The sequence below is a fragment of the Misgurnus anguillicaudatus genome, chromosome 20 (genome assembly GCF_027580225.2).
Source record: "Misgurnus anguillicaudatus chromosome 20, ASM2758022v2, whole genome shotgun sequence".
Taxonomy (NCBI): domain Eukaryota; kingdom Metazoa; phylum Chordata; class Actinopteri; order Cypriniformes; family Cobitidae; genus Misgurnus; species Misgurnus anguillicaudatus.
Genome location: NC_073356.2, coordinates 9,381,107 through 9,442,391, shown reverse-complemented (window position 1 = coordinate 9,442,391; position 61,285 = coordinate 9,381,107). Strand labels below are relative to the sequence as shown.

At 38.2% G+C, this 61,285-nt stretch overlaps 1 protein-coding gene and 1 long non-coding RNA gene across 2 annotated transcripts; both read right to left on the bottom strand.

Annotated features, from left to right (window-relative positions):
- Positions 1-13,453: 13,453 nt before the first annotated feature.
- Positions 13,454-14,228, bottom strand: LOC129455185 (uncharacterized). The gene is made up of 3 exons (XR_012359652.1): positions 14,114-14,228; positions 13,673-14,017; positions 13,454-13,571 (listed from the first exon to the last, which is right to left on the bottom strand). It is a non-coding gene; the product is annotated as an uncharacterized lncRNA (long non-coding RNA).
- Positions 14,229-21,081: 6,853 nt separating this feature from the next.
- On the bottom strand, positions 21,082-57,763 carry LOC129455167 (uncharacterized). The gene is given in 6 exon segments (XM_073858713.1): positions 21,082-26,189; positions 38,786-39,227; positions 39,324-39,582; positions 45,896-47,210; positions 56,872-57,319; positions 57,512-57,763. Coding segments are annotated over 6 exon segments (5,097 nt in total). The 5' UTR covers positions 57,674-57,763; the 3' UTR covers positions 21,082-23,718.
- Positions 57,764-61,285: the final 3,522 nt, after the last annotated feature.

Here is a 61,285-nt window from a genome sequence, read left to right as displayed (position 1 = left end):
TATTTCCTCTTCCCCAGTGTTGACAGATGATGACATCCAAGAGTTGCAGATTATATCCCCTGGTGCTGCAGTACTGACAAGTCTAGATAACAGTGATACAGACACTGCATCCGATACTGATACAGAGGAACACTCAAACCTACCCGAGCCCTTGATTGCTTTATATGATGAAACACTCAGGGAACTCTCACCACAAAAATTGCAGGTGAAAAGTGAGGACACATTTCACAGACTTAAGAATAAACTACAACTGAATCAGTGTGAAAGGCTGGAATTTGTTACACGACAACAGTCAAACTCAAAGGATTGGCAAACCCACAGGGCTGGTCGAATTACAAGTACTAGGTTTTATAATGTGGCTACAGCTGAGAATATTAGCAACACCTATTTGAGTGAGATAATGCAGTACAACCACACACAGCTAAATGTCCCATCTGTTCTCTGGGGTACGTCCATGGAGGAAACTGCTAGACAAGCCTACACTGCCCTTATGGTCAAAAAACATCAAGACTTTAGTGTAAGTTCCTGTGGCCTAGTGGTGCGGCCTTCTGAGCCACACCTTGGATCATCACCAGATGGCATGGAAAGATGTATCTGTTGTGGCCAAGGTTTGGTAGAAATTAAGTGTCCTTACAAATACCGTGATGGTCTTCAGGGAAGCACAGAGGACAGGCAGTTTTGCCTGGACAAGTCTTTCAATTTGAAGAATTCACACCCATACTACTACCAAACCCAACTACATATGTTTGTAAGTGACGTAAGCTACTGTGACTTTGTGCTGTGGACGAGAAATGAGGTTATAGTGCAACGCATCCTTAAAAACACAGAGTTTCTGCAGGAGAATTTGTCAAAGGCTCAACATGCCTTCATTTCAACAGTGTTGCCTGAGATCTTAACAAGAAGGCATGACCCTTCCTTGCGGGTACGGTCAGTCTGCAAAATGTGTGAAAGGCCAGATTTCGGGAAAATGATTAACTGTGCCAGATGCGATTGCCACTTCCATTACAGCTGTGCAAGGATCAAAAGGAAGTCAGCAACTTGGTTATGCAGTGAATGTCAAAACAAATAACTGTTTTCTTTGCCAATGGCAGAAGCTACCATTTAATTTATGTATTCTGTTAAAAAAATTTTGGAGAATGCATTTTGTTGTTTGTATACAGATGCACTTGTTATTGTTTCTTTACAATTTCATTTCTTATGTGTTAGATTAAATAAAACAAGTGACAGTAATTGTTACTTCCATAATATGATTTTCTTTAATGGAACATAACCAGAAACAATGTTATATATTTTGACAATATACAAAAGCAAAATAGCATTAATCATTAAACATTTCAAATGAATGAGTTATTTGGAAACTCTGCCTTTGGGAACCACACTTTTACAGAGGTTTGTTAGTGCAGCGCACACAATCACTACATCATCTAACATATCAACCTGAGACACAGGAATAACAGTTTGTAAAATCTTAAAATTTTTCCACCGACCAATGACACGTTCAACATGAATCCTAACCCGAGATAGTTGTCTGGATGTGTCTACTTCTCCTGCAGACAGTTGCCTTTTCCCTTTAGTAAAATGAGGAATACGAAGAGTGGCACCAATTGCTGCAAGCTCATCCCGTATTAAAAATCCCCTATCAGCTAAAACCTCATCCATAGGCTCCAACAGTTCCAGGAAACCTGACTCTTTGGTGATCTGTTTATCAGAAACCCGTCCACCCCACCCTGGAGACAAAAACGAAATTGCCCCAGCAGGTGTGATGGCGATCAAATATTTTACTGTGTTATTGTGCTTATAATTAGACCAGGTCTGGGCCCTTGCCGTCAAATAACTAGGTCGGGCTATAAAGATCTCTGTGCAGCATGGCCGAGGCTAGCCCCTTTTTAGGGGTGCTTCAGCACCCCTAAAAAGGAGCTCAGCACCCCTAAAACTTGGGGCAAGAAATTTAATTATTCTAAAATGTTTGTTCGTCTTTGACCAGGTTAAATAATGTCCAAAACATACTCCGTAGTTTGTGGTTTAAAATATATAATAAGGTAGAAAATGAAAATCTCCCCGCTTAGCAAATGGTGTCATCCTCTTCTACTTCTCTGTACCTGCATCGCTTAGCCCGTCCGTCATTCAGCGTGAAACACACGCAGAGTGAGAATCAGATAGTGTTGTGATGCAACTTTTTTGTTCAAATCTTACAAAATGTTTACGTTATGTTTATAATGAGCGAGTACATCACGAATCAATCTTTCAAGTCGTGTTTTTGTCTTATAATGAATCACCATGGTACACGTATAATAAGTGTTTATTTTCGGATTATTTAAGTCCGGCGGGTACCCGCGTGCTGCGGAGTAGCACAGTACCTGGGTGACTCGTCCATAGACTTAAACGGAGAGAAGTAGCGCCGGTTACAATGTTCTTCCGCAAGACGCATGCAGTGCGTCTCAGTGGGTAGTTGCATACGTGTGTCTCTGTTGTTAAAGTTTATTGTATGATTTATCGTTAATTTGAGACTTATTTTAACAATCGGGAGTCATGTAAACATGACATCACGGGCGTCTTTTCTGGTCAGTCCTCATGAAAACATGGCGTTTGGAACAGAGTGAAAACAAACTACATATCACTGTATACCACCAGTAGGCTACCGGTAAGTTATGTGTGAAATCACTAACTGTCTAGTTTGTCACATGTAGACTAATATGAAGGTGATAACGTCTTTAACCCTTAGTGCAGGAGTCACAAGTGTTTTGTTTTAGACATATAGTAAAGGTAATGGTTCAATTAAAGGACTGTTAAAAGAAAAGCTGCAAATTAACAAACTATTAATAAACCTACCATATGTTGTAGGCATAAAAGTTATAAATTAGGAGATTTGTCATTTTGACAAAGGCAAACGATACACTGTATATTCACATAAAGCCATACCCACACTGCTGCTGTAGCCCACCTTTTGTCCTGAGACTTTAATATGGCATTAATGGCAAAAATGTGCTAGCTCACCATTAATTAGAAATAAAAAGGTTGGCAAAAAATGCATCTGAAAACTCACCAGATTGATGCTTTAAAATATGTAATTTTAAAAAAATTCTAAGGGGGAGCATGCTCCCGGACCCTAGGGGTGATATTCTTCTCATCTTTTTCACCCCTGACCCATTTTCATGCCTGAAAGGTCTCCAAAAAATCTTTATTTTGGAGTTAGTTGAACCAATGTTAAAATGAAAGCTATTTTACAATATACATATTATTGGTTTCTGTTGGAAAAAAGAGCGGGTGGTGGCAGCAGAGCTCATTGGGTGCTCAGCACCCCTAAAGCTCTAACCCTAGAATCGCCTCTGCTGTGCAGTCTATTATGCAGCGACATTTTTTGAAGTGTCGTTTGAACATTTTGGGCATATTTTTAAGTATAGCTTCCTTATTTGGCCATTTAATTAATGGCTTGAGGACCACAGACATAACAGAGATCCACATCCGATAAATATTTGATACAGTGCTTGGTGTTACATGAAATCTATATGCTAGATCAGTGTTACTGAGGCCCATCCTTAATTTCATCAAGACCATCAACAATTGGTCCTCTAGAGGAAGGGCTTGGTGACTTACCTCAATACTGCCACTTAATTTTTTTAGGAGCCATTCAAAGATTACAGAGGTCAGTGCAGTGAAAAACAGTAATTGTCCAATGTTACTCTTAACATTTCTGTATGAAAATTTTGAATTCTGTAATTCTTGACTTAATCCTTCATTCTCACGGCGTAATTTAAAACAGTCCTGCTGCAGGTTGATGTAGTCTTCCTGCAGTTGACGATGTCTAACGCAAAGATCATCATATTCCTCTCTCGACACTGGGTGGTTCACTTCAGCTTCCTCCTCATCTTGAACAGAAAAAACAGACATACAGATGTTTAGTGAAAAAGGACAAAAACTTTGGAGAGTGTATCTTTTGGTACCACAGGACTGGTGCACGAGACTGCATTAGTTTTAGCTTTGTATTTAAAAGATTATTCATACCACTGCAATGATCAATGGGACAGTCTTGTTCCATTTCAGCGTGGAAGGAGCAGGTTGCATTTTAGGGTATTCATCTCTCTTCATTTTCCTGTGATACCTAAAGGAAAACAAAAGGAACAATCAATGCCTTATGAAACTATTTAATTATTAGTTATTTACTAATTATTCATCATCTAGTTAAACTAGTCCTGCATAATATTGCTGTGGTACTGAATTATTATCATAGAATTTACATTACATTAATGAATTTATCTGAACAAGGAATTTAATACTGTAACTGTAATCTTTTTAATTATAAACAGATATCAAAGACATTTTGATAAGTATTAGACTAGGTGGTCTAGAAAAATGTGCTAGTTTTATGGATGTTGCAAGAGAGAAACAGACAAGCCTTATAGGTAATTTTTTATTCGTACCTTTCCATTTTTGACTCGGGTATCTGCGTTTGTTTTTTGTACACAAACAAGGAGGGAACAAAGTCAGGACTACTGGAATCAAGTGACGCCTCTCCTACAGAAAAAAGAACGGCACGCAGTGATTACAAGGCGATCTAACGTTAATGTTGTCATAGTTAAATCACAATGTAAAGCTAGTGTAGCATGCCACAGTTCACAATTAATGGCAAATATCAAACTTCATTTAACTATTAAATCAGTCTACAGTTTACAAAAGACATTTGTTTACTTACCATGGCTTAACCTACCATTGTTGACACAATGTTGGCGCTAGCCTACGGCTAACTACTAGCATCTGTCTAAGTTACGTCTGTAGCATGCAACAGGTCCATGACATTTGCAAAACTATTAACCTGCATATCTTAACGTTATATATAGTGTATAGAAAACTGTTCATATAATCCAGGCTTCCTAGTTTAATCTAACAGGTCTGATAAATTATGAATTACCTGAAATGAAGTGAGCACTACAAACACGAGCCTCTTTAACCTTTGCATTGTCCCAATCTGCACGTTTAATTGCTCGCAGCCACAGATTTCGTCTATTCTTTTGAAATGGATGAGATCCTGCAGGAATCCTAAAAAATTTAACTCCAGAGCTGGTGCGATTTTCACATCCGACGACGCAACAAGTAGACATTTTGACGAAACTCACCTAGATGGAAATGACCGTTCTGACCCCGTTATGCGCAGTGCGAATCGCGAATTCTTCTGTGACGTAAACCGTGAAGGGGTCTATATGTTGCTCTGATTTGATTATAGTATTCTTCTAATAGCATTTCTCTTCTCACTTTTACACCTTAAGCTAGATTCTTGATGTCTTCATAATAGATCTTGAGTTTTTATAGTTGATGTATTCAAGATTCCTGTTATAAAGCATTTCCTATTGAATTTTCCTAAGTCTATAATTCCATAAGGTTTACATATTCTTGATTGTAATTTTTACTGAACCATTCTGAATTTTTAATGTACCATTCTGAAATGTCTATCCTTCCTTTTTTTATGTTTTGTTACTATACTACCATCGACACAAATTGTAGCAAATTGTGGCCTACAAAATGTATCTTTCAACTCAGAATTTCCCAAAAGACCTTAATTTTAATCCAGACAAGTTGACCTTAATCTTTTCTCTAATCCATGGGTCTTCAACCGGGGGTCCGCGGCCCCCAGGGGGTCCGTGACGGAACTGCAGGGGGTCCGCCAAAAGATGTTTGACCACAAGCTATTTTTTGCAAAAACGTAAAATATATGTACAAAAAAATGTTACATGTCCCCTTTAAGTTGTGCACGTGCGTGGCCACGAAGGCGCGCGTTCAGTTTAGCAAGTGAACCAAAATAAAATATCTGAAGATTATAAATGTACACTCAGGAAGCAGCAGTAGTGACAGAAAAGGCATCATAAAACAGGTAAATCTTATAGGCATGTGTGTCTTTCTTTCAGAATGTCATTTTAGAATCAGTGCGACATTGTCTCATCTACAGTAAGTTCCTGAACTTGGACAGCTGTTTCACGCGGTTCAGATTTAAAGCGCTTACTCAACAGGCAAATGACACCACACCGCGTCTGCATTTTAAACTGTGACAAAACTATCGCCCGCATTTAAAAATGTATGAAACGCGCCCCATGATGGTGCTTTGTGCAAGATTCATAGTCAGGTTGAAATCCGCCTCTCAAAAAGTTGCCCCAAAGAGATGCACGCGGACTCAATGCATGTTCTCCTATCTGATATGAAGTTATGCAGAAAATAAACCTGCGTTACTCAAACTCATGACAATATGACGATATACGAGAAAGGCAACAAACCTCTGAATTACAAAGTAGCACAACTTCTATCCCCACCAGAATAGAGAGTCTTTGTGCCATTCACCATGATCAGTCATCTTTATAAACTGAAAGCCCAGGTTCAGGTAAATTCACAATAAAATGAAAATCTATTACACTGCAAATACATTAAAATAATATTCTATTATTATTATTATTATATTCATATTATTTTTATTATTATTATATTCATATAAAAACTAAATCTACTTTAACAAAAAATATGCATGTACAACAACAGCATAATAGTGCCAATGTACTTTCTTAATATAGTATGGCTGTGTGACAATATGGTTTGTTGCTATTTATAAAACAGTTCCAGTCCTTGATTCTGATTGGTCAATAGTTGTACTATCCACTTTGCGTTGTGCCTAATACGAAAAGGCAGCCTCTCGTACCTTACTGATTACTTAAATATCAGTTTTAAACATTTAGTATCAGGGGGTCCCTGCTCCATGCCTCTCTCATCTAAGGGGTCCCCGACCCAAAAAACGTTGAAGACCCCTGCTCTAATCCATAAGAATTCTTGTTGAATTTATCACCCTGATCATATTTATGTGGACTTGACAATGTTATTACTTATTAAAAACTGGTTTAGTTTGAAGCATAGAAAGCAACTTTGTAGACCTATTTCTTTGACTTTAAATATTGTCCATCATTTGTTATCTTTGGGATGTTTCCCATAAAATGTCCACCTTATGTTCTCTGTTCAATGTCTCTGTGTTTTCAGTCTTTCTTTCAGATTAAGTTCCTTTCAGATTGTTGCAGATCTTTTACTGGGCCTCGTTTAAGGCAAAAGTCCATCGCCGGGAAGTTTAATTGACTGTGGCCATGCAAATCATCCAAAACGTTTTATTATCAGACTGATTATCAACTTCGTTCTTTTCAATTTCTGTGGAATTCCTCCTTTCCACTTTTCCTCTCGGTGCTCAAAACTTTGTTCATCCATCGTTGAATTGCTTTTGATTTGATTTGGTTTTGATGTTTCTTCTTTTATATCATGTGTTTCTCCTCCTCTCCAACTGCCATCCTACGAGCCCTGGTGCCTTGGTTGCTCCTTCCACTTGGACTTTCCACATAGAGCTGCTCTAATCCTTCTGCAGCCCCCTTTGACTGTGTTTGGTCCCTTTTGGCAGGTTTGCTCCTTCTGCATTCTCTTGCAGCCCCTCCGACCTTTCGCCCCTCAGATAAGCTAGATCATCTCTTACAATGAGGCATGTTGTCTCCTCTCCTCCTCATCCCCTTCTTTTTTTGTACACAAATAGCTCAATACATAGACAATTAGTTTCTTCATATAACACTTAATTCCAGATGGTTTTTACAATACACATAGGTCGATCGGCAAACATTTCATGCAGTGTTAAAGGTGTACTTTTGTTAGTTTACATGCTCATTAATGCAAGAGGTAAAGCATCAATCCAGTTAAGTTGAGTATTTTCACACATTTTGTTAAGCATGTCTTTGAGGATAATTTCTTTTCTACACCATTTTATCTACCATCCCCTATGATTGTAGATGGCAGTAATTTCTTCATTCTTATCCGTCTTATCCGTTCATTCTTTTCCGTTCTTATCTCAACTCAAAATCTTAATTCTTATCACAAATCAAATAATTAATTTTTATTCCACTTATTCGCCCCATGTACATCTATGATAATAATATTTATGACTGAGATATTTTCCAATTCTATACGATCTAATAAGGTTTCTTGACACTCTGAGGCCCTTCTTGCTTCCACATCTGTTATGTATTTGCCCAGGCTGGCAAAATCAACTGTTCTCTTGTGAGCCTTCATTCAATGACAACAAATCACTCTGTATACATTTTAGCAGCAATCAACCAGACTAACCTTTCAGCATGTTGGAATGGTGTTTTATCCATTCCAAACCTGTATAACGTTTTCCCTCATAAGTAAATACGTAAACGCCAACAAGTATCTATTTTTTATACAAATCAAAAACACAGTAAAAATGTTTATCAAATGGAGAAACATTTGTCAGCAAAGTATGTTTTTTTGGAACATCAATCTTCTTGTCATTAATTGCTCTCAAATTGTAGACTAGATTAGATTTATTTGCTTGAATTATGGTAATGCTAAGTTTGTCACAATAATTAGATATTTCTTTCCTCTATTCTCACAGCTATTATAATATTGTATGGTGTTATTTTAATTAATTAATTGAATCTATTTTATTTTCCTTTCCTTCCTCTGTAGTATATTTTAAAGCCATATTAGATTTATAGGAGTCTGATTTGATTTCAGAAAAGGTAGTCACACATAACAACATAAATTCTTTATCAGCCTTTAAATTTGTCAAGCTGATTTTCTCATAAAGATTGTTTGTGTCCCTATAGTTACAAGGTCCTTACTAAACATTGAATGGCTGTTTCACTCTTCTCCTCCTTCACTCAAAGGCTGATACGATAGATGACAAAGTGTTGTCCAGTTTTTCTCTTGTCTCCAAGAACATTATTGTCTTTTGTGGGTCTCCTTCTGTCTTGTCTTTGTCTCTCCGTTGTTTACACAGCGTGCCTGCAGTGCCCCTTCACTGCTTGAGATCATAGTCCCATTATGTAACATGAGTCCTTAGTCCAGCATAAGAGTTGTTCCTCTTTCAGCTCCTTAATCACTTTGATTGTTATAAACAGTTTTTGCCATTCTATGTTTCTTGCCAGCTTTTTATTCACTTTCTTGAATGTCAAAGGATGAGAGTTTTCAGCCCAACAAGTTCAGCTTAACCCATGCAAAATATTGCCTTTTGATTTAAAATAACATACATTTTGTGACCACCTTCCATCATCAGATGAAGACTCCTCTTCATTTTGTTAAGTCTTTTTTATCTTTATATAATTTATCTGTGTCATTCACCTTTTAATAATTTTTCTGTCCTTTTTACCTTTTCTGTTTATTTCCACCTTTAATAACTTGGCCTCTAACCTTTTCCTTCTAACTTACTTTTTCTCTTTCATAGCTTCACCTCTGTCTTTATGCTAGACTTTGCCTTAAAACTACAATTCCCTTGAGCATTGGAATTGGCCTTTACAGGTCACATCTGGTGATCATCAGTACCCCCTCCCTTTTCCTCTTCTCCTTCTCTCTCTCTCTTTCTCTCTGTCTCTCCTCAAGCATTTCTCTGTTTTTAAACTCTCAATTTTCTTTCTTTTAGTTTATATTTTTATTTAGGCTTTGTCCACACGAAGTTGGTGCATTCCCTGTCCGATCATTTTTTTTTCCTTGTTCTAAAAAAATAATCCGTAAACACGAAACCACTGAAACCGACTGAAAGCGGTGTAGTATATATGCCGGACCAGTATGGGGCGCTGTAATTTTGCTACAGATATACACTATACACGAAGAAGAAGACTTTGAGCATGCACATAACCAACGTATGATGTTGTCCATTATCGCTTGTTGCCTACCACAATTGCATAGAAGCAATAGATTTTGCTGTAATAAAGCAAGTAGGCTTTAGTAGCTTCTGTAGCACAAACACAATCACGTAGTCCGCCGTTGTTGTTGTTGCTGTTACGTGTGACGCTTCCGACATGTGATGTAATGACGTTTTCGCTTCACAAAATATACGGATTGGCTGTACACACGAAACCGCAAGGGTGTCAATTTCAGATTTATCCACTTTAGGACCCGGTTTCAAAAAATAGCGGTTTCACTCTCTCAAAACGTTGGATCAGTGTGGACAAAACGGCAATACGATAACAAATTTATACGTATACACTGATATGCGTCTCCGTGTGGAAAACCCTTTAGTTATTTCTTCTCACAAAATGCCACATCAAATGTTTCTTCATTTGAACATTTAAGTTTCTTATCTTCTAATTCTCCACACAATAGCTTTTCAATCCTAATTTTCCATTACTGTGACTGCCATGATCTTTTCTTGCAATATAACAAACCTTATATTTTACATTTTTTTCTCATCTTAACCACTTCACAAACTTATTGTTTTTAGTTGTCCAATTTATATATTCTCCCAAATAGTTAATCAGATTCTCAATGTGTCTTTAAAACAAGATTCTTTCAAATAATGTCAAACTCCATCACACACTTTTGTGCTTTTTTGGGCAAGCTATACTTTTCCTATCGAGCACACTTATTTATTTTAATCAATCATTTAAATGAGTTATTCAGATTCTAGAAGCACCTGTGTACATCACTATAATAATTAATATTTTTGGCTTCAATAACTCCACAATATCTTCAAATATCATCTTTAATACCCAGCATTTATAACTGTCTCTTACTCGTATCTCATTCATATTCATACTTATATTCTCACTCGTATTCACATACTTTAAAACTGTATTTCCTTTCCACAGTTTTAAACATTCATCCACTCCACTAGTGTTACACAACACCTCTCTGTGCCCTCTGCAGAGCCACTTTGCTAACTAAAACAAAATAACCACTACACTTCCTCAACGTGGTTATACGACTAAAACAACAGACCCATTGCACTTCCTCAACATAGATCTGAATTAAATAAATATACCTTCAATATCGATATGATATTGACATCTATGCCATACACTTCCCCAACAGGCAATAGACCTCTATGCCATAACACTTCCACCAACAGGCATAAACATATGCAACCTTGCATACAAACTTTTACGCGTTTTCTTCACTTAAAATTAAAAATCTGCTTCGATTTACTGTGATCATCAAAGCCATCTCAAAATAAAAGTAATCATCTGCTCTAATACTACCAAGTACTGTTAGTAACAAAACAGATGAGTGCATGCATGCACATATTTCCTTTGAAAATGAAACCCTTTATTCTTATCATTTAGTCTAATAATCATTCATTTCTTCTTTTTATTCTTAAATTTGGAAGAGCAGTTGTGATTAATCTTACCACCACGAGCCATCTCTGTTAGGACTCTGCCATAATCTTGTTTGGTAATTATATCTAGTTGTGTGTGGCAGGGTCCTGACAGTACATGTTTTGTGTGGGAGAACGTGGTTTTAGTGTTGTCATATTTGACCACGTTTCTCCCGTGTCTTGTGACTTTATCCCCGCTCCCTTGCATTTTCCAGTCTTTGTTTTTATGTCTTGTTTAGTCTAGTGTTCTGTTTTCATGTGTGTATATATATATATATATATATATAATATATATTTATGATTTTGTCTTGTTTGTACTGTGTCTTGTGTTTGCTTCCTCACAGGTGTTCCTGTTCAGTGTGATTGCCTCCTCTTGTCTTCCTCACCTGTTGCTTGTTATCCCCTCTTCTGGTCTGTGTATTTAATCCCTGTGTATCTAGTGTGTCTTGGCAAGTCCATTTGTCTATACACTCGTCTGTCACAGTGTTGGTTCTCGCCATTTCTAGCTACGCTAGTTCCTAGCCGTGTTTAGTGTCTGTTTCTAGTTTGTGGATTTATTTCTCCTACCCCAGTCTGTGCTCTCTACTACCCGGGAGTTTTGCTGTGGACTTTGTTTACTCGACGGCTCTCAGAAACTGTTTCTCATTCTCCGGTTACGGACAACTCTCCATCTGCCTGCTTAACTGCCTGCCTGTTTGATTGACTGCTTTTGTGCTTACAACAGCGCGCTCTCGCCGCGGCATTGCCGCTGTCCAGCAGGAGGGTCCTTCAGCACTGAAGCTGCACGTCTCCTCTCTTCAGCACCACTTACGCTCTCTCTCTCTCTGCACGCCACAGGATCTCCTCTTCCGTCTGCCTCGAGTGCCTGTAGTCGGACTGTCACCTGGCCTTTTGTGGTTGGCCCCCACATAGACTCTCTCCCACCGTTCGCTGTCTGGCCGGAGCCCGAGCGTGTGTGGTTTTCCCTCTCTGGTGTTTGTGTGTATTCCCCTCCTCAGCCGTCTGCCCTGGTGTGGCTTTATGCCCAGACGTGTCATTGTCTCTGTTTACACACATTATTGTTTGAATAAAGCTTTCTGTTTTCTGCATCGGGATCTTCTGTTATTTCTCTGAGTCTGACAATCTCAGGTGAACAATACAATCTTTGCATAAGCAAAACGCTTACCTCTTTTTTAGGTGGCCACCTGATTGTATTGCCCATCGAGAAGCCAGCTGTGGTCTCTGGTTCTGTGCTCTTTTTCATGTCCCATCTGGGTTGCCAATTGTTGTGCTCTTTTCCAGCCCCACGTTGGGCGCCAATTGTTGTGGTTTTCCTTTTTGGGTTCTTTAAGAATAAAATACTCAAGCCTTATGTTTCATTTTCAAAAGATAGACTTTTATTAACCAGACAAATAAAAGCCGAGCAGTCCTGCAAAAACTCCAAGACTCACCGAAAACCTTTTCCCTGTACTACAGTATTTAAGCCTGTCTTCGCATGCAATCCATGACCTTTACATTGACCTTAGCATATGCTTCTATTCCCAAGGGTTTGTTACATGAAGAAACATATGGTTTGTATCATATAGAAAACATATGGCATCACTTTAACAAGATTACATTTCTGGGACAGTACATCTTTTGTCTCTGCCCTCAGCAGGTAGACCCTCACCATGTACATGAACAGACTGCAATGCATGCTGGTAAATTTCCTACACACACGCACACTGGAAACCTAAGTGATACATATTGGTTAAGTATTTGATACACATATTCGGATTAAAGCAAAGTTCTTCACAACACAAGAACAGCAATACATAAGTGCACTGGAAATAGTCTCATCAAGTCCAACACAGTATACATAGCCAAGGGTTGTTAAGTAATTTTTTTAATGGCAATTCCATGGAAGGTGGACATTTTGTCGCATTTACAATGTCAGTAAAATGCAACGGTATCTGTTTGATAATGACTGTACCATGTTTCATGCAAAATATTCTAACAAATACTATGTTTGCTTTTGTTCCATCATATCCATAACCTGGAATTGTCCATATATGAAATGCAATGATTTGTCTGTGTGTATATTCCATATACGAACAAATTCCAGGTTATGTATATATATATGTGACTTTATTTTACAATACACAAATTCATAAGTGATTACTGGTGTCTTTACCTTTTGATATCGGCGGGCAAGTGTGGAAGCCAAGTTGCTCATCTTTTGCTGATTCCAGCGCATGGCAAATGTACTGCAGCTTGAACACTTCTAACAGCAGCATGAGAAAGGCAAAGTATTGCATTTGCTTGCAGCTAAATCTTGTATAATTTCATAAAACTAGTGCAGTGTGGTTCCCTTACCTGCTCTTGCCATGTGCTTAGTGGTAACAGCAATTCTTGAAAGGAAGGCATTACACTGCTCCACCTCCTCCCCAAGAGTCAAACCAGCCCCCTCCTGGTACGCCCCACTCCATTTTACCTTTAAAAATAAATAAATGAATCTAAGCTGCAACAATCTTATGTATGGATAAAGAAAATCACATGGACAGTCAAGTCAGAAAATAACATGGTTTTTCTTACCTCGCATTTGAAGTCATGGGCTTTAGCATGAAACACTGAAAGAAACGGCTTCATTGAGAGCAGATCCTGAAGCTCAGGGCATTTCTCACTCACTCTTTTGAGGTAAGGCCAATACTTGCACGCAACATCCATAGCAAAGAATTTCACTGGCTTACAAGCCATTTTTTTCTGGAGGTACAGAGGGTAAGCAAAAACCTCCCCCCTGAACATATTAAGGGCACAAAGAAGAACACCATGTCGACAAACGGCAAGTTCTAGGCCCTCCTCATCTACTTCGCTGGAAGACTTCTGTGATGTTTCTCGTGCCGCTGACCACTGTCCCCCACAGACACCTCTTCCAGAGATCTTAAAACATGGAAGATGTTTAACAGTCCAAACAAAATACTATGCAGGAGTTATTAGTATTTTGCATGTAAATATAGTGATGTTTTGCCAGTTTACATGGTTGGTCGAGGAATGGACATGGTCCACAAATCTTGCTACATCATCGTCTTTGGCTATGAAGACACCATTAAAGATGGCCTGTTCCTCTTATCTAAATAAAGAGACACATATTGCCTTTTAATATTCATATGATTTTCATTATAATTTTTAGCAAAGTCACTTAAAAATATAGTGTTTAGTTCATCATTTTTAAAGTACCTTGCAATCTTGAATATATAGTGCTCACGGTTTCCATATGAGACTGCAAACATGTTTGGGGTGCATGCTGGGCAGTTAAAGTGGTATTCCCGAATGACTTTGTCCACTTCAAATTCAACAACCTCCCACTCCAAAAAGCTTTTTCTGAAGCTGTCTGCTATGATCTTTCCAGTATTTTTCAAAACATTTCTGAACATTGTAGCATTTTCCAGTTTTTTTGGGGGCTGTTTTTTTCCCACTGCTCTTGTTGACTCTATGAATTATCTTTGGCATCTGAATCTGCACTGACAGCTATATCAACCTCATTTCCTTTGCGAGCCTGGTAGACAGCTTCCCCTCGAATGCGGCCTTTGATGAATTCCTCCATTACCTGAACAAAGTCCCCAGGCATGTGATAAAGTTTTTGTCTCAAAACAGTGTGTTTTGGGGTGTGGAACCGCTTTTCAGCATAGGTATTTGTATATCTTGTTTTACCAAGGTTGGGGTTAGGGTCATCTTTTCTCTTGTGTCAACAATGTCCAATGATGTTGTTCCCAATGCTCTTTAACCTGTTCAGAGAGTCCTTTGTTCTTGAACCCTTCCTTCAATTTGTTGATGCTTGCGCAGGCAAATGACAAATCACTTAATCTGAAAACATTGTGCATCTGTCCAAGTATCAGCCGAATCTTCTCCAATGTTTCTGCATTCTGAAGTAAGGCACAAGAAAACAAGAAAAAATCCCTAGTTGATTTGTCACATTTCAATTTGGAGGCCATGTCAGCAACTAGCTTAATCATATGTGCCGCACAAATGTGTACAGTGGTGAAATATAAATCCTGCGTGTCCTGACAGACTCCAAAACATTTTTGCAGGTAATGATGTATGGTCAATTTTGACATTGTTTGCAGTACGGCATGTATCATTACCCAGCTAAAATCCGTCTCTACTTTGGCAGGTGCGAGGTTTCTTTTGAAGGCATAATTGTAGTCTCGACACAGGCAACCTCGCCAGTGCTGGCCAGTAACTGTGGTCTGGTCTGCTGACAACATCTCCACTACAGCAACAACAGTTTTTGTGTTTCCTTTCAAAGGTATGCATGTGGATTTACATCTGACTTCTCTTTCTTTTGGTTTTAGGCCTTCCCAGTCTTGATTGGCTTTCTGTGACATCATGTTTGTGTGTTTCAGATAAATGTAAATTTCTTGTGCCTGGATTTTGTTGTTCGATACTCTCATGCAATTCCTTGGGATGGCTGTCTGTGACGTCATCAGTGAATGGCTTCAGTAAAACCCTTTTTCCAGTCATTCGCTTTAGTCTCACTTTTTGCCTTGCCGTGACAACATCTTTGTCTATCGTTTGTTCCATCCCTAGTAATGTACCGTATTTCCTGATGCAAGGTGGACAGTGATATGACTTCCAACCCCTCCATTGGGGTATCTCCTAAATATTTTGCATAGTTTGCAATGATCACAGGCTATGTATTTGTCACCAGGATTTTCAGGCATTTGGCAAAAGCAAAACATCGGAGTCCTTGGGGTTTTCTGCTGTGGACAGTTTCCCTAAAATGTGTGTTAAAAAGAAAATAAAATGTAAGAAATATTTCAATCGCAATTACAATAATGTGTACATACATACATAGGAGCAAGTATTAATAATGTACCAATTGTTTGCAAATTCTATAACAATTTAAATTCTGTCTTGCTTCAAACACCCATGCCACCCATAATCAGAAATATAGATGAATGTATGACACCACCTCAAACTGTTTGTCCTCTCCAGATGTTTGAATAGTCCTGTTCTTCTTAACTCATACATTCCTCACCACCAATGACCACTAGGGTCAAGGTTACTGACGCTGTCTGTGTGCATAAGATAAGGATGATTTTTTTTTTTTTGGGGGGGGGGGTTCTTGATTACTAATGTGTGTGCAGAATAGCCTGAGGCTATGTGCGGAGCTTATAGGCCAAGAAATGAGATATACTATTCCATACTAAACATATTTCACACGGATATTCTGAAGGGCAGATGTGTTTGATAAAGCATATTGTGATAGTAATAATTAACTATGGCATAAGCAGAAGACTTATATTAGAATAATATACAGTATATAATAATATAACTTCAAAGCTGGAAGCGGCGTGCCTGTCACGCCTCATGCGAAAACAGCATTAGTTTAACAAAACACAAGAGCAATACTTTTAATAAGGTAGCGTAGCCTAACATTTTTCTAACAAACAAACATTCCCATATCAGAAATTAGCAGCACAGTTATTACTGACAACGTAGGGTGGGCTATTTAAATAAAACAACGAAAATAAATGAACGAAGTTCAACAAACTGTAATAAAACGGTAGCATACTTTCAAAATCAAGTTTATTTATAACACTTAACACCATCCAATATGTTTTTTTCATTAGTAGAACAATAAAGAAGATATTTTGCAGAAACCCCAGTGCTCCGTTATGCAAGTCAACCGATTCACACACTTTAAGAGCTAAAGCATATATAACCAATACAAAAGTAATCCCCCATAACTCCGTGTGACATATTGACGTCTTGTGAAGCAAATCAATCAGTTTTTGCAAGAAACTGAATGTTATTTACAACACTATTAGCGTGAATGCCAAAGCAGGAAGCGCACTTTGAGCGCGTTTGAGGCGATCTCTTCTTCTACTGGTGGGGTTTGGTGGCTGTTAACTATGGATGTTGGTCTCTCTGCGCCACCTACAGAGCGGGAGCGTGAAGCGCACTTCCTGCTTGGCAAAAGCTCTGCATTAACGCTGAAATATATATATATTCGAATCTCAAAACTGAAAATCGAATGTCAACCCACGGAACGAATATTCAAATTTTCTGGTCCAGCCCTATACGGAACATAAACGATCCTCCTCTGGGACTCCTTTAAAGCGCCCCACTTCCACCTCTAGGGGCAACACTCCAGCTCTGAGCTGAGCATATAAAGACCTCTGTCTTCTTTTCAAATTATATTTGACGTAAGGTTCGGTAGAGAAATTTTCCTTAAACTGTACATAACTTCTTAATTTAGGCTTCCGTAGCATCTGTAGTTTCCACTGTTCTTTATAAGTCTTAAATAATAATTGTCTGATGTCGGTGATCTTGCACTGTATACTATTAAAAAACAAGTATTGTAAATTTGCTACTGAGAAGATCTCAAAGACCTTCTTGGACCAAGGATGTCCGTGGGCTCTATCCCAGTTAAACACTTTTCGTGTGAGCCTTTCCTCTGGTAAACACACACGGCGGTTCCAAAGCCTAAGGACTTCTGCTCTTTGTTTGACTACACAGGGCTCCCAGCACATTTCCCCCTCTATGGCCGCCCTAGTGGTAAACCTGTGTACTCCAAGAAAATATCTCATAGCTCTACTTTGGACCATATTACATTCTGGCGCATCTCCGAAGCCCCATACTCCAGCAGCATAGAACAGCACAGATCCAACCATTGAATCATACAGTTTATTAAATGTATCAAAGCTCAGCTTAGGGCAGACCTTTATCTTATTAACCACAGCTCCAAGTGCCCTCCCAGCAGACTCTGATAACACTTGTCTGCCTTCTGAAAAATTCACATTTTCATGAAAAACAAACCCGAGATACTTATAGGTTACAGAATACATCAATAATGTTTGTCTAAAATAAAATTCATAAACACTCCGAAATACAGAAGGCTTTCTAAAGTGAACTATTTGTGTTTTATCACCATTAATGACAAATCTCTATTTGTTACACCATTTATACATAATATCCAGCATCTTCTGTAGTCTTGTCTTCTCGTCAGCAACCAAAACAATATCATCAACGTACAGTAATATACTGAGATTCAGGTCATCAATGTCATTACCCAAGTTAGCGCTCTTTATTTCTTGAACTAAATCATTCACATAGATTGCAAATAGAGTTGGTGAGAGAACATCTCCTTGTTTCACTCCAAATGGATGTGAAACCAATCTGTCCTTAGCTCATTCACCTGCACATAGGCTAATGGGACCTTGTACAGGGCTTTAATGGATTTATAAAAATGACCATCAATGCCACACATAATTAATTTATATTCCAGAAGGTCTCTGTTTATCCAATCAAAAGCTTTTTTTAAATCAACAAAACAAACAAAAATACTTGGAGTCTTGCTCTCACCACTGAGGACAGAACATAGATGTGGTCAATGCATGCTCTATTTTTCCTGAATCCATTCTGCTCATCCACCAAGATTTTATTCATTTTTAAGAATTCACATAACCGTTTGTTGAGGTTACAACAAAGTTTCTTATGAAGTCTTAAAGGATTCTCTCTCTGCATTTCAATGAGCTGCTAAAGCAGCTAAGTGCTAATTTTGCGTAACACTGGTAAGCCTAAAGCTCTATTTTCAATAATTGACTGCTCTCAATCTCACTGTTAATCATTTTTCTGTGACATCTGTTTCTTTTTGTGAGGATTTTGCTAATTATTTTAAAGACAAAATCTATCAGATAAAATCTCTCTTACCTTTCTCAGCCTACTCACCACTAGATGTTCCCCTCTGCTATTCTACATGGTCTGTCTTTGAGCCTATTACTCTGGGTTCTCTAGAAGCGATTACAACTATTGGCCCAGATCTGTTGACTGTCATTAACAAATCACTTTCCACTGGGACTGTACCTGACAGCCTTAAACATGCCCCTGTTTTGCCTCTTCTGAAAATATCAAATTTGAATCCTACAATTTTGAGTAATTTTCGCCCAATTTCTAATTTACCTTTTATTTAAAATTTTTTAGAAGAAGTGGTTTTGAACCAACTGTTGCCTTTTTTAAATGATAACAATATACATGAGAAATTTCGAGCTGGTTTTAAAGCTCACCACAACACAGAATCGGCTCTCTTAAGAGTTATGAATGACATTTTGCTCTCCACTGACACTGGGCAGTCTGTAGCTTTGGTCTTGCTGGACCTCAGCTCAGCATTTGACCTTGTAGATCATAACATTTTATTAACACGTCTTGAAGCATGTGTGGGTTTTCGGTGTATGGTCCTCCAGTGGTTTCGCTCTTATTTATCTAATAGGAGTTACTCTGTCTGCCTTGGCCACCATGCTGCTTCTGTTAAAAAGTTAAGCTCTGGTGTCCCACAGGGATCTATTCTCGGCCCGGTACTGTTCAATCTCTATATGTTACCTTTGGGTTCTATTCTATCTAGACATGGAGTATCTTTTCATTTATATGCTGATGACACACAAATCTATTTGCCTATAAAGCATGACGACAAACTTGCATTTAAGTCTCTATTAGAGTGTTTAGATGAACTGAAACTTTGGCTTGCTAGTAATTTCTTATGTCTCAATGAGACCAAGTCTGAAATCATTTTGTTTGGTCCAAATGATCACAGCTCTCCTGATGTTGAACTTGACACTCTGTTACCTCACAAAGCCAGTTGTGTTAGAAATTTGGGATTTTTGCTTGATAACCGCCTTAAGCTTGATAAGCAGATAGGTGCTGTGGTAAAGTCTTGTTTCTATCAACTGTGCCTTATAGCAAAAGTTAAACCCTTTTTGTCTGATAAGAATCTTGAAACTGTTATGCATGCATTAATATCATCCCGTCTTGATTATTGCAACTCTTTGTACATTGGTGCCTCTCAGTCTTGCATCTCACGACTACAGCTAGTTCAAAATGCTGCCGCCAGGCTCCTAAAAGGAAAGCGTAAAAGCGATCACATTACACCGATTTTAATGTCACTTCATTGGTTACCTGTGAAGTACAGGATTGATTAGAAAGTTTTGCTATTTGTTTATAAGTCTTTGAGAAACCAGGCACCACAGTACCTATCAGATCTTCTGCACCTGCCGTCTCAGTCTAGAGCTCTTAGATCTGGACATTCTGATTTATTGTTTGTCCCTAGAACTAGACTTAAAACAGGGGTGACCGTGCCTTTGCGGTCATTTGTCCGAAGTTATGGAACAGTCTCCTGGCCCACATAAAAGCTGCCCAAACTCTCTCTACGTTTAAATCGGTCCTGAAAACTTATCTTTTCTCATTGGCTTTTAATGTCATTTGATTCTTACTGTTATTTTATTTCATATTTAAAATTATTTTATCTAATTTTGTTTCTTGTCTTTGTAAAGCACTTTGGTCAATTTTAAATTGTTTTTAAATGTGCTATACAAATAAACTTGTATCGTATATTGTATTGTATCAAGAATGTAGCATTTCATATACAGTTTAGGAATGAGCTTTAAGGTCCTCTGAGCTTAGAGGTGGAGAGGAGGGTGAGAGACACACATCAGATCACATGGTTATTTAAAACACTCGACTTATGTTATAAAGTGACTTAAGACTTAAACCATTTTTTGCTCCAATTATTTTTTCGTTTTGTGATGTGTGCTAAGCCAACATGCTAAATGGTGTGGATGGACCTGTTGTCAATAGCGAGTCTTGAGATAGAGATAAAAATAGATTTTAGGAATGATTTCAAATGGTAAAGCCCATTGAAATGTTTCTTTTTGTAAGAAAGGCATTTGACACAAAGTCAAAGAGGTTAAGTGACACGTTTGACCAAAGAAACACTGAATAGAAATTCATCAGTAATTGTTAATTCCAACTTAATATTTGTTATTATTGTGCTACATGTTTGTTGTTTTATGTATAATGCTTTGGCAATATTGTAGATACACACAATAATGCCAAGAAAGTACATGTGTAAATTTAATTGCAATAAAGACAAAGAATAATAATTAAAGTGATATTCCAGGCTTAAAAGGTGTTAATGTGACCCTGGGGAACATGATCAGACCTGTGGCTTTTGTTGTAGAGCTTAGATTACAACATTTACAAATTTCAACTTTATTTTCATAAAAATATTTCATATACAGTAGGTTTTGTTAAGTTACTAGGAATGTTTATTAAACTGTTCATAACTATTTTTCATTATGACATCAGTTAGTTTTGACTTTACAATAAACTTCAAAGGGTTAGGTTTCAAATGAGACCAAACTTAAGCTTTTAGTGCAAAGCCTTCATGAACCATTTCCATTTAATTGTCCCGTTTAACTAGATCTCTCCCCATCAGGAAATCACTAAATGAAAATGAAATAAAGCAGGTGGTTTATTGAATAATCTTAGTTACATTCTCGATGGTCGGACTAACTTTGTCTTGCTAGAAGCAGATCTAGCAGATATTGTCTTACCAAACATAGCAAGTGGAAATGTACTGTTTCAACACATTTTCGTGAAAACCTTGAAATTGAGAACACTGAAGACTCAAATCATCATTAAAAGACAATACAGCAGTGTCAACATAAGATTTAAACAATATTAAGAAAAATAATGTAGAATAGAGTAAGTATAGATCAAATGAATTGAATATAATATAAAAGAATAAGAAACAAAGAAAATACATGATTTCTAAAATGAATAAATAAATGACAATTTAATTAACCTCCTAAGACCCGAGCTTTGGTTTGTCTTTTTTTCAGATTTCTTCCAGCTATTTGGGGTAAGAAAGAACCAAAAAATATAATAACTAAATATTTTTCTTTGAACATGAAGCCGTGTAATTGTCCACGTTTGTGTACAACAGGTTCCATTTACACAGAATTAAGTATTATGGTGCAAGCAACAACAAAAAAATGTGTCCACGTTTATGGACATCCAGGTCTTAGGTGGTTAATGACAAAATAAAAGAATATAACAACAACATGAAAAAAACAAATGTATGTTTCTACTCAGATCTATCAAATTTATGGATGGTTTCCCGGACAAGGCTTATTCTAGTCCCAGATTAAAATGCATGTTTGAGCTGCCTTAATTTTAAAACTTATTGTACTGACATTATCCTAACACATATCAATGCCAATGTTTTATCTAAACATGCACATCAGTATTGTTTTTAGTAAGGTTTGTTTGTAAAACTACTTAAATGTTCTATTATAACTAAAGCCTAGTCCTGGATTAATCTAAAATCTGTTTGGGAAACTGCCCCTTAGTCTTTTAATTATATTTATGTATTGGGCAGATGCTTTTATCTATAGTGCCTTACATTGCATTTAAGCCAGCCGTGAGGATGAGCTGATTTTTAGCGATATTGGGTACACCCTATTCTTCAACAAACCAGAAGAGTATAATAATAATAATGATGAGGATGATAAATTGTTTTCTTTATTTCAATTTCATGAAGAGCTGCTTTGGATTGATGAACAATTGTGAAGAACCCTATATAAATAAAATTGACTTGACAAATGATTCAACACACTCGTAAAAATTATATCAAATAAACGTAAATTAAGTTAAACAACTTCAACTTGTTTTTCCTAAGTCTTAAAAAATGTCTGTCAGTTGTCTGAGCAGCCTTATCTGACGGAACTGGACATTTGTTTGTGTTAACCCACCAAAATCCAGTCTTAGCGTAACACACCCTTCTCAAAAGCAGTTGGTGGGGGCCTGAAATGCTGTTATTTGCTGTTCTTTACAATAAGATGTCACCAAAACTTATTCCATTTGCTGAAACACATAGAAAGTTGTGGCCATATTAAGACTCAAAAGCACCCCATAGTAGATGAAAACGTCCACAACAGTACATAAGGGTTAAGGCACTATGATGATTTAAATAGTCTACCCTTTTGCCATATTAACTCTTTCACCGCCAGCATTTTTAAAAAAAGTTGCCAGCCAGCACCAGCGTTTTTCATGATTTTCACCAAAGTTTAATGCCTTCCAGAAAATGTTCTTCTTCAGATATATAAACACACAATATACCAAATGAAAGAACAGACCCTCTGCTTTCAAACAAAAAAAAACGTTTCAAGGTTAAGTAGTTCTTTTGTAATCAGCTTTTGAATATGGGTAGGTTTCTGCAAAAACACCACATTTTGAGCAAAAAGCAGAGATAATTCCATTTTTGTGACGGACTTTTCATAGAGTTCCCATTCAGAGCGATCTTTAAAACAGACACGGACATGCAGCAGCTTGTCAGAGGGCAATACTTCCGGGTTGTATAAGTTGCGGAAGTGCGCCACCTGGTGGATAAAAGCGGTATTGCGGAAAGACGGAAAATCTCGTCATTGGCGGGGAAGCGTTTTCTCTTAATTGACGAGATATCTCGTCAATGGCGGGGAAAGAGTTAAACTATGTTATTACCTCAACCCAGACGAATCAATACATACCCATCCTCCCTCAATGCGCGCACTGCACAGCGCGCCGTGAATGTGCCAGCACCCAGCCCAGCCCCATTCATTCCTATGGTACCAAAACAAAGTTGTATTTTGTGGCACCATACTTACTAGTATAACTCCTCATGTAACAGTCTTTAAATAGGGAAAATACGGAAGTGTTTGGTGGCTTCCCTGTTTGGTACCATAGGAATGAATGGGGCTAGGCCAAATGCCAACACACCCACGACGCGCTGCACAGTGCACGCACCGAAAAAAGACAGATATGCATCAACCCGTCCAAGTTGAGGCAACAACACAGCTTAATATGGAAAAAGGGTAGACTATTCCTTTAAGTGTAGTTTGTTCTTCAGTGTGTTTCTTCTGATGATACTGAAGACTTCCAGAATGAGGGAATCTCTCTCCACAGATCTAGCAGACGTAAGGTTTCTCTCCTGTATGAAGTCTCTCATGAATTTTTAAGGATCCTGACTCAGTAAACGTCTTCTCACACTGAGAGCATTTGTAAGGTTTTTCACCTGTATGAGTTCTCTGGTGATTCACTAAATGATCACGTCGCATAAAACTCTTCCCACAGACACTACAGTGATGAGGTTTCTCTCCAGTGTGAATTCTCTCATGAATTTTTAATTTACTTGACCGATTAAAGGTCTTTTCACACTGAAAGCATTTGTAAGGCTTTTCACTTGTATGAATTCTCTGATGCCTTACTAAATGTGCACGCGTCCCAAAACTCCTCCCACAGAGACTACAGTGATGAGGTTTCTCTCCAGTGTGAACTCTTTCATGGGCTTTTAAGGCACCTGACTCAGTAAACATCTTCTCACACTGAGAGCATTGGTAAGGTTTTTCGCCTGTATGAATTCTCTGGTGTTTCATTAATTGATCACGCTGCCTAAAACTCTTCCCACAGAGACTACAGTGATGAGGTTTCTCTCCAGTGTGAACTCTCTCATGGATTTTTAAGTGATCTGATTGAGTAAACGTCTTCTCACAATGAGAGCATTTGTAAGGTTTTTCACCTGTATGAATTCTCTGGTGTTTAATTAATTGATCACGCCGCCCAAAACTCTTCCCACAGAGACTACAGTGATAAGGTTTTTCTCCAGTGTGAACTCTCTCATGGATTTTTAAGTCACCTGACTGAGTAAACGTCTTCTCACAATGAGAGCATTTGTAAGGTTTTTCACCTGTATGAGTTCTCTGGTGTAATACTAATTGTTCACGCTGCCCAAAACTCTTCCCACAAACACTACAATGATAAGGTTTCTCTCCAGTGTGAACTCTCTGATGAACTCTGAAATTAGATGAATTAGTGAATCTCTTTTCACAGATTGAGCAGACATAAGGTTTCTCTCCAGTGTGAATTCTCTGATGGGCTTTTAAGGAACCTGACTCAGTAAACGTCTTCTCACACTGAGAGCATTTGTAAGGTTTTTCACCTGTATGAATTCTCTGGTGATTCACTAAATGATCACGTCGCCTAAAACTCTTCCCACAGACACTACAGTGATGAGGTTTCTCTCCAGTGTGAATTCCCAGATGAACTTTAAAAGTACCAGGTCTAGTGAAACTCCTTCCACAGTGTGAGCAGACGTAAGGTTTCTCTCCAGTGTGAATTCTCTCATGGATTTTTAAGGCACTTAACTCAGTAAACGTCTTCTCACAATGAGAGCATTTGTAAGGTTTTTCGCCTGTATGAATTCTCTGGTGTATCATTAAAATTTTACGCTGCCAAAAACTCCTCCCACAGAGACTACAGTAATAAGGTTTCTCTCCAGTGTGAATGCTCTCATGGGCCTTTAAGGTTCCTGAGTCAGCAAATGTCTTCTCACAATGAGAGCATTTGTAAGGTTTTTCGCCTGTATGAGTTCTCTGATGCCTTACTAAATGTTCACGCCGCCCAAAACTCCTCCCACAAACACTACAGTGATGAGGTGTCTCTCCAGTGTGAATTCTCTCATGGGCTTTTAAGGCACCTGAATGAGCAAACGTCTTGTCACAATGAGAGCATTTGTAAGGTTTTTCACCTGTATGAATTCTCTGGTGATTTACTAATCTGTAACGTAGAATAAAACTCTTCCCGCAGATAATACAGTGATAAGGTTTCTCTCCAGTGTGAATTTTCTCATGGCATATAAGCTTAGATTTATGACAGAAACCTTTATCACAGTGTGAACATTGATAAAATTTCTCTTTAGAGTGAATATTTTTGTGTGATTTTAATGCACCTGAATCCCTAAAGGCTTTGTCACATTTACTGCACTGATACGGTCTCTCATTGGTGTGTATAAACACATGTTTCTTCAGACAGCTTTTTTCTCTGAATCTCATCTCACAGTGAGGACACTCGTATGGTTTTTCTCCTGTGTGAATTCTCTGATGAGCATCAAGACTTTGTTTGGTGCTGAAGTAATAGCCACATTCAGTGCAGTAGAAAGGCTTTTCACCACTGTGTGTCCTCATGTGAACTTTCAGATGAGATAAAAAGTCAAAATCCTTCCCACACCGATCACAGTGAAACTTCTTCTTTTCTCTGTGCTCTTTTGAATGATGAAGTTTCTTCTCTTGTAAGGTAGTAAAGCTGAGTTTCTGTTCTGTGTGTTTTCTCTCATGTCTCTTTAAATGTCTCTGTGAGCTGAATGTCTTTCCACAGGTGATGCAGGAAAGAGTTTGTGCTGTCAGTCGATCTTCTGATGTTGAGGACGTTTCTCCATCACAACATGATTCACTCTTCACATCTGACAGAAACATAATACAATTAAAATTCTCTTTTCACTCTTATTTACAAAAAGATGCACAGTGGTGTAGTCTAGATTTTTGAAGTGAATATACTGTGATTTTCCCCTCATGCCCACTCGTCCCAGAACAACACCCCATAAGCACCAGCACACTCACAGATACATACAGTATAAATCTTCATGTAATCGAGAGTATTCTGAAAGTGTACTTGTAAACACATAAACCGAATGTGTTATCATCATGTCCGTTTATTATAAGCAAGAAAAGACTTTAACAGCCAATGGCATTTCCAGCTGGGGAAACTGGACAGATTTTTTGACACGTTTATTCAACATTCAACTCAAGGCCAAAATTTACTCAAAAGAATTTAATAAGCTGTTTAAAGCAATGCTGACATCGCGGGCACGTGCGTCAAAATTCTGAGGCATAAAATCTGTTACCGCCGCTCTGGGCCCGTATTTATAAACAATCTTAATGCAAAGAGTAGCTCCTAGTGACACAATTCTGGGCGTTTACTCTTAAAATTAAAGAAAAAATCCTAGTAAAAAAAGTAATTCAGAAAGCATATTAACCCTTAAATGTCTTAAGGTCAAAATTGTTAGGAGTACGGACGAGGACTTTTAAGAGGCTTAAGAGTTTTTTAGCAACCGGGAAAGTGGACACGAAGAGAGAGACAAAAAATGTTGCACACAATGCATGACAGTAGGTTACAATGCAACACATTAGATGGTGCAGGAATCATGTTTATGAAAAAATGCAACTATGCAGCTAGAAAAAATGCAATTATGCAGCAGAGATGATTTAGTTACAGTACTGTTACAGACGTCTATAAGCAAAGTAATCACACAAACTGACAGAACCTTGTGTCGCTGTTTATTTCCTATCTAATATGTTAAGTATGACATTAACAGCACATATATATATATATATATATATATATATATATATATATATATATATATATATATATATATATATATAAAAGTTTATACTTTATTTATTTTATATATATATATATATATATATATATATATATATATATATATATATATATATATAAATATATATAAAATAAATATATTAATTATATATTGTATATTTTCTAAATTTGTATGTATTTTATATAATATATACAATAGGTAAAAGTATACCTGTAATTTCGAATTGATTTATTAAATTAATTTAATAGATCCTATACTTAAAAGCATTCTTTTTCTTCCTTCTTTGACAACCAACCAATCACAGTCTTCAAAAGATTGTGTCACACACAGCAACAGGGTCAACCCCGCCTCCTCACTAAGATAAAAGTTTTTGTCTTATCCTTGCTCAGAGTTGCTCTCAGATCAGTCCCGAATCACTTTTAAGCTAAGACTTCTACGTAAAATCTGATAAAATGAAAACTTACAAGCAAAAACATGTGAATAAGCTGCATTTTCAGTCACACACCTTCCATTGACATCCATATAACTTTTTCCTCTGATTTCTAATATTAAAAATATCATAACTTTCTCAATCCTCAACAGATTTTCACAATCCGGGTATTTTTGTAAATGGGAATGTCTGCTCTGTCTAGTCGTGTGATACATTTTGAGCTTTGGGGTTTTTGAAAATTTTGTTATCCTGTTTACAATCTTTAGTTCATGCATGGCTAACACATGCATGAAAGGAGAAACGTATCCACTCTTCCAATAACTTTTATGTGACAACTATTGATAGCTAACATTACCATACAGTAATTTAATGGTGTAAAAGTTTTTAATTAGTACGCATTTAAGATGACCATTAATTAACTCTCCTTTGCATAGTTCTTGATATAAAAATATTATTTTTTCATATGATACAAGCAGTGTCTAAAAATTAAAATAGGCTTTTATTTCATTAATATTACACAATTATCATGTAGCCTAATATAAGACACCAAATCCAAAGTGGAGAAGATGAGCTTTAATTTGCGGGTCTACTGGACATCACAGGAATTAACTCGCAGATCCTTTACATTAAAATCCTGAACATAAAAATGAACAAAGAAGGGAAGTGTAACACTGTGAAGCATAAGTAAACATGTAAGGGATAATCCCCTTCGCGTCGGGTGGTTCTTTGCCTCTACGTCGTGCAATTAAATCCTTTAATGCATGGCTAGCCGCAGATTATCCCACTTATGCCACGGTTATTTGACAAGTTAAAAACAAGTTAAAGCTGTAACTGATGTTTACAGTGTCATTTTTTAACAGACGGGTATAAATGACGGTTATTTTCTCAAGTTTTGGCTTGTTGGTTCTAGCACTCCGTCCGCTTTTAATAAAGTAGAGCCATCAGATTGCTTTTATTTGAATAAATTATCACATTTATTTAAATTCATTATTAAAAGAGAGAGACAGAGAACTAAAAGAGAAGGACCAGAGAGAGAGATGCGTGCGTGAGTTACCTGTGTGCATCTCTTCTTTAAAGTCTACGACAAAGATGAGGTCAATACGAAAAAGACAACTACATGGGCAGTTACCAGTGTCTGTTTGAACAGTTAACACTTTCAGTGACTTTGTGCCAAAGACAGAACAATTGTGATTTTGAGATCTACTCTGCTTCTCTTTTACATGAGACATTGCAAGTTTGATGTGTCTCAGAGCAGGTATAGACGGCATTGCTTGAGTTGAAGTCTTTACAAAATACAACATCATAAGTGATAATGTGATGGTTTATACCTGCTTTGAGACACATCAAACTACAATGTATTCACGTTAGGGCTACACAATAATGGGAAACTATGCGATAGTGCTGTTGAGGACTGCGATGGCGATAGTTCTTGCGAGATGTAATTATTAGGGGTGTCACGGTTCTCCAAATCCTTGATTCGATTACATTTTCGATTCTAAGGTCAGGATTCGATTCAATTCTCCGTTTTTACTCTTTTTTTTTTAAGAACAGTTTGTTATGCCATTTTTAGACAATACTTTTATGAAATATAATATCTGACCTTGAATCCAGATATGCCCTACCATGTTAGTCGTGCTGCCAGTGGTAAAAAAATGGTACACACCTGATAAAACGAAAGTTTCTGTCAGATGAACATCTCTCAGTACTGTGCATTTTAAAAACGCGCTTTTATTACCGTCAGATGAGATGGTGAGACTATACCCCATTAAGTTATGTTTAAATGCTGTTTTCATAACTCTTAAGCAATTGAAATAAGTTGTTGTGAAACAGATCTCAGTTCAGAGAAACGACCGGTCCTGGCACAGACGCCCTTCTGCTGTGCACGCGTTCGAAGTTCGAGGTTGTGACTTAATTTCGATCGATTTCGATTTAAAGTCTAAATCGTGACACTCTTAGTAATTATCATACTGAAATAAACAGGTAATACATATTCTTCTCATGTAATTAAATCTAATTCAGCCTAAACAACTATGGAGGAAGAGGCAAACATTTAGACTTCAGTGTTTCCCCTAGGTTTACAGCTTGGGGGGGTTGGTTGGTTATGTATATACAGGGGTTAAATTGTGATTTGTTATGTGGGAGCTCTGTGGGGAGGGTCACTTCAAGGGGTAACATGTTTAATACCGATGACAGCAAAGCCACTGGTGTGTTTCAATGACATTCTGGACTTCTGATGGGATTTGATACATTTCAGCTTTAAAGCTGTGCCAGAGGTTGACCCAAAATATTTTAAAAAGAGCGTCTGAACTTTAAATTATGCAAGTCTATGAGTTTAACAAGCTATATCCATTTGTTGCACATGTCATTATGCACAATTGATCAAACTTTGAAGGAAATTAAAAGAATCACCCTCCTTGAATAATTCTAGGCATAAGATACACCAAAAGACTTAATTAACAAGAAAATGTACAACACATAATACTGCATCATCAACATGTCTTAGAAATTAGCCATAGAGATTCCCTATGCTGGTCAGCAGCTAGTAAAACAATCACTATAGGTTTGATTTGTGTAATCAAAATACATTATTTTTTAAACTATACAATTAGTTATATCCAGTGTTATCCAGTTCTTACCTCTCTCTCTCTCTCTCTCACCTCTACAATGTCATATGATCCTGCGTGCGCGTTCTTGAAGCTGCTCTGAGTTTTTTTCGCTTGAGCTGTATATTTTCAACTTGCGCGAAGATATGTTTAAAGAGAAAAGCGCGTGTTACTATAAAACATGTGCGCGGCACTGGCATATAGAGAGGGAGAGGTAGAGAATGCGCGCGCGCGCGTGTGTGTGGGAAAGTCATGACAAACTCGATCAGTCATCTTCTCTGTCAGTAACATATCCGTGACTTTTGAGGTTTACGCAAAAAAGAAAGTATAAGGAGGAACGGACTTTGAAAACACCTTTCAGTTATGTGAGAGAGAGGCGATCTCTCTCTCACATAACTGAAACGGTGTTTTCAAAGTCCGTACTAAATTAAGCCGAACAGTAAAATATAAATGTGCGTACTCCATTGGATAATTGTAAATGCGCAAACACATGCTGATAATACATGCCATTGTGGAAATAAGATAAATAGCTCATGTAAGGCTCAGTCGTCCGACTGGACCACATATCAGTTGTGCTAGCGTAAAAGTCTACTTGGCTCAGCTCGGAGCTCACTTTTTTCATGTGGAATTGCGACATGCGAAAAATAATTTCTCGATGGCAGCTGATATCTTCTGTCCAATTTGTTAATTAAACCAACAAAGCCTTCTTTACTCACGGTGTTAACAGGCATCATGTCTTTAGCTAAAAAACGTGTGACCGCATCTGTTAATTCCTTGTGTCGTCTTGACGTTTTTCCATAAGGCGTTGCATTTGTACAACTTTGTTGGATGGTTGTCTGTACGACTCCCTTGCTGTTTCCTGGCGTTTCGATAGCAGTTTTGGTTGATTTTGATTTTTGTAAGTCTTCATACTGTGCTTGTGTTCCAGATGACTGTGAAGATTAGTTGTATTTCCTCTCGAAGTGAGCACAGTTTTGCCGCACGACTTGCACAGTACCTGCGTTTGTGATACGTCTTCTCTCCTGAAGCCAAAATATTGCCATATTTCTGATGTACTGTTACGTTTGGGAACAAGTTTGTCGCCTTCTTTTTCCTCGCTTGTCTCTAATGTTACTTCTGCCATATTTATTTTACACTCTCTGCTTTGAGCCGTTACGTTTACCTGTGTGCCCCCACGGTCTAGCCAATAGCATAACAACAAGAACTACTTGGCGGGTATTTAGTGATGCTCCTTCTGATTGGTCTAATTTGTACAATCTAAGCAAGCACGAAACACAAATGATAGACGCATAAAATAAATGAGAGTTATCGCAAGTCTCTGTGTGTGTTGTTATCGCGACGGCCAGGGGGCGTTGCTAGACATAAAGCTCTACTGGGGCACAGGCCCCCCATTTTTTTTTCCTTTTTCTTGAAAGCCTGTGGTGTGCAAGATACAATTTCCTTTGCTTAACCCACTATTCCAACATTGCAACAAATACTGTGAAAGACAAACATGTATTTAAAAATAATATTTAATATTTAATAAGATTTTCATTGTTATTTAGAAACATACTTTAATCTCATCAAGTTTTAATAAACCAACTCAATCGCGTGGCGTCACTTGTCTTGTACTTCGTATGCGGCTGCGCACGGCAAAACAGACGCGCACTGACATTAATGGGTGCGTGCCAGTGCGACTGCTGCGTGAATTGGGTAACTACATTGCAAATAGATCCGTTTTGCCGCGATTATCTTTGTAAAGGAATACACTAGTTAACTGCTAAAATTAGATTTACACAGGGGCACAAAAGATTTACACTGGGCCACGTGCCCCAGTAAAAGGGGTCAAGCGACGCCCCTGGCAACGGCGATAGTTTTGCGATATATCGTGCAGACCTAATTTGTGTCCAGCGGTAGACTGAACAGAGACACAACTCCCGCAATGTCTCATTTAAAAGAGAAGCAGAGTAGATCTCGAAATCACAATTGTTCTGTCTTTGGTGAAAAAGTCACTGAAAGTGTTAACTGCCCATTTAGTTGTCTTATTCATATTGATTCGTAGGATTTTCTAATGGAATCCTGTAGAATTTCTTTCTAATGGAATCCTATAGGATTTTCTAACAGAATCCTATAGAATTTTTCTAATGGAATCCTATAGGATTGGTTCAAAAATATGATAGAAATTCTAATCGGATTCCTGTACAGCAGGGTTCCCCAAATCTTACCCTGGAGGGCCAGAGCACTACAGAGATTAGGTCCAACCCTAGTGATCATGAAGACCTTGATTAGCTTGTGTTTGATCAGGGTTGAAGCTAGGGATGTCAAATTATGCATTTTCCCATATTCGATGATCATTTAAATTAACAATCAATCAATCGAATAATCCTTAACAGTAATAGTGCAATAAGCCTTCACTGCAGTGGCATATAGCCAATGACATAAAAGTGTGCATAAAAACTCAGTTTTCTCACGCGAATTAAAAGATTTTATTTTGTCTAAATAATATGCTAGTGGGATTGTAAAATGAGTCAATGTAGTTGGTGTTTTGATAAAAATCATCAATTTAATCTCATAACGACTATATAATGTATAATATAATGACTAATAGACACAGTAAACTCCGCCTCATAAAGGGCACTCCGCACAGTCGCATGCATCCATGACAAAATAAAAGTTTCATTATCATCAAGTGTTATTTTTCTAGTTGTTCACCTCGCTTTCAAAGTCGTCGATACACCGCTTGTTGTAATTATATCCAAGAAGCACACGAAAGGGCACTTTTCTCGTCGTTACCTTAGCTCTAGACCTGCGGCGTGCTTTCAGCAAAGATGCTTATGTTATGAAGACTTCAACCTTCCATTAGAAAACCCGCAACAGTGTTTAGCATGTAGCGCCTCAGCCAGTCATGATGATGATCAATGATATATGTTGCGGGAGTTCAGAGTGTAACGACAGTCAGTTACAGTTTACGTTTAACAGTTTCTTGCCAGAATTTAAGTTTTACATTTTAATCTGTTTATTAAAAACGGCTTCTGGACGCCTTCCCTGTGTAAAGCAGTGTTAGCAGCGCTGCTATGCTAAACTTGCAGGCTTCCCTGAAGAGGGTCTTTGCTTTCAGTATCCTAACTGTGTTTAGATTTTCGGCATCGGACCCTCTCAGATTCTCTGCGGATGCAATTTTGTTACGTTAGCAGCCAGCCTCGTCTCGAATGCGGACAAAAAGCCCAAGTGTGTGTTTGGCATCGAGCATCATTGTGATCATGGCTAGTTTAACTTCTTCGCACTTGGTTAGTTTTTTCACCAGCTGTGTATGTGCTTTGCGCAGGCGCCGGACACACGTGCTTGCTTTTTCGACAAAAGTTTTATAGATTTAATTCTTATCGACAATTAATCGAAGATCAACCTTGCTCTGGCCCTGCAGGGTAAGATTTGGGGAACCCTGCTGTACAGTATTCTTATTAAAATCCTATAGGATTTTTTGACAAGGGCTTTAAAGATGCAGTTTGTATTATTTGCGCCGATAGATGGCGCCAAATCAAACAACAACAATGATGTTGTTTACTGACGCTCTGAAGCAGCGTGGAATTATGGGATTTGTAGTCTTTAACTCAACCGCTGATGGCCATCAATCAGACGCGAACGAGAAATCACGTTGATGGATAAGGTAATCAAGTCTTATAAATGTTGCGTTTGATGACATCGTTTATTTCATTATGTAAGTTTATATGTGATGTTCAAAACGAAATTTGTCATAGATATTACAGTATTAGTCCAAATTCGATGGTAAACACAGCTCAGAATTAAGTTTTCAACTTACAATCTACAATGATTTTTCACATAATGTATTGACAGTGCAAATCTTATTGTGAAGTGTCTTAAAATGACCATTTATATACCTGTACAATACCTTTGATGTGCACATCGTCCGCGGGAAGACGCGCTGATTACAATCTACACACTAATGTTGTGATCAATATAATAGCATACGTTTTTTGAAGGGTTACGAATCAAAACAACTCACCCATCGCGTAAAACAAAAGCAGGATCAGAATCTCGGTCTAGTTAAATGCTGTCGTGAAGCTCTCTCTATCCAGATGCAACAACTAATTGATCCTCTCTCGTTTTGTTCCAAACTCTTCTTGGGTCGTTTGGTTGGCCCGTATGCTAACAGGAGCTGAGACAACCAGCGGCAGACGGTAAAGAGTTATCCATAAGTCCATAAGCAAGCGTGTAGCCCGACAGCCGCTATCGCAAAGTTCCGCATTTGTCCACGACACTGGCTGCGTCCGAAACCTCAAGGCTGTGAGGACTTGTGGCCTCGCTGCCTCATGAGGAAATCACTTCGGACTCGGAGGCCTGAAGGCAGCTCAGAAAAAAGGCTTTCCGACGCACTTCAAAGGCAGCGTGTTTGAAATATGAACAGAGAGCGCCTTTGTGATAACTAATCACATATTTGAAAACTACAATACTAATTTCTCGCTAGAAATGCAATTTAAATGTGTAAAAAGTGAAAATATACGTTTATTTACACTAAATATGTGCTCCAGTCGCTTTCTTGGCCGCCATTTTATTTTTTCGAACTCGACCACTGTTGTCATGTGGGTTACGTCAGTAAAGGCGGTGACAAAGGGTCACATGGATATTAACATCATTGACAGCAGACTGCACTGCCCCGTAACAATGCTTTGAATGGAAATTTTCTCACGATTTACAAGTAGTTGAAAACATTACAGATAGTAATCAGCTGGACAAAATATATAACACTGGCCTAGTGGTTTTTGGACATTTTACTGCAAATATCTTACAAATTGCACCTTTAAAGAAGAGATGCACACAGGTAACTCGCGCACAAATTCTCTCTCTCTCTCTCTCTCTCTCTCTCTCTTCACACATTCTCTTATATTCACCATACAAATTAAACGATATGCAAAAATCATCCATTTAGCCTAAATAAACATATGTGTCTCTTACTCAAGTGTAGAGAACCCTCACGCAAGTGTAATGTTTATAGTGACGGATTAATTTCGAACTGTAATCAAACTGACTGGAACTACCTGTGCATTAAACAGTTTTTATGCACACCTTCCAGCCAATCAGAATCGAGTATTTAAACAGCCCGTGGTATAAGTTGAAATAGGACCTGAAGACAGCTAGTGAATTATATGAAAAACCATCAGATGAAGTACCTCCAGATGAAGTCATAAAGATAAATGTTGTTTAGTAGGGGTGCACCGATATATCGGCTGATGATGGTTGCTATTATTGCTGCCCGATGAAATTCACGTATGTCCAAAACGGTTACTTTTCAGGAAGTGAAAAAAAACACTGTATATCAAAAGCAGTTGAATGTAACGTTGTCATACTTGGTACGGCATCTTTACATGTAACCATATTCTTGCCAGTGTAATGATATAATCCACATTTGACCAAAATTGAGTTTAAATGGACATACGTGCATATTTTACAGTAACGGCGGTCGATACGCGTTCTTCTGATCATTAATTAGAATGGCGAGTCGCGTTTCATATTGACAGATGAATACACTCAATTTATTAAATAGCCTACCTCTTAGTTTATTAAATACGCTTAGTTTATTTAATATTTATTATACATTTATTAAATGTCTCTTGCAAACTATGAAGGGACAATGAATCAATACACTGACATGATAATGCTAGACCAGATATGTCCAGACTTTTTTTGCGGCAATCTACTTTTAAAATGATAAAGCCGACAAGTACAACGTCATGCTACTAGTATACCTTCGGCTTAAAGGCTCTTTGGGTATCTTACGGCAATTTTAGGTCCTCTTTCGTGAAACGATCCCAGAACATTTACGGGATGTGTTTGCATTCACACAGATGCTTGTCTGCCAATTTTATGGGTATTTTCTGGGAACAAAGTGTCACTGAGGTTTTGGTTTAGCTCTCAAAATGATGAAAATGTACATACAACAAGACGCAGAAACTCTTTTCTTATACTAGCGCTTTGGGTATAAGAAAGGCACATTACAAATGAAATGTATTATTATTAATATTATACAATAAAATAAAAACAATCACTTAAAATTACTTAAAACTAAAAATAATTCGAAATAATTTTTCAACAGTATGCATCTACACATTTATATCATGTTGTTAATATCGTATTAGAATAAAGACAAACATAACTAGTGATCAAAGACAAAATATTAGGGCTGCACAATTAGTCGCATGCGATTGTCACACGCATCTCATCAGTAAAGCCGGTTCCTTAATTTAGTAGTAAATCGGCATCAACTGCTTTCAGATGGAGTGGCATTTAACAAACAAAGAGCCGTAGTTCACTGAAAAGCTAGGCAATATTGCAATCATATGAATTTGAGTTTCCAAGCTTGGTGACACTTTTAGAATGAGATTAAGGGCCCTATTTTAACGATCTAGGCGCATTGTCTAAAGCGCAGGGCGCAACGTCTGAATGGGCGTGTCCGAATCCACTTTTGCTAATTTAACGATGGGAGGGATGGTTTGTGTGCCGAGCGCGTGGTCGAAAAGGGTTGGTCCTATTGTAATGGGAGTATTTTGGGCGTAACGTGCAGTAAACCAATGAGAGTCATAGCTCTCATCCCCTTTAAAAGCAAGTTGTGCTGGCACTATATCTAATCCCTATTTAGATGACGAACTTTGTAAACTGAAAAACTAAGCGGAGGAAGAAGATCCCCAGTTTAAGATTAATGTTAAATAATTGTGTTGTTTTTCACTTGTATTGAAATTTTTATTTTTTTATTAAAACCTTTAAAACCCGTTTTCATTTAGTCATGGAAGTAAAAAGCAGGCTTGTAATTGCTTTAAATGTATTAATATCCAATATCATCAAAAAAGAATTTACAAGTATGTAAGAAAGGGTTTGTACTCTAAAAATACTTTATTTGTAAAAAAACAGGAGATAAAGATTTTACAAACAGCTCTCCTCGCGTTTCAGCACTTTGGAAAGCGTTTTTTTAGCAAAGAGTTTTTTTAAGCATTACTTAAAAATGTTTCTCATCTCACCATATCCGCAGGTACAGAGTCATCATATACAATAAATCCGTGAGGTAGCATTAAAAAAAACATTTAAAAACAGATGCATTTGTTTAAAGCAAAGCATTATTTACTTAGCAGGCTACAGGTGAAGCAGCTCTTTGCGCCTTCTAATGTCTCATAATTAGTCCTCATTTATGTCCAAGAGACTCAATAATAATCTTTTACATTCAATCCTTTAATCTTTCATATTTAAAAGCATTTTTGTGCTGCTGCGCATTCATGTACTTTTTGATAAGCAAACCCGCGTTGTCCTCCCGTTTATAGGCGCATATTCCTAATGCGCTCTTTAAATAACATAAAACACATTGCGCCATTGACATTAGACTTTAGACTAGGTTTTTGTTGGTCAATGGCGTAGTCTATTTTAGTTGCCTCAAAATAGCAATGTGCCAACAATGCGCCTGAACCCACCTCGTTTTCAGACCAGAACGCCCATGGGCGCAAAAGGGGGCGCAAATGCATTTGCTATTTAAACAACGTGGCGCTAAACGTGAAAATTAGGGTGGAAACTAGCGAAAGACACTTGCGTCGCACATTGCGCTGCATTGCGCCGGGTGCCCTAAGTGTTTATTAAAGCCTACATGCCTGTTGCTCATTGGGGTGTTTTCCCAAACAGGGCTTATCCTACTGCCAGATCTTGGACTTTATTCGTCCTGCATGTTCTTGGAATGAATAGGTCAGCGTTATAAAGTTAATCTTTTAATGAATCTCAAATGAAGTATTACAGAGCTCTGGGTCACAGCTTTCCCTGTCACTACACAAAATAAATGCGAGCCGACAGTTGAGCTGCAAACGTCTCGCCTATCCCTCTGACCCAAATATTTAACGTCTCCTCTGAGGTTAAACCTTCACTTCTGCTTTTGGAAAGTCCCTGTTGCACAAATAGCTGTACATCCTGTTGTTTTTCGCACCCTGGCTGACTGAGCTGGCATTCTGAAAATCAACAAGCTAAACACACACACACACACACACACACACACACACACACACACACACACACACACACACACACACACACACAGCATAGTCTCCTCTGCAAACATAAGGTCAAACTATATCATCATTGCGCAATAGATTCATATGTAAGCTTTGATCATACACAACAAATAATACTGTTAATCATAAGCGTAACTTATTAATACTATGTGGTAAAATGCTAAATATTAATACTCATAAGTCATAACTGCTTTATAGTAATGATGATTAAAAGCAATGCAAATTTTTAATGATGCAAGGATATAATGTTGATGTGGGGAATGTTTTCTTTTTCCTTCACAGACTAAAATAAATGTTTGAGCTGCCTTAATTTAAAAACACCTTGTACTGATGTATCTTACAATATTACTGCCGTTTTGTCTCAAACTGCATGCTTGTATTGTTTTTTTGTAAAATCTACTTAATATAACTAATGTCTAGTACTGGATTAATCTGTCCTAAAACGTACCCTATAAGTACTAAAGATAAGATTTTTAACTCCTTTTGCATTTTTTTGCGTTATTTTTTATTTTTTACTGAAAACCCCTTTTAAAAAACAGTTACGTGACAGTTAAAAATTGTATAATTATAATTAAGAAAACATACCTGATGAAATTAAATCATCTGCATGATTGTCTTTATCAATGTGATCTTCCTCTTCTGTGGGTTTTCTTCTCGTCTTCATCATCAGGTTCGTGCAGTCGATCAGTTTGACTGAACACATCTTCAGTGTGGTCTGCAGAATCTGCTGCTGTTCTCCAGCGTTACAGACAGAATCCAGAGACTCTGTGGAGGTTTGATCAGTAGATTCCTCATCCTGTAAGCCCTGATTACTGTCACACACAGTGTCCTGAGCGTCTGTGGGCTTTGACTCAGTATAAGAGAGTAAAGTGAGACTGAGCTCTGAGTCCTGTGTGTGTCTGGATTTCTCTTCAGAGAGTTTAGAGTCCAGCAGTGGCTGTGGTGTGCGGCTCTGATCTCTGCTCATCCACACTGAATCCAGACATCCATCAGTCACATACACTGAAGATTCACAACAATCCACATCCTGACAACACAACACACTCAGTGTAAGATTATAAATGATTTGATGTTGTCAAACAGACAGAGTGGTTCATGTAAAGGATGTTTAAGCTGTACAAACCTCTCTCTTCACTCCTTCATCTTCTCTTGACCTCAGCTTTGCCTCCAGATCAGTTCCTACTGATTTACAGCACATCTCATCTGTCATCATTAACACTAAAATACACAGAGACAAAACTCTGTTTACACTCAACAAAACACTCAACTTTTTACAGTCTATGAGAAAAACACTGAGGATACACAAACACATCCAAGAGGGGCTGGCTGCAGACCATGGGCGAGTGGAGCTCCACTCTAAAACAGGAAACACGTGACGTACACTCTCAAACAGGAAACACGTGGGCTGCGTTCAGCCCTGATAAAATGTTGTACAACGTTTATTAAACAGAAATGATGATGTGTTGAACACCGTATTTTGATGACGCAACAGTTGCAACTACGGTAGCTGAGAGGCCATTCTTTGAATTCTTTTTTAAATGTTTCTGAAGCCTGATGAAATCGTTATAAATGTGTGTTTAATACTGTAAAATACCCTCAATGTTACAGTCACTGACCTTGCCCTCCAGAATGAAAGACAACATTCCAACTTGAACCCATTGTGCGAGCTGTCTCTTTAGTACCCGATGGTTTATATGCAGTCAAGCTCAAAATTATTCATACCCTTTGTAAATATGACCAAAAAAGGCTGTGAAGATAAATCTGCATCGTTAATACTTTTGATCTTTAATTTAAAAAAATCTACAAAAATCCAACCTTTCATTGTAGAAAAATAATTTTAAAATGGGGGAAAATTTCATTATGAGAGATATATTTTTTCCTAATACACACTGCTCACAATTAATCATACCCTTTTATTCAATACTTTTTGCAATACCTTTTTCCCATGAGAACAGCTCTGAGTCTTCACCTATAATGTCTAATGAGTTTAGACAACACCTGAAAAGAGTTAAGAGATCATTCCTTCATGCAGAATCTCTACAGATCCTTCAGATTCCAGCTCCATGTTGGTGCTTCTTCTCTTCAGTTCATCCATTTTTTTCTTTAGGGTTCAGGTTAGGGGACTGGGATTGTCATGGCAGAAGCTTCGTTTTGTGCTCAGTGACTCATTTTTGAGTTAGTTTTGATGTTTGTTTTGGATCATTGCCCTGAAGGAAGATCAATCCATGGCCCATTATATGATTTCTAACAGGGACAGTCAGGTTTTGATTTTTTATCTGTTGGTATTTCATAGAATCCATGATGCCATGTATCTGATCAAGATGTCCAGGCACTCCAGCAAAAGAATAGGCCCACAACATTAAAGATACAGCAGTATATTTCATCTTACACATGGGGTACATTTTACCCCTGAGTGCACCAAACTAATGTTGAGTGTTTGCTGCTAAAAAGCATTTTTTTTTGTTTCATCTAACCTCCACTCTAAAACAGGAAACATGTGAGGCTTGTTCGACTTTATGTGGCACCGCAAGAACCGACAGCCGGATGACGTCAAAGTACCGCAAGAACGATTAGAGAAATCATATGAAATCTAACTTCGTCTCGCTCTCGCGGTTCTTTGACGTCATCCGGCTGTTGGTTCTTGCGGCGCCGCATGAAGTCGAACAAGCCTGTGACCAACCGTGTGTCTCAATCAGCTCCCTTGTTCAGTAGTCAGGGCACTGATCAGGGAGTCGGCCATTTTAAGGGCTGTCTCAATCGCAAAATCCGTTCAGTGCACTGGAACGTTCGATCCCTAAAAATTCCCACAATGCAATGCAAAAACCAGTGAGCATCGATGGTCCCTATGTTCCCTAACTGGAAATCACGTGACCTTTTCTGAAGCTCGCCAACCGAACATCACGTGATCCAACTCAATAAACTTTATGAAATGTTACAGAACTTTTATAAAGACAAACGTTTGTTTTAGTTGTAAATATAAACACACATTGCTACACAGTAAGGGACCACAATCTACTCAATATTTAAAATAATAATATTTATTTAAAATTGTAAATATATTTATTACATTTAAAATGTAATTATGCCTCCAATTTTATGCACAGATATGTAAGAGAATAATTACAGCATTTTTCACAATGTACTGTTTTTAAAATTAAGTCAGAGAGATGTTGGTTTTGCCGGTTGTTGATGAGTAACAGCTGTGAGTGATTACAACGCGCTTAAGCAGCCACGTGACAGAAAAATAAGTGAACATTGTCCCATTGTGAAGTGAGCTAGGGTCCTTACCAGTGCCCGAACCTGTGTACACGGGGTGCGTTCCACTCCAGTTTTAGACACACACTCGCGAACTTCCCTAAGCACTTCCCCTCGGGGGAATCCCTGTCACCATTTTGAAGTGCGTTCCACTTCGTCAAGTGGACGAGGGAAGTTTGTATGGACAGACCCTCGCTCCCTCGATTTTGACCGAGGGAGCGAGTCTGCTTCATATGTACACTTCATGCAGCTTCATATCCCACAATGCAACACGATTGTGACATCACTTCAGCAACTCGCGCTTTGCACATGGAGGGGGCGGTCTCCAGTTTCCATGCGATCAAGGGCTTAGGGCGATCCATTTGAACCCACTTCAAGTGTTCTAGCAGTAGTGGGCACTCGTACAATGTAAGAAATGACGTACATCCGAGTGAACGAGACTGAGGGAAGTTAGCGAGGGAAGTTCATAAAAAAACAAACTGGAACACAGGGACGATAAAGGCCCTGTCCCAAATGGCGCACTTCATGTAGACTTTCGGTCTCGTGGCCTTAAATTGCGCGTTCTCGCTTAGTCTATGAGTCCGTAGGGTGTCCCATCTGTCATTTTTACACTTTGAAGTGTGCTCATCAGCGCCTCCTTTGCCCCCTTGATGCGGTCTTCAGCAAAGCCCGCACTGCAGCAGGCTTCGCGCACTTTACCAACCCAGAAGTCCTTGCGAAAGGGCAATCAGACCAATCAGACGAAGGAAGGGAGGAGTTCACACTGACGGGCAACTTCCCTACCTATTTCCGGTGTGATGCTCGAGTCTTTCCCAAAATACGACTCCGGTGCACCCACGTGGACTCGCATCAAGGGTCCCTAAAGTCTGGACTATGTGATGTCATCAAAGTGTGGACTCTGAGGAGGACCACAAGTCCGGAGTGTGCCATTTGGGAGAGGGCCATACTGATTCACGACCTCTGGAGCTAGGGAACGAATTGAGACACACGGCAACACTCTCAAACAGGAAACACGTGACGTCCACTAGCGAGCGAGCGGCAATACGTCACCTAATATTCACGCATAATAAAAGTAGTTAAAATACTTGGAAGCGGTATGCTAAGCTTTACGGTTTCTTTAATAATGTAAATTGGACTCGGGTTTGGACATTACCTCAAAAGTTTCTTCTTGCAAATAAAGTTAAGGAAATTTCCTGAAAAAAAACTTTATCCTAAAAAAAATTATACGAAAGATTAAAGATGATATTGATTTAGAATGCTCGTTTTGCAACTGTTACATTGAAACAACTTCTTACTTGTTTTGGTCTTGTCATCGCACTCACATATTTTTAAAACTTTTACCTTATCTTATAAACATTAGGTTGTTACACTCTCTAAAGGATGAATGCTTTATTATAAATTGTATTTTTATTTTTGTGTAAACTTCACATCAATGCAAATTCATAGAAAAAAACTTACATTCTTAGTGTTTGAAAAAGAGGTTAAGTTAAATATTGTGGTAATGTTAAAATCTAAAAATAGTAAAGCAATTAGAAATGACAAAATGCTCCTCCTATAATATTTTCACTTCGTAAGAGTTTTTATGGCATTTACAGTTGTGTTCAAAATTATTCAACCCCCCAATGCTGTTAAGGGTTTTAGGGAATTTAGTGTACATTTGTAATTGTATTCAGAATGAAATCCTACAATGACTTCTTAAAGAACCATATGCAACTAAAATGACATCAATTGGTTTTGTAATATAGTAGTAAATGTTTGTTTTGTGAATTCTTCATTGACACAATTATTCAACCCCTTAAAGAACTACCACTCTGAAGAACAGAGGTTCATTGAAGTGTTTTCAATCAGGTATTGAAAACACCTATGGATGTCAGGGAACAGCAATAAAGCCTAATAAGCACCAATTAGGCAGCTTTAAAATGACTGTGATACTCAACTCCTTCTAAACATTTACTGGTGTGGTTACAAACATGGTGAAGTCAAAAGAATGGTCCAGGAAGACAACAGAAGAGGTGATTAATCTTCACAGGAAGGGCAATGGCTATAAGAAGATTGCAAAGATGTTAAACATACCAAGAGACACCATGGGAAGCATCATTCGCAAATTCAAGGCAAAGGGCACTGTTGAAACGCTTCCTGGTCGTGGCAGAAAAAAGATGCTAACTGCGACTGCTGTGCGCTATTTGAAGCGTAGAGTGGAAAAAAGTCCCCGTGTGACTGCTGAGGAACTGAGAAAAGATTTGTCAGATGTGGGTACTGAAGTTTCTGCTCAGACAATACGGCGCACCCTGCGCACTGAAGGCCTCCATGCCAGAACTCCCAGGCGCACCCCCTTGCTGTCTCCAAAGAATAAGAGTCGACTGCAGTATGCCAAAAGTCATGTGGACAAACCACAGAAGTTTTGGGATAGTGATCTGTGGACTGATGAAACAAAATTAGAACTGTTTGGGCCCATGGATCAACGCTATGTTTGGAGAAGGAAAAACAAGGCCTATGAAGAAAAGAACACCTTGCCTACTGTGAAGCATGGTGGGGGGTCAATCATGCTTTGGGGCTGTTTTGCTTCTGCAGGTACAGGGAAACTTCAGCGTGTGCAAGGTACCATGAATTCTCTTCAGTACCAGGAGATATTGGATGACAATGTGTTGCAGTCCGTCACAAACCTGAGGCTTGGGAGACGTTGGACCTTTCAACAGGACAATGATCCCAAGCATACCTCCAAATCCACTAGAGCATGGTTGCAGAAAAAAGGCTGGAACATTTTGAAGTGGCCATCGCAGTCACCAGACTTAAATCCGATTGAGAACCTCTGGTGGGACTTAAAGAAAGCAGTTGCAGTGCGCAAGCCTAAGAATGTGACTGAACTGGAGGCTTTTGCCCATGATGAATGGGCGAAGATACCCGTAGATCGCTGCAAGACCTTGTGTCAAGCTATGCTTCACGTTTAAAAGCTGTTTTAACTGTAAAAGGATGTTGTACTAAGTACTAAGATTGAATGTCACTTGGGGGTTGAATAAAACTGATAATGATGTGAGCACAGAAAAGACATTTGTGGTTATTTCATTATAAATGTTATGTTATATTTGTCTGACCTAGACATGCCTCTTTGATGTAATTGTAAGCAGGATGACTGAATGATCAAAATCAATGTCAAACCGGCCAAAACAATCAATTTCAGTTGGGGTTGAATAATTTTGAACACAACTGTACTTGCAAAAATATTTTCCTATTATTATATTTTTATTGATTGTTATGAATTTAAACATCCTAAACGTTAAATAATATACTTCTGTTTATAATTTAATGATCATGTACCCTCTTTATTTATATCTTATTTAGTATGTGTCTATGTTCCCTTTTTTTTATGTGTTTCTTTCTCTATATTGTTATGTGTTTTCTTGCTGATCTTGCATGTAAAAAAAGTTGTTAAACAAAGGAATATGGCACATACATTTTTTGACAATAAAAAAAGCTTTTACGGTTTATTATTAAACTAATGCGCTGAAGGCTTCTCGTCCATCAACTTGCACTACAGACTTCTAAACATAGTAGTACATTTAAATTCCATATTTTGAGGGCCTCCACCATTTGTTCATGTTTATTTTTGATGAATTTGTTTTATTGAATGAAACATTAAATAAATGTATACTAAAATGTATACATTTTTTTAGCACTAAATCAGAATTTTGCATTTAAAGTTAAATAACCTGACATTGATTCGATAGTTATGGATGTGACATTTGCAGTGAAACTCAAGAAAATGCAGTTATTAATAATACATTGAACAACCTCTTTACAGTTTACAGTAGAGTCCATGCAACAGCTTTCAGTCTATACTCAAAGGTTTCTATTTTAGATGAGTGAAACATGTAATGTTATGCGTTTTGGATCAGACAAAAAAGGACAGTTTTTGAGAGAATACGCTGTAGGAACTCTATAAATTTTACTTCGAAAATATCAAAGTATCGGGAAAATGCTTTAAAAACTTTAACAGACATTGCATGGGTATTTGAACAATGTATGTAAGTTATAAGATTTGCAAGGAATTGACTATATACAAATCAGCAACAGTGAAATAATAAAGAATCCACATTTCCACAATTCAACCAAGTTTAATTGTTTTTAAGTAAAAACAACATGAACAAGTGTTAAAGAAAAGGTGTGCCGCGTGCACACACGCACACACACACACACACACACACGCTCACACACACGCGCACACACAGTACATAAGGGTTAAGGCACTATGATGATTTCAGTGTAGTTTGTTCTTCAGTGTCTTTCTTCTGATGATACTGAAGACTTCCAGAATGAGTGAATCTCTCTCCACAGATCGAGCAGACGTAAGGTTTCTCTCCTGTATGAAGTCTCTCATGGATTTTTTATTTACTTGAATGAGTAAACGTCTTATCACACTGTATGAGTTCTCTGATGCCTTACTAAATTATTATGCTGCTAAAACTCTTCCCACAAACAATACAGTGATGAGGTTTCTCTCCAGTGTGAATTCTCAGATGAACTCTGAATTAAGATGGATTATTGAATCTCTTTTCACAGTGAGAGCAGACGTAAGGTTTCTCTCATGTATGAAGTCTCTCGTGGGATTTTAAGTTACTTGACTGAGTAAACGTCTTGTCACACTGAGAGCATTTGTAAGGTTTCTCTCCAGTATGAATTCTCTGGTGTTTCATTAAATATTTACGCTGCCTAAAACTCCTCCCACAGACACTGTGATGAGGTTTCTTTCCAGTGTGAACTCTCTCATGGACTTTTAAGGAACTTGACTGAGTAAACGTCTTCTCACACTGAGAGCATTTGTAAGGTTTTTCACCTGTATGAATTCTCTCATGGATTTTTAAGGAATTTGACTGATTAAACGTCTTCTCACACTGAGAGCATTTGTAAGGTTTTTCACCTGTATGAATTCTCTGATGTATCATTAAATGTGCACGCTGCCCAAAACTCTTCCCACAGACACTACAGTGATGAGGTTTCTTTCCAGTGTGAACTCTCTCATGGATTTTTAAGTGACCTGATTGAGTAAACGTCTTCTCACAATGAGAGCATTTATAAGGTTTTTCACCTGTATGAATTCTCTGGTGCTTTTGTAAGCTAGCCTTTTCACGAAAACTCTTCCCACAGACACTACAGTGATGAGGTTTTTCTCCTGTGTGAATTCTCTCATGGTTTATCAGACTAGATTTATAACAGAAATGTTTATCACAGTGTGAACATTGATAGCGTTTCTCTTCAGAGTGATTTTTCTGGTGTGATTTTAATGAAGCTGAAAACCTAAAGGCTTTGTCACATTTACTGCTCTGATACGGTCTCTCATTGGTGTGTTTAAACACATGTGTCTTCAGATTGCCTTTTTGTCTGAATCTCTTCTCACAGTGAGGACACTCGTATGGTTTTTCTCCTGTGTGAATTCTCTGATGAGCATCAAGACTTTGTTTGGTGGTGAAGTAATTTCCACATTCAGTGCAGCAGAAAGACTTTTCACCACTGTGTGACCTCATGTGAACTTTCAGCTGAGATAAGAAGACAAAATTCATCCCACACTGCTCACAGTAAATCTTCTCTTGTAAGGTAGTAAAGCTGAGGTTCGGTTCTGTGTGTTTTCTCTCATGTGTCTCTAAATGTCTCTGTGAGCTGAATGTCTTTCCACAGGTGATGCAGGAAAGAGTTTGTGCTGTCAGTCGATCTTCTGATGTTGAGGATGTTTCTCCAGCACAACATGATTCACTCTTCACATCTAAAAGAAACATGATAGCCTACAATTAAAATTTTCTTTTACTCTTATTTACACAAAGAAGCACAGTGGTGTAGTCTAGATTTTTGTAGTGAATATACTGTGATTTTCCCCTCATGCTCACTCGTCCCAGAGCGACACCCCATAAGCACCACCACACTCACAGATACATACAGTATAAATATTCATGTAATTGAGAGCATTCTGAAAGTGTACTCGTAAACAGTTGTTATCAACATGTCAGTTTATTATAAGCAAGAAAACACTTTAACAGCCAATGGCATTTACAGCTGGGGAAACTGGACTGATTTTTATACAGGTTTACTCAACATTAAACTCAAGGCCAAAAGTTACTCAGAAGAATTTAATAAGCAGTTTAATGCAATGCTGAAGTCGACATTCTGAGTCATAAAATCTGTTACCGCCGCTCTGGACTTTTACAATGCATCTCTTGCAATATCCACTCCTCACCGCATGTTGTTGTATGTTTTTACTAAATACAACAATAAATAAATACGTCAAGTTTGACCACCGGAAGCGTTTGCTATTTTGAGCATTCAACCCAGAGGTGTTTTTAGTTCACAGCAACTGTTTAAAAACTGTTTGTGTCACTTTCAACCGGTCGGTGTGTTTCCACTAAACTCCGACACTAATGAAAGGTAGGTGGGCAAAATATATATCTTTAATCTTGGTACTGAAACATGGTAATCTAAATGTATGGAGGAGATGGTATTTAAATAAATCACAGAAATTTGGCAATCACATTTCAAGTAGACTACAGTGAAGTATAACTTTTTCCTCTGATTTCTAATATTAAAAATATAACTTCAATTCTCAACAGATTTTTACAATCCGGGTATCTTTGTAAATGGTAATGTCTGCTCTGTCTAGTCATGTGATACACTTTGAGCTTTGGGGTTTTTGAAAATGCTGTTATCCTGTTTACAATCTTCAGTTCATGCATGGCTAACACATGCATGAAAGGAGAAAAATTACCCACTCTTCCAATAATTATTATGTGACAACTATTGATAGCAGGGCTTTGAACCAGAATTTTTTCCCAATTGGTTTGTTCTGAACAGAAACAGTATTTTAAAGTTTCCGGTTCAACCCTAAAATTTCCTGAACCGGTTAGAACAAAAAATAAAGTTCCTGAACCAGTTCCCGAACGTTCCATGTCAATGTGGGACATAAGTAGGCTGATCATTAGGACATTAAACTTAAATTGTTAGTCTACATAATTTTCCTTAAGTCTCTATCTTGTCATCAAACATTATATAAAAGGCTACATTATGTAAGCGGCATAACTGCGCGCGCACACACAGATGGAGGACAAATTCCAAACGACGCTTCGGGAAGAAGATGCAGCCTAAACAGCTCCACATAAAGTGTAAATTATGTTGTTTTTCAGTGCTTTATTCGCCAAATGTATTTTAACAGACTACAGTATTAGACACAGTAGCACAACTCTCTCTCAAGTTTATACATCGAGAGTTCTTTGAAGGGCATAGGGATAATCACGTTTGATTGGAGTTGAGCCGGACACATTTAACCACATGTGCGTACAGTAAATGGCTCACTTAAGTGCCTTTTTGTGGTTAAATTGTTTAAAATCACTTAAGTATGAACATTTGCAAGCCTTTGAAATACGTGCAAATCATCAACTTTCACCCTATTTAAATTTGTGTATTAATCCGTGAATCGCATGCGAGCCGAACCGTGGGTCGTGATCTGTACGGAATGGATCACGGATCAACTGCAATCCGTTACACCACTAATTAGTATTAAAACAAACATCTTGAGATACTTGGTAGCCTAGAATATTTACCTCTTATGATTAAGCATTAGAGACTTGGGCTTGAGTGGGCTACTTGCTGGTGGCAAGCTTCTCATTTCTCCGGTGAGTCAACGACGACCGGAAGTGAAGTTCACAAAGTCATATTACACAGAAATCTTGTCAAAGAACGAAAAAAATAACAGTATTAACCGGTTACCATTATCTTAAATAAACGGCTCTGTTTTGGAACATATATTTTTGGAAAGTTTCTGGTTTCGTTTCTGTTCCTTGCAAAACATCAAAAGTTTCTGATTTTTGTTTTCATTCCATGAACCGGTTCAAAGCCTTGATTGATAGCTAACATTACCATACAGTAATTTAAATGGTGTAAAAGTTTTTAACAAGTATACATTTAAGATGGCCATTAATTAACTCTCATTTACATAGTTCTTGGTATAAAAAGCTTATTTTTTTCATATGATCAGTGCTTTAAGTGGGCCGGAACGTGCCGGTACTCAGTACCGCCACTTCTAAATATAGCTCTTGAGCGTACCACCACCTCTCCCTGAGCCCAGAACGTGCTTTTAGTGTACCGGAACACTCATTTGCACATCTGTTTAAATCAGAGGTTTTAATCCTTTGGCTGCGCTGCCGCTTAGCGCTCTTCACAATGTACACTTCCTAATTCGTCCCACCGAGAGCAGAGACTACATTACCCATACACCCTTGAGTTTACAAGTTAAAAGCGCATGGGTCGCCTTTGCTGTCAGTCAGCCTCAACGTGGTGTGGAGAGGTGTGTGTTTGTGTGTGAAACGCGCAAACATAGCTGCTCGGTTAAAATGAAAAAACAATGAACACTTAATATGCCCTCCTTGTTTTAGACTCTGAGTAGTAAAAGAACAAGGTCAGAATCAGAGGACTCGCTGGCTGACATCCCACCAAGCCAGAATGATAGCTGCATGTCAGACGCAAGATTTTTCCAATACCCTTTTGTAGGTACTGTACGTGATAATCTCTGCTGTCGGGGCTGTCAGTTTGGTTCCCCTCGACGCAACTTTGGATTTCCTCAGGCGATGTGCAGAGTAAAAACATTCTTGAAATTATAATAGACATTAAGTTTAATTGCTAAACTACAAGTACAACAAAATTTCAATGAATTTGAACTAGGGATGTCAAAATATGCAATTTCCCATATTCGATGATCACTTAAATTAATGATCAATCAATCGAATAATCGTTAACAGTAATAGTGCAATAAGCCATTACAGCAGTGACATATAGCCAATGACATAAAAGTGTGCGTAAAAATGCCAGCTTCCTCACGTGAATTAAACGTTTTTATTTTGTCTAAATAACATGCTAGTGGGATTGTAAAATGAGTCAATGTAGTTGGTGTTTTGATAAAAATCATCAATTGAATCTCGTAATGAAATATAATGACTAATAGACAGAGTAAACTCCGCCTCATAACGGGCACTCCGCACAGTCGGATGAAAGTCCGTGCGTCCATGACAAAATACTTTTTCATTATCATCAAGTGTTATTTTTCTAGTTGTTCACCTTTCTTTCTGAGTCGTTGATACATCACTTGTTGTAATTATATCCAAGAAGCACACAAAGGGCATTTTTCCCGTCGTCACCTCAGCTTTAGACCTGCGGCGTACTTTCAGCAAGATGCTTATATTATGGAGACTTCAACCTTCCATTAGAAAATCCGTTTAGCGTGTAGCGCCTCAGCCAGTAATGATGATGATCAATGATATATGTTGGGGGCGTTCAGAGTGTAACGACAGTCAGTTACAGTTTACATTTAACAGTTTCTTGCCAGAATGTAAGTTTTACATTTTAATCTGTTTATTAAAAACGGCTTCTGGTCTCCTTCCCTGTGTAAAGCAGCGTTAGCAGCGTTGCTATGCTAATCTTGCAGGCTTCCCTGAAGAGGGTCTTTGCTTTCAGTATCCTAACTGTGTTTAGATTTTCGGCATCGGAACCTCTCAGATCCACTGCGGATGCCATTTCGTTGCGTTAGCAGCCAGCCTCGTCTCGAATGAGGTTATAAAGCCCAAGTGAGTGTTTGGCATCAAGCATCGTTGTGATCATGGCTAGTTTAACTTCTTCGCGCTTGTTTAATTTTTTCACCAGCTGTGTATGTGCTTTGCGGAGGCGCCGGACACACGTGCTTGCTTTGTCGACAATCGTTAATTTTTATCGATTTAATTCTTATCGACAATTAATCGAAGAAAGTTGTCTTTTGATTTGTTGAAATAAACCGGATTTCCAGGAGACGCGGTGTCACGTTTAGTTTTGGTCCCTGGAAAACTAAGCTCTGACATTCCAATGAGGAAGAGAATCAGTCTTGTTCACGTGGATAATAATGCCAGTTAGTTATCATGATCAGCTAAACATTGGATTCTCAAAAATATGCAAATCTTGCAGCATAGACTCTCTAAAAGACGTCCAAGAGTTTTGCTTGAGGCAGTTAGTGGAGTCAAAAAAAAAAAAAAAAAAAAAAAATCGCAGTTGGCATTCGGTTTACCTAACCCCTAATCCCATCAACATTACCATCTCATCCACTGTCTCACTGTTATTATCATAGAAATGGGTTCACACCTTAAAGAGTCATGAAACACTAACCAACACTTTTTTAGATGTTAAAGGTCACGTTCTTCCTGATCCCATTTTTTAGTTAGTGTGTAATGTTGCTATAATAGCATAAATAATACCTGAACAATGATAAAGCTCAAAGTTCCCTGTCAGGCAATATATTTTCTTTAACAGAATTCCTCTTTCAAAGCCTACAACGAATGGCGGTTTGGACTACAGCCCTCTACTTCCTGCTTTAATGACGCCAGGAAAAGGGTTTTTGGACTAAACTCCGCCAGCATGAATACGTCAGTCACCAGCTTTGGCTCAAACGGCTCTGCTAAGCTAAGCGGCTATCGAATCACAACACACTAAACAAACTACACAATCAGAACCCGATACGTATTCCTGAAGGAGGGACTTCACAAAACAAGGATGACATCAGCCTGTTTTGAGGACAGTGAAAACACCGCTACACAGATAAGTAAATCGCACATGGACACGGTTCTGTATAGTAAAGTAAATGTGACTGCTGCGCCATTACGCACACTCTGTAAATACGTTGGATGATTTTCCACGCGATGCTGTCAGGACTAAACTCACCATCAACTGAATTTGCTCGGGAAAGCTACGGGAGGCAGGTGGATTTTGATCTGTTCTGAGAAACCATGTGTTGAGGACTAATCATTATTTTCAAACTATTATTTCAACTATAAGTTTTACTTGACCTTTGTTTAAATTATATTACATTAATTGAATTATTTCTGTAATACTGCTATTCTTAGTAAATCTTAGCTTGTATTAGTTGCCCCGCCTACTCATTGCCGTTCGTCTCACAGCGTCCCCGCCCATTTAAGTAGCATTTTTCAAAATGACAGTGAGGTAGACTGAAGCTGAAACAGTGGGGTTTCACGACGCTTTAAGGCCGGGGTATACTTGTTTTTCTGCATCTGGCTCACGCGCCCACACATCAGTATAGCTTTCAAAGTATACTCATAGCGGCTAAGCACGAATGGCCGTGTTCGACATGGACGCAATACAAATTATTTCTTATTCAAATTATCACTCTAACAGGCCGTCAGGGCAGCACTGATTTGGGGACATTTACAGTACATTAAAACATTTAGGATAGGTGAAGAAAAGTAGCCGATCCATTGCAAACACAGTTTAGAACAAACAACAAGAAAACAAAGAACAGGAATCAACATTATGGTGACGAAAATGCTCTACAGTTTCTGTTCTTGGAAGAAGTAAAAAAAAAACGATAGTGTGTGTGTGCAAATGCTGTCTATTTCCTTTGTATACTTGTTTGAAGTGGAGTGTCCTGTCTAAATATTTTCATGCTCATGTGCTGTTGTACGCGGACTGTACGCGTTTGGGCAGCTCGCGGACAGTGTGCACAGACACCGCGGACCCTCCTGATGACAAAAATGACGTCATGCGGATGGCGCGCATACGCAGACGTCCCTAGTATAATTCGTTCCCACTTAAAATGACTTAAAACAACTTGTAATTATTTTTCAACAGTATGCATCTACATGTTTTTATCATTTTGTTTATATTGTATTAGAATAAAGACAAACATAACTAGTGGTCAAATACAAAGTATTAGGGTTGCACGATTAATCGCATGCGATTGTCACGCGCATCTCGTCAGTAAAGCCAGTTGCTTGATTAGTTAAAAATTCATATCCCAGTATTTTTTTTAGGAATGGCGGTATCCGGTATATATCCGGTATGTCTTACAAAAAGGATAAAAATGTTACTTGAAAGTCAAAGCCTTTATTTAAACAGTTTGCATAATCTTTGTGGGTGAAGTTGTACCATAAAGTTGTAAACACTCCTTAATACACTATCTAATAAACTTCAAATCAAAACAAAAATTAATCCTATACCATGCAGTACAATATAAAAAAATCATCTTTGTTAGAGCCTTTATCTTAACTAAAATGACTGTATGCTAATGTCCTTGATGGGTGGTAAATGTTTGTCATACCAAAGTTGTTTAGCTGGGTTTAGTTGACTTTACAAACCAGTGAAGTTCTTAATCGTTTCTTTTTTAAACTTTGCTTTGTGCACATGGGCATTATCATGTAATATGATCTTTAATCTATAATATAATTATAGAAAAGTGTCCTGGCCATACTTTTGAAATTATTATATCCATAAAATTAGAAACACACAATTCTCATTAATATACTGAACTGTCTGTAGCATTAAGATTTGTTGTCACAGAATTTACTAAAGTACTCAAACCTCTTCATTAAAAGGGGGTGTCACAGTCATTTTGTCCTTACAGTGTATTCCAGTCACAAAAATGGACAAAACTTAAAAAACCTATGATCCAAAATAATAAAGTTTATACAACAGATGTGGTTCTGGAATCTGATTGGCTATGTGCAAACTGAAACTATAGACGGGTTGCAGGTTTACAAACATTACAGGGTGCGCGCGCATCCAGGAGGCAGAAAGCCCGCTTGCTGATCTGATCCGCTACTGCAACAACCTTAATTATTGAAGCGTTCTTTATTGTTTGTATATAAATAAAACTTGATTTTAGCTGGATCTGTTTTTCTGTCTTTATTTTTGCAGTGTTACTGTCATACATGTATAAATTATAATGTTAGGCTAGTAACGTAATAGTCGCATCTACTGGTATGTTAACATCAGGCACCCAGCACTGACTCTGTTGGTACTATTTTCCCTGCAACAACTCCTTGGCATTTTGACTTACAGACACCGCTACTAGCATACAATGCACATCTCTCCTTTCTGCCTCTCGGTTGCGCACGCAACCAGTTAATGACGTCGCCGTGCAACCCGTCTATAACGCGCACACATTCAGCACGTTTAAACTGTCACCGTTTTATTCACACACATCCTCCCTTACTATTTCTCACTAATAATTTTATTAATTCACACTAATAGCTTCACTGAAGCAGCACAGTCATTCGTTACTAATTCTAAAGTGACGTTTTAAAATTAAATAACGGAGACTTGTTTGTGGCTGTTATATTGGGCTTTGAGTCTGAGGAAAAAGTTCACCACAAAATAAAACTCCTTCGGAGTTTCTGCTTTATCTACTCACTTGTCCCATCGAACTGATGTATAAACGCAATATCACTCACCTGATATTGCTATAATAGTGATGAGAAATAACTGCAATAGCGTATTAGATAAATAGGTGTTGTGATGGAGCGTCAGACATGTTGGTGGGACGGAAGCACACATATGCAGCGGTAACTTAATTCCAATGATCTCTATGTAAAAGCAGATTGAGGAGACATTTTATTTTAGTCTTGAACTCAATTATTACAATCCTCCGAGTGCATCCAGCCGCAGTTTTTGAATGTACACATTCATGAGGCGCATCCAAGCGTCACAGAGTTTCTGCGTGCTTCTCCATGTCGCGTACTAACTTACTTTGACAAGCGGGCTCGCACAGAGTGCGTGTATGCACGCGTGAGTCTCATTAAACCATATCGATATTAACGGTATTGGCTAATTCCACCTCGCGTGAGGAACCCATATCGATATATCCCCTAAATCTGATATACCGCCCAGCCCTAGTGACAATCGCATGCGATTGATCGTGCAGCCCTATATTAAAGGCGGAGTGCACAATGTTTGAAAGCCAGTGTTGATATTTGAAATCACCTAAACAAACACGCACCTACCCCAATAGAATCTGGACCTTCTTTTGATAGACCCGCCCCACACATACCTAACCCAGGCAAGGATGACGGTTAGTAGACACGCCCCTTACTGCTGATTGGCTACAAGTGTGTTTTGGTAATTGGCCCGACTCCCTTTTCCAAAGCGTTTTTCAAACATTGTGCACTCCGCCTTTAAAGGGAAACCAGGCAAGTCTGCGTAATATTTCTCTACGAGCTCCCCCTAGTGTCTGAAAGTAAATGCTTTCAATCACACTGTCGTAAAAACGAACTGTTGTCCCTCCCCCCTCGGAACCAAGTTTATCAGCTTATTTCCAATCCAGTTAGGTTTTCCTTCTGTCAAGGGTTTTCGATGCTTCTTCCCCGGCTCTGCCATTTGCAAAAATCGCTAGCCGTGTTTAGCTCGCCTAGCTCTGTGTTGTTTGCTGTAAAGTGATACTGCTTCTTGCGATATCTGAGACTTTGCGAGACTGAAGGACACCGGGTCGGATACAGCGAAGTTGCAAGTGGGGTATTCTTCCTACAGACGGTAGGGGCGGGCGAGAGAGACTTCATTTGTCCGGTAATGAGTCATTTAACCATATACCGACTTACAAAGATGATTTATTAACATAAAAATGCTGCCTTGTGTCCCTTTAAATGCAATGCAGTGAGTAATCCACTCATAGATATGTATAAAAGCTAGATGTCTTACGGCGGAGTTTCTAACGTCATCACCTGGTGGCCATCTTACCTCAGACAGCTCGCTCACTCGTAGCATTGAGTTTAATGGTGCAGGTACTTTTAAATGACCATAACTTGCTCAATTTTCTACCGATTTTCAAACGGTTTTGGTTTTTTACAAACGTTATTAACGTGGCTATAATTCTAGATGCTTTAACATGTTTCATGATTTTTTTATTTATTTTTAGTATAAGTACACAGTGTCATAGGTACATCTTTGATGTTTATAACAAACCAAACCGTTTGAAAATCTGTAAAAAAAATTGAGCAAGTTATGGTCATTTAAAAGTACCTGCATCATTAAAACGCAATGCTACGAGTGAGCGAGCGCCCTGTGGTAAGATGGCTGCCAAAATGCGGACGTTCCACTCAACTGGTCAGCAGCGTGGGCGAGACATCTAGCCTTTATACATATCTATGAATCCACTATTTTTAAGAGGGAAGACAAATGAATGAATGATTTTCATTTGTACAAAAGACTTTCACAATCCTTGTAGCATATGGTGACACTTTAAGAATGAGATTAAGTCTTTATTAAAGCCTACATGCCTGTTGCTCCTTGTGGTGGTTTCCCAAACAGTGCTTATCCTACTGCCAGACTAAAATAAGAGCTGCCTTCATTTAAAAACACCTTGTACTGATTTATCTTATTATATTACTGCCATAGTTTTGTCTCAAGAACCACGCTTGTATTGTTTCTTTGTAAAATGTACTTAAATACCCTAATATAACTAAGGTCTAGTGTATTCATCTAAACTGCCCCTATAAGTACTAAATATAAGATATCTTTAACTACTTTTATGTTTTTTTTGCGTTTCTATGTTTTTGTACCAAAAACACCCTTTTATAAAACAGTTGCTAACGTGACAGTTAAAAATTGTATAACTATAATAAGAAAAAACATACCTGATTGAATTAAATCATCTGCATGATTGTCTTCCTCTTTATAATTGTGATCTTCCTCTTCTGTTGGTTCTGTTTTTGTCTTCATCATCAGGTTCCTGCAGTCGATCAGTTTGACTGAACACATCTTCAGTGTGGTCTGCAGGATCTGCTGCTGTTCTCCAGCGTTACAGACAGAATCCAGAGACTCTGTGGAGGTTTGATCAGTAGATTCCTCATCCTGTAAGCCCTGATTACTGTCACACACAGTGTCCTGAGCGTCTGTGGGCTTTGACTCAGTATAAGAGAGTAAAGTGAGACTGAGCTCTGAGTCCTGTGTGTGTCTGGATTTCTCTTCAGAGAGTTTAGAGTCCAGCAGTGGCTGTGGTGTGCGCCTCTGATCTCTGCTCATCCACACTGAATCCAGACATCCAGCAGTCACATACACTGAAGATTCACAACAATCCACATCCTGACAACACAACACACACACACACACACACACACACACACACACACACACACACACACACACACACACACACACACACACACACACACACACACACACACACACACACACACACAGTGTAAGATTATAAATGATTTGATGTTGTCAAACAGACAGAGTGATTCATGTAAAGGATGTTTAAGCTGTACAGACCTCTCTCTTCACTCCTTCATCTCCTCTTGACCTCAGCTTTGTCTCCAGTAACGCCACCTCTTTCTTCAGCTGAGAGATTTCTGTGATGAAATCATCAATATCCAGCATGGACAGATCAGTTCCTACTAATTTACAGCACATCTCATCTGTCATCATCAACATCTCAACACTAAAATACACAGAGACAAGACTCTGTTTACCCTCAACAACACACTCAATTTCTTTTCACTGAGGAAGATACACAAACACATCACACACACGAATTCTTTCTTTCTTTCTTTAGTGGGTTTAGCGGTGGACTAAAACGCTGCAGAGCGCCTCCTTCTGTACTGGAGAGGAAAGAAGCCAAACCCTGTGTCTTACTGGTGAGGACCCTAGCTCACTTGACATTGGGACACCGTTGTTCACTTATTTTTCTGTCATGTGGCTGTTTAAGCGCGTTGTGATCACTCACAGCTGTATCAACAATATCTCTCTGACTTAATTTTAAACAGTACATTGTGAAAAACGCTGTCATTATTCTCTTACATATCCGTGCATAAAATTGGGAAATATAATTACTTAATTTCAAATATATTTTTTTTACAATTTTAAATAAATATTATTATTTTAAATACTGAGTAGATTGTGGTCCCTTACTGTGTAGCGATGTGTGTTTATATTTAAAACTAAAACAAACGTTTGTCTTTTAAAAGTCACATTTCATAAAGTTTATTGTGTTAATAAATTTAATAAGAGATATACCAAATATATAAGACATTCATAAAATATATCAAGCCACAATATTCCATATTGTTTACATCCACAGATGTTTATTCAGAAATATAAATTGTTCTGCTTTTGATGGACTCGGACTACTTCTTTTTTACATATAATTTCTCCAGCCTTTGAAAAAATTCTCACACAAGGGACACTTGTTGCTGAGATGCAATTTTTTGTAAGTAGCCTAACTGTTACATACAAATGAGTCAAATTACTTTTTTTATTGTCTGTAACAAGACATAAAACTTCAACAGAACTTCACTAAGCCGTCGTCCTCCACTGCGCTGCAAAGAAGAGTCATGTGATCGCGGGTGGTGTCCACATGACACATCTTGACATTTGTCCGCTAACATTGTGAACGCGAATGCATGTATCCAATTCATATCAGATTTAATTCCACATATGAATGAGGCCTGAAACTAGCAGCTCACGCTGTATGAAAAAAAAATTACCTGACTTTAATTAAGCGCACAGTTCACGCTTTATGAAGCAGACGCATGTCCAATGGTGGTGTGGGAGTATGTAACGTCACAGATCAACTGATCGATAATGAACTTCGTTGACAATGAATTTCAATATAGTTTTTTTTAATTAATTTGATCAATTAGTTGTTGTAGCCCTAGTTGCATTGTAAAAGATTGCATTTTAACACACAGGAAGGGTAATGCGTTTCTTCACCCTGGAGCTGGATGGGGGTAGACTATTAATCCTCTCAGCTGTTTTAATTGTATCGTGTTTCTTTCAGATCAGAAGAGTGATTCATGTTCCGAGGGAGAAACGTCCTCAACATCAGAAGAGCGACTTACAGCACAAACTCTTTCCTGCATCACCTGTGGAAAGACATTCAGCTCACACAGACATTTAGAGAGACATGAGAGAAAACACACAGAACAGAAACTCTTCACCTGCACGGTGTAGGGGAGAGTGGGGTAAAGTGAGACATCGGGTAAAGTGAGACACCCCCTGTATCTAGGCAACGGAACACATTTGTGGTCCTATGACTATTATGTTTTTAAGCCCCTCAAATTTCCCCTTGGCCATGAAGGACAGGACCTCATGCTGATGTGGTTAGCATGTTTTTTTCACAAAAATATATTTTTTGCTTGTAAAAGTAAATTTTCTTGCTGTCAACTTAATCAACTGTTGTGCCAAAGCAAATTGATTCAGGTAGAAAAACTTATATCACACATGTTTATGAACTACCAACATATAAAACCTTGTGTTGATGCTAGCTGAAGATTAGCCTGAATTTCCAAGAGAGAGAGTTTTTTTCCAAAATGTGGCGGTGGGGTAAAGTGAGACAAATGCTGTGGGGTAAAGTGAGACATGAGGCACAAGTTCAGTTTAGTCTAAAACATATTTTAATGTAATATTACATTACATATGTTTTATTTTTAATGTTATAAACATTGCAGAAAAAACATTATGCCTAGTCAATACACCAGGAAGACAGCCTGGGGAAAAACACCCCTTGAGGAGATGGAGAGGGTAGCTGCTTAGGTCAAGGAAGGAAAGAAGTCTCTAATGCTACGTACACACCAAACGCGAGGCATCATGGTACTGTGGGTTCACACCAGACACAAGTTCAACAATTTGCTCAAGTAGATTACATATAAAGTCAATGCAAAGACGCGATCAGACACATCCTCGCATGTGGCGATGCGAATGATGTGATATGGGTGGCGCGTTTGCCACGAAAACACGCGCTATTCGCCGCAAACACGTCTTCGCCCAATTTGAAAATATTCAACTCATTACACAATGTTAAATCCTGCGAGTAATCTAGATCAAGTAACGCAATGCCCCGCATTTGGTGTGTACGTAGCATTACTCACTCTAGATTACTCACGGGATTTAACATTGTGTCATTCCAATTTTTCGCTCGAGATAAATATTTTTAACTTGGGCGAAGACATGTTTGAGGTGAATAGTGCGTGTTTTCGCGGCAAATGCTCCGCTCATATGGCGTCATTCGCATCGCCCCAGGCGAGGATGCGTCTAATCGTGTCTTTGCATTAACTTTGAATGTAATCTACTTGCACAAATCGTTGAACTCACGTCTGGTGTGAACCCACAGTAAGAGCAGCTGCAAGGGATAGAAATATTGATAGATGGTTCTGATTGTCTTTTGCGCTGACCCACAGACACTAGCTGGCTCTAAGGGTCCTTTGTTCTGACCCTCAGACTGCGTTCTAATCTAACTGGTTCTATATGTCATTTGAATGTTAATTAAAACATTTTGAATTGTCAAAGCCAATGGTGTATAGTGGGCAGCGTTCCGACATGTGGTGCTTTCACACTTTCTGCGACCCGAGTTCGATTCACGGCTCGTGGTCATTTGCCGATCGATCCAATACCCTTCTCTCCTCCCTGTACTTTCCTGTCCTCTCCGAAACTCACTGTGAAATAAAGGCAAAAACTGGCCAAAAAATATAACTTTTGAATTATATTATGTTGTATTTGATTTTGGTTCAGAGTTACTGTACTTTCAAGTGTTTAGAAAAATAATGTTCTTAATTGACCAATCCCCTTGATTCTGTTACTAGTCCAACATTAGTTCTGGAATGTGTGGTTGTCAAGCTAGCTGTCAGGATTTTATCTGTTACAATATGTGCTGTTATGGTAGTTTTAGAGTGGAAAAAAGTAAGTGGATCAGTTTACCCCGAGCTGGTTCACTTTACCCTCTTGATTTTTCTGGTCTGTCTCAGTTTACCCCTAAGCTGGGGTAAAGTGAGACACAAGACCACTTTTTTTAAAACAATCATATTTTCACTGCTCTTTGTCCTGAATACATTCTGGTAATTTCCATAGCTAGGAAACATCCTGAATTAATGGGAAATGTGTAAATTTGACTGATATATCATTTTAGCTCGCTTAGAGGGGAGCAAATGTAAAAAATGTCTCACTTTACCCCACTCTCCCCTACATGAAATTAGTAAGGAATAATTGACAATGGTTTGGGGCTTTTTATATTTATTTAGAGTTTGATTAATCGTTAGTGCATGAAACAGC